The sequence below is a fragment of the Gymnoscopelus braueri genome (genome assembly GCF_963280865.1).
Source record: "Gymnoscopelus braueri genome assembly, chromosome: 12".
Lineage (NCBI taxonomy): Eukaryota > Metazoa > Chordata > Actinopteri > Myctophiformes > Myctophidae > Gymnoscopelus > Gymnoscopelus braueri.
In genome coordinates, this window is record NC_137614.1 from 37,043,285 (window position 1) to 37,115,373 (window position 72,089).

The 72,089-nt window shown below is 40.7% G+C and overlaps 2 protein-coding genes across 6 annotated transcripts in view; both read right to left on the reverse strand.

Annotated features, from left to right (window-relative positions):
- Positions 1–12,848: 12,848 nt before the first annotated feature.
- LOC308097071 (potassium voltage-gated channel subfamily KQT member 2-like) lies at positions 12,849–48,641 on the reverse strand (the record flags this gene model as incomplete). 5 transcript variants are annotated; one of them, XM_080444658.1, is made up of 19 exons in its annotated part: positions 12,849–13,724; positions 14,652–14,745; positions 16,822–16,887; positions 17,607–17,738; positions 21,312–21,414; positions 22,548–22,565; positions 24,423–24,470; positions 25,075–25,244; positions 26,151–26,204; positions 27,147–27,176; positions 27,493–27,552; positions 28,902–28,996; positions 29,326–29,421; positions 30,181–30,291; positions 32,422–32,547; positions 37,526–37,701; positions 38,896–39,022; positions 39,556–39,646; positions 48,352–48,641. In XM_080444658.1, 19 exons carry the CDS (start codon positions 48,639–48,641, stop codon positions 12,849–12,851), a joined length of 2,763 nt encoding a protein of 920 aa, XP_080300784.1. The 5 variants fall into 5 exon arrangements, with proteins under 5 accessions (XP_080300784.1, XP_080300785.1, XP_080300787.1 ...); XM_080444659.1 differs by lacking the exon at positions 16,822–16,887; XM_080444661.1 differs by lacking the exons at positions 16,822–16,887; positions 24,423–24,470.
- Positions 48,642–50,596: 1,955 nt separating this feature from the next.
- The window catches only part of prex1 (phosphatidylinositol-3,4,5-trisphosphate-dependent Rac exchange factor 1), a 106,834-nt gene continuing 85,341 nt past the window's right edge, over positions 50,597–72,089 (reverse strand). The window contains exons 27-40 of the mRNA XM_080445834.1: positions 71,322–71,410; positions 68,695–68,777; positions 67,279–67,369; positions 64,339–64,467; positions 64,086–64,127; positions 61,927–62,144; positions 60,671–60,773; positions 58,798–58,941; positions 57,119–57,233; positions 55,866–55,932; positions 54,420–54,595; positions 53,243–53,345; positions 53,066–53,133; positions 50,597–52,934 (exon numbers count right to left, since the gene is read on the reverse strand). Of these exons, the coding sequence (XP_080301960.1) occupies positions 52,892–52,934; positions 53,066–53,133; positions 53,243–53,345; positions 54,420–54,595; positions 55,866–55,932; positions 57,119–57,233; positions 58,798–58,941; positions 60,671–60,773; positions 61,927–62,144; positions 64,086–64,127; positions 64,339–64,467; positions 67,279–67,369; positions 68,695–68,777; positions 71,322–71,410 (1,471 nt within the window). The 3' untranslated portion in view covers positions 50,597–52,891. The remainder of the gene's footprint in view (positions 52,935–53,065; positions 53,134–53,242; positions 53,346–54,419; positions 54,596–55,865; positions 55,933–57,118; positions 57,234–58,797; positions 58,942–60,670; positions 60,774–61,926; positions 62,145–64,085; positions 64,128–64,338; positions 64,468–67,278; positions 67,370–68,694; positions 68,778–71,321; positions 71,411–72,089) is intronic.

Below are 72,089 nucleotides of genomic sequence, written 5' to 3' on the forward strand. Positions count from 1 at the left end.
TTTTATCCACACCGGTGGTCTAGAAGAGTAATGTCAACTCCAATAGACACATAAAAAATAAAAAAAATAAAAATTGTTGCACTATGTAACTTTCCTCTTCTACCCCGGATTTGAACCCCGGTCTCTGCGCAAATGCAGACATTTTTACCTTTGAGCTTGCTCAGGGGACACATTTAATCTTCACAGATTGGACAGAATTAAAATGTATTAATTAAAAAAAATGACTATAAGTCTATGCATGGGATAGTTTGAACTAGTGATTCTCAAAGTTGGGTCTAGGGACCCTCAGGGTTCCTTGAGAGACAAATTGACCCGTCCTGGTCTGTAACTCTAAGAGAGTACAATTGGAAAAGAATGGACTCTTACGGGTCCATTTGGTTCCATTTGTACACTCTCAGAGTTATGGGGTCCTTGAAATGAAAACGTTTGAGAACCACTGGTCTGAACCATATATATGCCCTTCAATGGCTCCATTAGGAGCTACCCTGCTGATTGACCCTACAAGGACAGTGTCTCACTGCAGTGTCTCACCAGGGGTTGTACGTTGTAGTGCTCCGCTCTGAGTTCAACCAATTTGAGGTCGCTGCCAGCTCAGCGAGTTAATGCACTCACCCCATGCTCCTTGAGTCATGAGAACCCAAGTTTGAATCTAATTCCCGTCATGTCTTGCATGTCTCCACTCTCTCTACCTCGGTTTCTTTTCTCTCTGTACTCTTTAGTAAAAATGTTGACCAACCTGAACTTCTGTTTTCCCTGACCTTTCAAAGCACAACCAATTATTAGTAAAATAAAATAATAATAAGGGTAATAATAATAATAATAATAATAATAATAATAATAATAATAATAATAATAATAATAATAATAATAATAAAAGTAAAATAATGTATCCGTCTCTGAGATCTCAGAACTCTACAACACAACATTAAAATCATACCACAATCTACTGTAAATCTACTGCACTCTAGTAAAACATTTAAAGTGATGCATGGCGCAATGTAGTCTTGTTATTTGAAATGTATTTTTAGTGTCTCTTTTTTTGTCTTATTATGTAAGTCTTCTTTGTTGCTCACTTGCCTGTAATGCATATTCCTGTAGGGGGGATAAAGGAATCAATCAATACTAGATATACAGCACACTGCATAAATTCTACATGGAAAAACACCAAGTTGAGTAATTCTATGTGAAAACTTGGCTATACTGCACAATGACTGTACTGCACATGAAATAGTTGAGGCCATAAAGTTGGGTTCTCATCTTACTTAGGAGTCACAGAAAGTATTTTATGATACCAGATCTCTGCCTGAGTTTGCAGTCTGATTGTCACAATGAAATCTAAGCTCGCCCATCTGGTCCAGCCATGAAGGTCATCCTTCTCAGTCCAGTTCTAAAAGAGTGTCCTGAAATCAGCCCAGAGAAATCATGGATGATGAATGATGACTCTCCGTACTGAGATTCATCAAACTTGTTAACAGTCACTTTTATAATATAAGTAAATTTGTTTTCCATCAGTAACACATGGATGACATGTTAGGATATACTCTAGCTTACTGAGGCAGACCAGAGTCAGGTTGGTTCTGTGTGTAACCAGTGAAGAGCTGCATTGCTTCAACTCCTCTCTCTCCATTTAGGAAGTAAAAAGGGCAGAGTATACTATTGTCATGCTGACAGACTGCTTATTTATTTGTATGGCCTTGTGTTGATTCTTTTTTATATAATAATAACTTTATTTCACTTTCAAAAACAAGTTACAAAGTGTTTTACAATGATATAGAATAAAAATCTGAAATGAATTGCATAAATAGTGCAACAGTTCATAATCTAAGAAAAAGCTGTGCGATAGAGGTGAGTTTTTAGAAGAGATTTGAAGGAGGACACTGAGCCTGAGGTCCCCAGGCAGTGAGTTCCACAGCCGAGGGCCCGAACGGCAAAAGCCCGGTCGCCCTTTGTGACGAGGCGAGACTTTGGTACCGTCAATAGGGCCCTGCTGGATGATCTCACTCAGGCAGCGGCCTGGCTTATAAGGAGTTAAAAGATCACAAATATACACAGGACAGGAGCCTGACCCATTTAGGGCTTCAAAAACAATCAGTAAAATCTTAAAATCTATTCTAAAACTCACAGGTAACCAGTGAAGGGCCACAAGGACTGGTGTAATGGGCTCACTTCCCTTTGTGTGGGTCATTAGCCTGGCGGCTGCGTTTTGTATCAGTCGCAGTCTTTGAATATTTCGCTTACTGATCCCTGAATAAAGTGCATTGCAAATTTGCAATAGTCAAGTCTGGAGGAGATAAAAGCGTGGATGACCTTTTCTAGGTCTGCAGCTGTAAGGAAGGGCCTGACCTTTGCTAGTTGTCTCAGCTGGACAAAGCAGGACTGAACTAGAAGGACTGGTCACCTGGATGTCAAAAGACAGCTCTGGGTCAAACATGACACCCAGGTTACGGGCCTTCTTTTTACCATTTTTGGAGAGGGTACCTAGACTTGAAGTGAGATTGTCAACTATTTGTGTGTTGGGGCAGGAGGGGGTGAATATATATATAGGTGCTGGATAGATGTGTGTGTATGCATGTGTTTGCTTTATTTTTCTTTTGAGTTACAGTGTATAGAATGCCAGTGAATTACTCTGTGGGAAAGGGGAGTCGTTAACTGATATCCTGCACTTGTTCAACAATTCCTCAATTGGGAATTGGGGAATTGTTGAACAAGTGCAGGATGTCAGTTAACGGCTCTCCTTGCAGTCTCCTATTGGTGCTGGGCTTGATTTCACTCTGTATTTAATGGCCAAGGAAGAAAAAAAAAGAAAACGTTTTTTAAGGTCGCAGAGAACAGCAAGTGAGGGAAGTACCGAAGGGAAAGTGACAAAGCATATATGGGCTCAGACGCACCCAACTGGACCCCCATTGGAAAGGGAAGTAACCCTCACGCGCAAGATGCAAGTGAACTTTATTCTGATCTTAAGTGTTTTTTTTATGTCGGAGTCTGTGTCACTAATGACTCTGATCTTACATTTATTTTAATGGACGTTAACCCTGGACTTCTCTGAAAGGCAACCCTCCTCTTCCCCCAAAAAAGGATAGAACCAAATGCCTACACTCCTCTTCAATGTGTCACATTATGACACATTGTGAGCTTGCAAATCTTCTATTTTTGCTACTTTTACGTGACACTGTAATATGACAAATGGGGCACTAATTTAAAAAAAAGATAAAGGTTCAAATGGAGATACAAGGTTTCTGCCCGACAGCAACGATATATATTTGCAATTATTATAACAAATGCTGCTACAATGTCTGAGGAACCTGCAGAACAAAATAAATGGTATTCTTATGTACCTGTAACACAAGACGTAACGATGAAGAACACTGTGAACCTTGAGAGAAGCAGAGAGACGCACTGGTTGGTGTCCATGTTAAAGTAACACTGTGTGTGATTGCCCTTGCTTGACATTAATGTCTGCTGACGTTATAGATAAACAAAGTGTTTACATTGAACCCAGCAGGCCAATGCATACATATTAGCCACATCCAAGGACAGAGGATCACCCCTGATCAACAATATGTTGTCGCTGAAACCTTCTGTCTCTGTATCGCCAATCACCATACTTCATCGTTTTATATATTTTCATAAATGTATGCCCTATTTTATATTTTGTTGTATGACACTCAGAAGTTGTGACATTAGCCGACACAAGCTCACAAGTTCTTGTACGGTAGAATTCTTGAATTCTACCGTACAGGGGGGGGGGGGGGCAGTGGCTCAGTACCTAGAGCGGCCACTTGGGAAACGGAACGTTCACTGTTCGATTCCCAGTTGAGCTGGCTCCCCCTGAGTTAGTGTAGCTGAGCAAGGCACTGAACCCCTAATAACTGCTCCCGATGAGCAGATTGGTGCCTTGCATGGTTTCTCTGCCATCGGTGTGTGAATGGGTGAATGCAAAGCGCTTTGGATAAAGACGCTATATAAATGCACCATTTACAATTGTTATAATGTCATGCTCCAAAAAGTGAAAGTGGAGCAGTCTGTGTGTTTTCATTATAAATATTTATTAAGTCGAAGGAGATGCACACACATCGACAAACTATTTCAACAGGTGCTGGATAAAAGATAATAACTTGCAATGGAAGACCTCTCGAGGTCAAAACGTTGTTAATAAAATTCCCTGTTCTGAAAGCATTTAAAACAGTGTTCATATTTTCTTTCTTTTCACATTTTAGAAATATTCAACAAGTATCTACAAGAGCTTGGGTTAGGGTTTTCCATTTCCTGAAAAGCAATGGTATAGGGGCCTACAAGGTTTCTGCCTGACAGCGACAATACAGTAAGTTGAATCTGCACCTTATGCTCAAATTCTGAACATTAGTGGGCCTTGCCATATAGCCCACTGGTTAGTGCTGCTGCCTGTGATATGAGAGACCAGGGTTTCGAATCCCCATCTGCACGCTTGACTTTGTTGTTTGATGCTAGGTTAAGAGTTGAAACACCCCTCTGAAATCATTTTAAAGCATCTGATATAAAATGTTATGTTCCCTGCAATGGTCCACTGTGTCCAGGTTTGTCTTTATTTAACTAATGGCATATTAATTCACAATTAGTTTAAAATAATAGAATTTTGACATTGGACATAATAAAGATGGTAAAGTTGTTATTGCTTTTCATCACTGTGCCCAAAGTGTCTTTGGGCATGTCATTTACTGTTTGGCACATACTGTACAAGCTTAAGCAAAATAATAAATACAAAAAACAGATAAAAGACTAGAACTTAACCACTTAACCACAATGTGAGCTTGCAGTTTTGCTATTTTCATCGTGTGACACCACTGTTATGACAGGGTATAAAATTGGGTATAGAATTATTGTTAAAAGAACGGAAAGTAGTGAAATTGTAACAGCTTTCCTCTCAGTGTTGTCAGTAGTGAAACATCAGCACAAGTCATTACCAAAACGCACCCCGTCCATCACTGTTTGACAGAGTTTTTTGTAAGAGTCAGAACACTAATGGTTTCATTGATTTCTGAGCTTTGGCATTTATCATGCCCCACCTCCACCTAATCACTTTATATCTATTACCTGTCTACTGCACTTCTCCTACCCAAACCTACCTGTGGTTGCATTTGGTCCACATCCTATTTTTATGTATTTTTTCCCCATAGTATGTACACTGCAGTTCAGTGATTGGGATTTTGTGACAGCCACACATTATTATTGCAATCATTTCCCAATACATAGGCAATTTCTATACCCCAAACATTTTGATTAAAACCTTTTATGTGGTATGCTTTGGATACAAAATGTTTGAAAACCACTATAGTTATAACCTATAGAAAACTTGTTTCGCTTCCTTCACACCACCTGGCTAAACACAAAAAGGAGAGACTACTCTACTCTCTGGTAGGTTCATGCCTACCTGGCACCCCTAAAAGCAGCTCATTGTGGAAACCGTTACAATAGGAAGCACCATAGAAGACAGGGAAGCACCTTAGGAAGCACCAATGCACCATAGATGACAGGGAAGCACCATAGATGACAGGGAAGCACCATAGATGACAGGGAAGCACCATAGGAAGCACCATAGATGACAGGGAAGCACCATAGGAAGCACCATATGACAGGGAAGCACCATAGATGACAGAGAAGCACCATATGCGCACCATAGATGACAGGGAAGCACCATGATTTGAAATATTTGGGGTGGAGGTTCCTCCTTGGCCATTGGCCATGATTTGAGACAGTTTCACGCCGATCGGTGCAACAGTACCATAGATTAGGACTGACGGAGGCACGAATGGACTGACGGAGGCGGTGGGCGAAAACATACTGTAGTCTCCAGCCATGGCCTTCGACCTGGCGGAGACAACAAAACCCCTTTTAAAGCTGTTCATAGTGGGTGCTGGTGTTTTTTGGGGAGTGAAAGAGAGGTGAGTAACTCCTACATCATGATGCGCCTCATTTCCCCTGGGTTCATAACATGCTTCTGGTTGGCAATTTTTCTCTTTTGAGAGTTTGTTAGTTTAATGTACAAGTTCCATTGAATATAAAGGAGTTGAGACAGCTCTTGGTTGAGAGGGTTTGTTCAAGTAGGGGAGATATAGTGAAAGCTGAGGTGGAACTTATGCCAGTGCTGCCCATCATGTCCGCTCACACAGATCCTCCCATTACGCAGATAGGGATAGCTGCTCAGTGGCGCGGCCAAGACAATGGAGGTGAAGAATCGGCGAGGTAGAGGCTATGCACTTTTAATGTAAAGGCTTTAGAACTGGAACGCCACCCTAGCGTTGCTCCCCAGTCACTGCAGGCCACAGAAAAAAGAAAGAGGGAGAGAGATAGATAAAACAGAACTCTCCCCCTCACAGCTTTGCTGTGCACATTGTACTCAGTTGAATACAGCTTGAACCATGATGATACCGTTAAGTGCATACTGTATGAGCTTGTGCCTGTTGCATTTAGATTATTACAAATTATGAAAAGTGTCCTCAAGAAATAATGGGGATTTTGCAGAATTCTGTGTACTTATTTTGGCCTTTGTTTGTTGGTCGGATTTTTGTTTCAGACTTAGCTTTTCGGGGAGATTGTCCATTTCTATGCTCCCCTCTCTCTCTGTTCCCGCCCCCCCCCATCTCTCTCTTCACCATTTACATACAGAAGCACAATGAAATATCTTCAGTAATACATTAGAAAGGTCCTGTTCAGGATACTGAAGTATTGACTCCCGGTTTGGTCAAAATAAGTCAATTCCATTAAGAACATAATTAAGTCTTTGTAAAGGATATGAACTGTATTGACCCATGACTAGAATTGAAAGTTGTGTACCATAAATACTGTTGTTTCTGAAGAGAAGTGGTTGAATCATTTAGGGTCTAGCCCGACGATTATTATTTGAGAGGTTCAGTCTAACATTTTTGTATCATTGGACATAACAAAAGACAAAAGCAAATATATATAATGTACATATTTAAAATGTACATTTAGGACATCTAGACATGAATAGTCAGGGTGTTACATTATGTACATTGGTTGATTTTTCCATACTGAATCATGTAATGAATTGGGGGAAAATAGCTGTTCTTTGTCTGTGCATTGGTTTGACAGATGTCTACAGCCACCCGAGGCACTGCTGAGAGAAAATAAACCTTGAGGTGTTCCATTGGAATTAATTTGACTTTTATTAATGGGCCGATCAATCTCTATTTATATTGCCCTTTCAACTAAGCGTACCCTCAGAGCACTTAACAAATTACCTGACCTGGGGTCGGGCAAATGATGGGGGAAAAAAACCTCTCTAAATGTATCATAGATTCTTCTGCCCCTCCACATTAAAAAGATATGTCAACCTTTTGTTTTACCAGTGCTTTCTTCCAAAATTAGCTTGGAGAGAATGAATGGAATTGGGAAAACATCTCTGTCTGTCTGTCTGTCTGTCTGTCTGTGTCTCTCTCTCTCTCTGTGTGTGTGTGTGTGTGTGTGTGTGTGTGTGTGTGTGTGTGTGTGTGTGTGTGTGTGTGTGTGTGTGTGTGTGTGTGTGTGTGTGTGTGTGTGTGTGTGTGTGTGTGTGTGTGTGTGTGTGTGTGTGTGTGCGCGTGTGTGTGTGTGTGTGCGTGCGTGTGGAGAGACAGAGAGAGAGGGGGGATGGGTATTTGTATATAGAACACACAATCCTGGGACAGAAAATGACCTCTACAGGGAATTTCAATATGACTAACCTGAACGACCCGAGGGGAAATGGCTGGGTGTAATTAGAAGACACAGTTGACATTCAAACTTGTATTCGGCTAAACCGTACAGTTATACAACCAATTACCCTGTATGGTAGTGAGGTGAAGGGTCCCCTGGCCAAGCAAGACTGTTCTAATTGGGACAAACTTTACAAACCCTTTACACTGAATTTTATAAATACATCCTAAGAAATCTCCAACTAATAATACATACAGGAACTTGGCCAATTCCCTCTTCTAATTGACATTCAAAAAAGAGCACTCAAATTTCACATGCACTTGAACCCTAACGTCCCTGTTCTGGGCATGACATAGTAGGGGAACATTCAGTGAAAACTATAGTTCACTAAAAATAGCACATCTCTTACATGTCACATCCAAATACATCCAGATTTTGATTCTGCAATACCTGAGCTTGTAGATCAGGTATTGTCGGCAAAGAGATTTGGTGTGTAGACTATAGAGGGAAAGGTTAGGGGGATTGGGATAGTTCGAGGCCCTGGGGACACTGGTCAACAGCCTGGAATCCAGACAGATTCACTCCGTTCAGCTGACTTTTATTTTTTATTTTTTATTTTTTACTTGGTCTCTCATATCACAGGCAGCAGCACTAACCAGTTGGCCAAATGGCGAGGCCCACTAATATTGTCAATCAAGGTGTCAATCAACTGTAGTCAACCTACCAGGTTCTGAGAGAGGGTGGGACTAACAATAGATGAAGAGAGACAGTCTGAGAGTGAGAGAAACGGGTGAAAACAGTGTTGGTTATAAGTTCAATAATGTGGTAAATGTTGTCACCAAATTAAGAGCCAGGGAGAGGATATAACAGTGTGTAACCCTGTTAAGAACAATGTTAGTGTGTTTGGAGTTGGGTTTTCTACCATAACCAGCTGACATGATAATAACTACTCACAGACACATGCTAGCCTGGAGGAGAAGAGTGTGTGTGAGACATTTCAACGTTTTGAGTATGGATGCTGAGAACTGTATGACATGGACATTTATAGTTGAAGGTGCTTTGGACAGAGGTGACCGCCCAGGACTTGTCACTGCATACCAGAGGATCAAGGTGCACACAGACATACAGATGAGATACTGGGTTCTCCAGCACACAGACAGACAGGTGGTACAGGGTTCTCCAGCACACAGACAGACAGGTGGTACAGGGTCCAGCACACAAACAGGTGGTACAGGGTTCTCCAGCACACAGACAGACAGGTAGGATACTTGGTTCTCCAGCAGCACACAGACAGACAGGTGGGGTGCTGAGTTATGGGTTCTCTCATCTTGTTGGGAAACTGGTTGCAGCAGCTTCCCAATGCACAATGTAAATTATAATCCTTGTAGAGTCTAGACAAAGATAATCCAATAGTCTACATATAAAATAATGTTGTTGTAATGTTATTTTAAAGGATCTGTGAGTACAGACAATACTTTCCTTTCCTTTACAAATATATCAAAACAATCACTGAACATTGATTCAAAATCTTACATATCTCCTGTACGCCACCTAGTGATGCTTGGTCACTATTACAACATGCCATGCCTTGGTCAACAGTCGACACAAAACAAACGGCTACCGTGAAGATGTCGAATTAAATAAGAGCCTAGGAAGAATTTCAGTGATGTACAAAGTTTATTTTTCTGCAGCATGAAGAAAAGATGCAGTCACATGATGGTGAACTAAAGAGTCTAACGTGAATGCTCAGAGTTCATTTCCTTTGGTTGTAGAACACATGCCAGCAAGCAGATGAAACAAATACAAATAAAATAAATATTGTGGCTACCTTTTACATGTCTTACAGTATAATTTACATATTATACTCCATTTTGTATTGGCCTGAGTGCAAAACCTCTAATGTGTGTGTAAACCAAGGGAATGTGGATCATATTTCTAATTTTGGACAAAAGCCTTCTTCATAACATGGAGAAGGTGTTGTTGATGTATCCTTAATCATTCAACATGCTGCAGTTAACTCAATCCATCCCACAATATTTAGCTGATGTTTGTGGGTAATTACCAGGGAACCAAATTATAGCAAGTGTCAGCTGGTTTTGAATTATTCTCAATCCAAACAATAAATCTACATATATCAACTATTCATTAATTACAAACTCTTAACTACTTAAAAATGATAGTTCAAGTATACATTATGAAATGGATTTGAGTATGAAAAGTAAGGCCTTGTCAGTACATAAAGCATGGTTCTTGATTGCCATGTTTGATTTTTATTGCATTTCTTCATCTAGAACTGGATCAACATAGCAGTGGATTCTTTTTAAGTCATTGTGATCCGGTCTATTCATACACTAGTAGGGTGAAAATAAGATCATGTGCCCCTCAAACTCTTTTCTCAGTCTAGTATAAAATGAATCTAACGTTAAGTTGTGGATTTACAATAAATGTAGTTTACATTTGAATGTTACTATGGTGCCTTAAACAACCACCTTTGTGTCCGAGATACAGCACTATAAGCATATTTGCCCACAAAAGGAGACACTAAGCCCAGATTGGGTTTAGATGATTGAAATTCAAGCAAGCCACATAATAAAATTAACATGCAAGTGTTTTTAGTTTTTTTTTTGTATTTTGCCCATACTCTGCATGTTTGTGACTAAGTAAAATGCTTGTAGAATAGTTTTTCTTGTTTGATTTTTTTGTTTGGTTTGTTCCCTGTGTGTTGATACTTAATTCAACCACTTTACATGCCATGCAGGAAGATCCTTTGGTTTATTAATATGGGCCATATTTTTAAGGGAATTATTTGGTAGTATTCCATAAATACAGTACCAGGCTGAAGTAATGATGCTGAAAATGAAGCATATGTTTAAATGTCTGCAACAATCTAATTGATTATCTTAACGTTTTTTTTTGCATCTTAACACCTTAAGTCGTTATAGACATTATCAAGACATTAAGCAAACCACAGGGTACAATTTTAACAGTCACCTAAAATATGACTGACTCTCATTGGGTTTTGAGAACTGAGGCCATGAGTGTGAAACTTAAGTGAAGAGTGCACCTGCATCATTACCTAAAAAACAAAAACATGGAATTCTCATCTCTGTGAATCACTTTCAACTATATACTTGATGCAAACAGGTCACTTACACTTAATAATACATTAGGAACCATATACCTTCACTAATAAATCCACAAAAAAAGTCTCCGAACTAATACAAGTTAAGGCCTTGTCAATAGACGAAACCACAAAGCACTGCGGGGTCAGACTCCTGCTGCGATGAGCATTCTGACACCGCAGTTATGATTGCGCCAGGGGAGCACTCTGTGGATTCGTCTATGGAGCATTGTAGAGCATGATTCTTGATTGCCATGTTTGCTTAAAGATTTCTCAAAATCATAATGCTAACCATTAAAAAAATGAAAACTATGTATATAATGCTGAACAGTAGTTCAGCATTTTAATGAAAGGTACTGAGTAGCATTATGGCGCTTGTTGCTTATAAACTCGCAACCAGAGAGATTTTAGTTTTTTGAAAAAAAGAAAAAAAAAGATTTTTGCTTTTGGAAACCCATCTCCTTTTACTTTTAGTACACAGTAAAATCCTCTGTATTAATTTATCCATTTGTAACGCTGAGAGTGTAAAAATGTAGGAATAGAGTCCAAAGCGAAGCACGCACATCCCAATAAAAATGTACAGGTGCTGAACAACAATACATACACTGGAGAGGAAAGGGAAGTCTGCACACTGTGTCTCAGCTCCCAGTAGAAGATGTTATCAAATCGACAACCTTTCAACCCATGTGACCATGCAAAAACATGGCTTTTTTAAAGAGCACTCTGGTTTGACTGTTCTCCATTTTGAAATTGCAAACTTGCGTCTCTCTGCATTTCTACCCCAAAAAAAGGAGAAAAAAAGAAGAATGTTTGAATAGGTCATTTGTGTAGTCAGTGCATTCAGTAGTTTGTTTTAGAGTGTTGGGAGGTTCTGTACATTCATTGTAGAAATAGCTATTAAAGCAATGTGCTGACTTTAAAAATAATATGTACTTTTGGATACTTAAAGGATCATGCTGGTGATCTGGCATGTTTAGCCTATTGACTATGATTCACGATACACATGACATTACTGCTGAACATTTTCAAAAGCATCTCACCATTTGTTCAGTTTTGGGATAATTACCAAATTTAGATTCTTATTTTCTTTTAATTCAAAGTGTGATAAACCCACATTCCAATTATCTGCTTCTCCAGCTGATAATTATGTTGCTATTAAGAAGTCATGGCCATTCATTTGAAAATCAGACTATTCACTGTGTTGGATTCTACTGTCTACTCAAACAAATTTCAAATATCTGCAAGATGATTTTCATACCGTACTGAAATGAATAACTTCCATTCATACCACCAATATTAGACAGCAGGCTAAACATGCAAGACCACCGGTATGGTTTAAAAGCAAGAACTCTGATACTTTGACTCTAGTAGAAATTGGAATGAACAACTTACATATGTTGGAAAATATTTGACCTGGGGCATCTATACTTTGACGCCCATACCGTAGAGCGGTTGTGTACTTTGTCCACCACTACGTCCTTGTTTTCAGTAATTTGTAAGTACATCATTTCACAAATTTGCCAGTAACTTTTGAATATGTCATATGGACAGAATTTGATTGACAGAGCTAATTTACAAGCCGTTTTGCCTGTTTGTTAGATAACTTACGACAATTACATTTATGTTTAACATCGTTAGAAGGTCACTTGAAAGCTGTCGTTTCAAAGAATCACGCCCTCATGAGTTGAAAGCAGCACTAATTTGAAGGGGCAGAAACGTCCCTTACATTCAGAACTAAGAAATCCAGACATCTCTGCAGACATTTGCTCTGACTACCAATGGGCCTTACAAATTCATGAGGATACTTTTAGCATGTGTTTTTGCTATGTTAAAGGGGAAGATCCTACTCAGTATACCTTAAGATGCCATTCTAAAATGTAAAGGGGTGACCTTTGTGTTCTGTTGATTCACAACTGATCATTATCATCATCATCAGGTATTATAACATAATCATAAATAAGATTGGCTACTGGGTCTTAACTTGAAGTATTACAAATTAAAACACTAACTTGTATCACAATAGCCTTCCTGCCAGGCAGGCCATTAAACATTGGACCTATTTGTGAACTGGCCAAGGCCTCTCTCCACCAGGACCTTCTCCATGAAAGGACAGAGGTGAGGGAGCGTAGAGATCAGAGTCGGTGTCTGACTCGCCCTCTGCTATGAAGGGTCGAACCCTGGCACAGAGTGCAGGTCCAGCTACAGCCCCGGTCTCAGTCACAGCTACAGGTCCCTCTCCTGTGCCTGCGATGAAGAAAGGAGGCCCAAAGAAATCCTCCTTGGCCTGGGAGATGCTAAAGCCACTGAAGGAGCGCTCAAGCTCCTCGTGGTCGACAGACGGGATAGAGATGGACGTGTCACTCTCGATAACGGTCACGGTCGCCTCCTGCTCACACCTCCGCCTCCTGTGACGCCTCCTGCTCTGTGCGCTGCTACCTTGCCTGCCGCCACTCTGGCCGGAGGAGGATCGCTCGTGAACTGGAGCTGGTGGAGGTGGAATGCGGAACAGAGTGTCCTGGCCAGACTGCTCAGCGCTGCCTCCAACAGGTGAGGGAGTGTTTGCCATGCTGCTGTTCCAGGCCGGTTGGCTGAGTGGGTGCTGCAGTTGGTGCTGCCAGGAAGTGGAGGGACGGCCAACGCTGCCAGAGGGAGTACCCACTGACCCAGCCACTGACTGACCTAGTAAAGGATCTTTCTTTTCTACAGCGCTTCCTGAACACGCTACCTCTGCAGCTGTACATGACTGCACCTCCTTTTCTTCCCTCACTTCCTCTAAACATTCCTTTTCCTTGCTCTCTTCTGGGCTGAGGTAAGGCGGGGCCGGATAGGGCTCTTTGGAGTTGATAAAGGCCTCCGTCTCAGAGCGAGGGATTCCCATCCGCTGCACGTAAACATTGACCAAGAAGTCAAGTTTCTTGTCCATACCGCCCACCTATAAGAAAGAAGGCACGTTCTAACAACAGTATGCAATTTAGATATCTCTACCAAAGACAACATTACAGCTATCGATGATTTGCTATAGATGGTAATGTACAAAACACATCTTACAATAAATGCAAGGAATCTCTGTACGTACGTACGTATGTATGTACATTATGTATGTCTGTAATCCACGTATCTCGAGAACTGTTCCATCGACCGACTTCAAATTCACCACGCACATTGCAGATGACTCGAGAAAGTACCTTGCCCGGCGCCGAGTCGTCGGATAGGCGGTTGTCCAGAACCGCCAGAAAAGGCTCTGACCAGGCTCTGGCCATGGCCCAAACAAGCCAATTCACCATAATTATATAATTCATAATTTATAACCATATAAGAAGTATGTTGTCTAACCTCAATGTGTCGTCATCAGCAAACAAATAAGTCAGCTCCATATATGGGCATAAAAGGGACATGGACTGACAGATACAGAGATCTCTATGGGCATATCAGCATGCCCATAAATGGACATATACTGATGACATCAGGGATCTCCATATATGGGCATAATATATGTCAAAATGTGTTAGAAATATTTTATTTGCATATTTGCATGATTCAAATTAATGTTCAATATGCCACACTGACTATCAAGAAAATAAAAACATGCCACTTCATTTTCATAAAGGTTGACGACCCCTGCCATATACTCATGTCATCAGACAACTCCATATATGGGCATAAAAGGAACACAGACAGATACAGAACTCTCTAAATATGTGCATAAATAAAACATTACATAACTGGGTGGGGCATGCATTTCCAACTTGCATCGTTTCCGAGTATTGTTTATAATGAGCTCAACTTCATTAAAATGGGATTTGGGTGCAAAATGGGTGAAGTGCCCCCTTAACACCTTATCACTGTATAATTTTCTTACCTGTTTTTCCACTTTCACTAGACGTCCCATCATGCTTGGGTCCTCCACAGTATCTGCATCAGCTTTGGTACCTTTGCCAATTATCTGGTCAACTCTATTATTTGAGAAGGCAATAATATCTGGAATTAAAACAAAGAATTTGTCCCGGCACATGGAACATGGGCAGAGTGGGTCATCTTTTTTTAACTTTTTTTTAATGAATCTTAGGTCCAAAACTGATGGTATTAAATACATAACTTTCCCATGGAGTTTAGACTATGAAAGCATGTACACGGTTATATGAGAATAAAACCACATACAAAAACAAAAGTTCCGAAAGAAAGAAACAATGACGGGGCTGATGAATGACTGAATTGTTGGATGAAGGATGTAGATGCATGCATTACCACTTCAAGCCCCATTGAGTATTTTCCATACAGTCTTTACACACCGGGAAAGCAACGAATAAACAATCTGAAAATGTGCCAGCGAATATTTCGGGTCGAACTACTCATATAAATTTGATTTGCTATTCATATAGATAGGTTTTATTTGCAGTGAAAAATCTACATAGTGTGTTGTGTGGATGTACTCATAACACAAACACTTTGGAAAAATAATAAAATATATTCAATCTTGCGAAAAACCTTCCGTTGTGTAAGGACCCTTAGAAGAACAAAATGAACAATGACAATAAAGGAGACATTTTTGTCAAATGCATCACGTGACATGCTTTCATAATGCTTCATGCTTCATTTCTATTGCATCCCTCTCTCTCTCTCTTATTTGAGAGCAGGCATTATGTGTCGAACCCCTGTTGAGTGTGGCTATATCACTGGTTCTCAACATGGGGTCCAGGGACCCCCAGGGGTTATTGAGAAGGTTCCAGGAGGTCCCCAGCTAAATGATTGATAGGTCATTGATATGGACCCTTACGGGCTGTAACTCTTTAGAGTGTACAAATGGAACCAATGGACTCGTGAATACAAATTTAAACACAGATTTTACAGTGCAGATTGGGGTCCCAGAGGTAACAATTGTAATCAAAAGGGGGTCCGTGGCCTAATGCACATCAAACTAGGGGTCCTTGAAATTAAAAAGGTTGAGAATCACTGGGCTACTGTACATAACCCAGCTCTTTACCTCCGCCAAGCAGGTAACGTCTCCACTGCGTCTGTTTGTCTGTCTGTGACCAACATACAGAATCCATCCGGATATGTCGGTCACAGATGCGGTGTGATTGCCATGAAATTTGCTGTGTACACACAGTAAAGTCCTCAGTGTTCATTTAACACCAAAGAGTGTACATAATAAGACCAAATGGACCTGCAAGGGTCCATTTGGCTCCATTTGTACACTCTTCTGAGTTAAATCAACACTAAGGATTTTACTGTGCATCCATGCTCCCAAGAGGAAGAAACCTATTTGATTTTGGTGACCCCATGACCTTTCCTCTTGTACCTAGTTCAAAACAGTGGGTTGCGCACATCCAGTTTGTTGCTGGTGCTGGACACAGAGTGACAGTTCAAAAGAATAAAAGTCTGCACAACAGCATTGCTGCTCCTAAGTGTTTAGTTTACTTTAAAACACAGAAACAATTACATGGTACGTTTCAACCATAGTTGATCAGGTGAATGATGAGGCCAACTTTGGCCGAAACGTTGTACCATGTAATTTTTTCTGTGTTTTAAAGTAAACTAAACACTTAGGAGCAATGCTGTTGTGCAGACTTTTATTATTTTTAACCTTTCCTCTTGTACCGCCATCAGGCCAGAAATGTGTGAGCTTTGGCATGTTTTAGACACTTTTAAATGGTTCAAATATTTTTTGTTAAATTCACTGGTACAGTAGTCCACTAAAATAACAATTCAGTAATTCACTAATTCATTGTTTTATTTTTATTTCAGAATGTCACCTGCCCACTTGTAGATCGAGTCCAGAGCCAAATTTAAACATCAATTTGGATTTCAATTATTTCTACCACATCTTTAATATTTAACTGAAAGCTACAGATATGACATTCTCAGCCATGGCACAACAAGAAAAGTCATGTGGCTAGAGTTCAAAAGGGGTTTTGTCAACTAAAATAAAAAGAAATGCATCGTGTTACTGCTTTGATGGGAAAACTGGAGCATATTGTAGACTAGTAGCATAATGCCGGAAAAGATACTATTGAGTCTATTGACCTAACCTAGGACCTTCAGTTGACTTCTTGCGAGGTGTTGATGGGGGAGGGGGCCCCACAATCATATCTATCCTGGCAAAGCACACAGAGACGATATGAGCGCAATGCAAAATGAAGCACAACATGGGAGTTACTGTACATCAGCTATATGGCACAATATATTATTACACACAATATATTCCACACACAAAAAACAAACAGTGAATTTGATTTGCTTTATGAATGGGCATGTACACACATAGTGAGATTTAAGTGTTGGGATATATGTATATTATGCGCTAGACCACAAGTAATCACAACATGTGTATAGCTTATTTGTGGAGAACAGATTAAAACGGCAATGACGACACAGAAACTTATATTCAAAAATGAAACTTCATCATCATTTGGAATTTTTGAGATATGCCAAGCACACATAGGAGCACATGTATGTGCAGTATCAACCGTTGGAAATGTGAACATCCACATAATGTGGTTGTATACAAGTTGCAAGACTCAAGTGATGCTGTCCTGATTAATTCTGCCATCTGATATATTAATATCAGTTTTAATAAAAGCAACTGGCCTCTTCTTTTAGGAGAAGCATTCACATGTTTTTCAATACAACCCATATACAGTATAATGTCATTAAGAAAATAAATCCATACATTCCCAGTCACAGTAAGCATATGACCTCTCTACATCAGGCTACTGGTGGAAAAAAGGGATTATTAGTGTTATTCATTTAATATGAAGGAAACATGCATAGTGCTTGTCACAGTGCATGGTATATATAAAGAATGCGTGTGTACCTGGCCTGCAGGCTCTTGATGCGAGAGAGCATGTCCAAGTGACCAGCAGAGTACTGCTCAATCACATCCATGACATCGTAAGGCCGCAAACTCTCCTTGAACCTCCTCTTTGTAACCAGAAACTTCATGATGCTTAAAGAAAATTCATGTTTCAATGACACGCAATGTGAAGAATGTATGTATAACATTATTTGTTGTATAAATAATGTTAAACACACATTCTTCTAGAGGTAGTCCAATATATCGGATTGACTGATATGTCGGGCCGATATTTGCATTTTGTACCATATCGGGTTCGGCACCAAGGATGCCGATATAACAGAATTTATTTTATTTCCCACAAATCTTTTTCAAATGTGTGAAGTTAATGTTTGTCTCAAAATAGATCATTATGCACATTGTCGATAACAATGTTAATTATGCGGTGTCATTCACATTTATTTTGAATACATGAAAAAAATATGTTTTCAAGCACTACGTAATTAAAGTGTTTGACATTTAAAATATAGGGTAAACATGTATGTCTAGAATGAGAGGCATGTGCACAGACAGTGGAATATGCATGTTAGGACAGAGTTCACTGCATTAATTATGGACTAATCAGAAATTTTGAGATATACAAAATCGGTTGGAATTCTTTTAGCTACAGTGACGTCACGCCCTAGCGTAGTACTAGCAAATGGGGGAAGGAAATCCAAGTCACATGAGTCTGTTGGAGGTGCAAACAAAGGTGCTTCTTTGGATTTGGCTCCTTTTCATGTAATATTTGGATGTCCCGTTTGGATGTTTATCGTTACAGGTCCCTGCACTACAATACATAACCATAGTTTTGCACTAGGACGGGACAAGATATCACTATGTACGAAACGAAGTGTCAGGAAGTGCTCAGACTGAAGAAGAGCCAGCAGAAAGAGTGGTTATCACCAGAAACACCATGCAAAGTCCCTAAAGAGGAGACAGAAGAAGTCTGAGATGAACAACTGCCTGACAACCAAGGAAAAGCCCAGAAAGAATACACAGAGATCAACAAACAGGTGAAAAAAATGCCACTAAAGACAAGAGACAGCCTAGCTAAAGGAGCTGAAGAGGCAGCTGCAAAAGGAAACGTGGCCGATCTGTACAACACCACCAAGAAACTGTCAGGCAAGACAAGTCAACAAGAGTGACCAGTGAAAACAAGACCAGGAGACCTGGTTCTGCCAGACCCAGAATGTGTCCATATATGGTCAAAAAAGGGACAAGATGGACATACTTTTATGCCCATGTATGGACGAAATGGGTCAAAGCCTCATGTAGGCCGACCCCTTGGGTCTGGCAAACAAGGAAGGGAATATAATCAAAGGGCCACAACAATAACAACAGGAAAGATGGGCAGAGTACTTTGAGGAGATCCTGAATAGACCAACACCAACTAAACCTCCAGAAATTCAACCAGCCGAGACAAACCTTCTCATTTTGGAAAGCCAATCAAGCTGGAAGTTAAAAAGGCCATCACTCAACTGAGGAACGGAAACGGCAAAAAGACAAAATCCCAGCAGAGGCACTGAAGGCAGACATATACACTTCTGTAGGGATGCGGCACTCACTGTTCGATGAGACCTGGGAGTAAGAGGAAATTCCAACAGACTGGAAGGATACCTGGTCAAACTCCCCAAGAAAGGAGACCTCAGAAAATGCCATAACTACAGAGGCCAGCCATGGAGGTCAGCTTCCACAAATCTTCCATGTGAATACTGGAGTCAGGCAGGGCTGCATGTCTACAGTCCCCTTTCCTCTTCCTCTTAGCCACTCACTGGATAATGAAGACCAAAACAGCACATATGAGACACTCGATTCAGTGGACACTGACAACACAGCTGGATGACCTAGACTTTGCAGACGACATCACTTGGCTCTCTCACAGTCAAAATCAGATGCAAGAGAAGATAAGAGTGCTTGCAGACACCTCCTCACAAGTAGGCCTCACCATCCATGAAGGGAAAACAAAAGTTCCTACGGTCAACATACACTAACTGTAACGCAGAGATCCAGTGACTCTGGAGGGAACAGCACTTGAGGAAGTAAAAGCCTTCACATACTTAGACAGTCAGGGTGGCACCAATGCAGACGTCATAGCCAGAATCGGCAAAGCAAGAGCCGCATTCGTCCAACTGAAGAACATCCAAATAAATGAGCCAGCCGACAAAGCTCAGACTATTCAGCTCCAACCACAAGCCGGTACTATACTGTACGGATCGGAAAATGTGGAGGACAACCAAGACCACAAAAGGTACAAACATTAATCAACAGCCGTCTGAGAAGGATCCTGAGCATTCACTGGCCAGACACCATTAGCTATAAGGATCTCTGGCAGAGAGTGGGTCTACCACCAGTGGAAAAGGAGAAGAAGGTGGAGATGGATCAGCCACATCACACCAGAAGCCCCAATACCAGCATCATCCGACAAGTCCTTAGATGAAACCCCCAAGGCACAAGAAAAAGAGGCAGGCCCAAGAACACCTGGTTTACATCAAGCAGTGTGGGCTGACATGGAAACAGCTGGAAAAGAAAGCCCCGGATAGAGGACTCATACAGACTGTTGCCAACGGCCTATGCCGATAAGCATGAGTAAGAACTGTAAGTAGTATGCAATCCGTCTCAACAAACGCAATGCTGATACGTGTTGTTTGCACCTCCAAGACAATGGCAGATTTGACCACGCCCCCAAATATCTGCAGGTGTTGTCTCAAAGAATCAGCTTTCCTGTTCTCCAAAATACTGGAATCCGTATCGGCCTTAAAAATATCCATATCGGACAACCTCTACATTCTTCACTTGGTGTTTCAGAGTTAGGGTTAAAGGGATAGTTCACCCCCAAAAAAATATTTTTTTCTATCGATTAGTCACCCCATGGAGACTTGAATTCATGGATAGTTTTTTGTTTTTGTCGCATTCCTAAGTCAATAATTTGATGACCAGCGGACCGGTAGGCAGCGGTTCCGGTAGGAGATACAAAGGAGACTCTTTGTGTCTCCTACCGGAACCGCTGCCGGCTATCAAATTATTGGCTTAGGAATGCAACAAAAACTAAAAAATATCCATGAATTAAATTCTCCATGGGGTGACTAATCGATAAAAATAAAGTCTTTTTTGGGGTGAACTATCCCTTTAAGGTTAGGAGAATACCCGATTCTGGCAGAAGAGTGTGCATTATTTTCAAATAACCGTAGGGCTGCGATTTGATCTCTAGTCTATATGAATATGCATAACAAATTTTCCTTTTAAAGCTATCATCAGCTGCAGTCCATCCTTAAAAACAACAATTTCAATAGACCTATAACTTTCAATCTTGTTATTACTAGTAATTCTGCCACTTGCTGAAGTAGTAAAGTTTATTCCAAGGTTGATAAATCTAATGCTAAAACAAATTTGAAGAGTGTATGACTTTAAATAAACTATTTTTCTTTTGGCAAGTGGCCATGGCATGAGCTGAGTAATCCACTTTGAGCAATAAAAATACAAAAACAATGCACTTTGTGAAGACAAAAACCCCTCAGCATCGTGCATTATTTTTCAATAACCGCATGGCTCGTCATGGATTATCTCTTCCAAACTGTATGACGATTACACTAAAAGACAATGACATCTAATCTAAGCATGAAAACTATACAGACTGTACAAAGTAAATAGCTGTAGAAGAAAAAAACAGGATAAGTAAACTCTTACCAGATTGCCCTGATTGTGACTTTCACACCCGGTGATAATTCTGGGAGAAATTCGCAGTGACAACTCTTATCGTCACCAAGGTCCTCTACAGGGAGGCTTGATTCTACAGACCAAACACAAGGGTATTCTTAAAGTATAATTCATTGCCTCCAACCCTACACACCTCCCTGACAGAAGGAAAGCAGAAATTGTTTTATGAAGCCTATTTAGCTTCAAGGCAGCAGAAGACAATTATTAAGTTGGTTTCAAGCCAGTTAGTGACAGTAGCATTGATTTGGACTGAGGTGCCCTTGTGGAATAACAAGGAAGCCTGGGTGCAGAATTGAAGGATCGATGGTGGAAACCTTTACTGTTAAAGGGGGCCTATTATGTTCATTTCTAGCTATTCTGTATTTATTTTGGGACCCCACAAGAGCAGCTTTGCATGATTCACTGTTTAATCTAATGGCCTTTCAAATCAGCCTCTGCCTGAAAAACTCCTCTCTTTAAAGCCACTTTTCCTTCCTTTTTTGGATGATAACTGTGTAGAGGCAATGTGGTGAGAGCAGACAGCTTAAGAAATCCATCACAGGTTGACGTCAACACGTTTCTAAAGTAGAACAACCCCTTGCAAACCCGGCATTCAGTGCAGACTGAAACATGAGCTTTGTTGTGCTCACAGGGATTATTTTATCATGAATTTACCTAATTATTTTAAACTCTGGCTATGTTTAATATGAATCATAATAGGTCCCGTTTAACCCCCCCCCCCCCCCACAGTCTACATTAGAAACTTACCTGGCAGGTACAAATCTGCCAGTGGGCTGGTCTGTGGGTCATAAATTGTGAAGCATGTCACATACACAAGCAAGTGTCTGTGCGTCGGCACTGTAGGGAAAATGAATCCTCTTCATGCAGTTATGCAAGGCTTTCTGAACGTTTCCTTTTCTTCGCACCACTTGACTTGAACCCACTATTATTGTCTTGGCCTACCTTTGCCGTACAATAGCCTTATTACTTTGAGGGGGGGGGGAGTATGTTTAAGGAATTCTCAGTATGCAAGCTATAACATTCATAAAATGCTGTTAGTCCTCTCTTGAATGCAGCTTCAATCCTAAATTCTAAAGTCCCAAAAGAGAAAAGAGGGTTCAAGTCAAGTAAGCAAAATTCAGTAGATTTAAGCATGCGTGTTTCCCACACCGGCCAATACTTTTTTCCCCCAAAGAAGTCAACCAACAATACATCCCAAAGGCTTACTTATTAAACCTTCAATTGCTGCAAAGAGAAAGAGAGGGGAGACATGGAAAGATATTTGTTATGGAGCATGATGACCATGGCAGAAAAATCTATCCCAATAATGGGTGTATGCATGGTGTGCAGTGGACATAGGGCCCTATTTTGCGCCCAAGTCGCTACACCCACTATTTGGGGATTTAGCATGGCGCAAGGGGCGTTCCCTTGGCTAAGTTGCTATCTTCCGACACCAGCCTTATCCCTAAAACACCTGTGCTGCCCGTTACATTATGCATAGGTGTGGTTTGGGCGTTACATTAATAAAACCAATCAGCATGCCCAGATGCCATTGCCTTTAAGGCCCTGTTTAGACTGCAGTCAAATCCAGTCAAATACGATGTATTTCTCAAATCCGACTGTTCAGACTGCATTTGAAGGTGACCAGATCGGATCTGTCACAGATCTGTTTGTTCAGACTGATTTAAACAACGTCAACCCGCCGTCCTGCGTCGACATTTCTGCTTTGATTGTCGTGGTAACGGCGTCGGCGTCATGACGTCATGACTGCGTCGACATTTCTGCTTTGATTGTCGTGGTAACGGCGTCGGCGTCATGACGTCATGACTTTTAGCACCTTGTGAACCCATTTTCTGCAATGCCACGAGATATGTCTTCATATCATATCTTCATTCAGATTTGAATCAGATTTTAAACCACCTCTGAATGTGGCTCAAGTTGGAATCGTAAAAATCGGATTCCATGTGACCTCTCTCTGTTCAGACTTCATAAAACAAATCGGATTCCAATCTGGATATGGCACAGATCTGATTCAGGCTAGATTCAGGCTGGATTTGGCTGCCAGTGTAAACGGGTCCTAAATAAGAGAAGGCTGCACAAGCCGTTATGCCCAGTGCAATCTTACGCTCTCTCCCTCTCTGCCAATGGAAGAGCGACGTTGCCTTGGAATAAATGTATATTTGATACACAGAATTATCACTCACAAATTGCTGGTTAAATTAATTAAATTAAATGACAGCAATCACTTGTGTTCTGGATTAAATAAACGGAATGGTCTGGGTTATAGCAATAGGGTTGATAAGCTTAACTGGCAACTGCTGATAAAAAAACAATTTATTGACACAAGGAATTAAAATTGTAATGACAATCACATTCACAATCACTTAATTCAGAAGTGTTGCGCTGAAAACTCGACGTTTCATCATACGCTCTAGCCTTTGATTGCCTTTCAATAAATCCATATTTGATAGACATAATTATTACCCACACTGATATTACCTACTGATTATGGAGAATGTTATATTATTATAATCTATTCTTTATTTCCTGAACAATGGATTAATAAAACTGAAGTGAGCGAATGGCATCGCGCAGCACAAATCATTGCCTTTGAAAAATTGAATCACAGAGATTCGTTGAGAATTAGGAGTGAGGGAGACCTCTGAATGTTGTGCACCCGGCCCTACTCCCGACATTCCCATTGCAGGCACGCTCTACCAAACGGATTTGGCATAGCGGGTGGTCTGAGAATCCGCTATGCGCTTTCCCATACGTGTGTGGGCAAGATAGTCATTTTAGGGATAGCGCAACAACATGGCCACCGCCACACCTCCAGGCGCAAATAACGGAGTCGGCATAATGAATAGCGGGTAGCGCGGCCATAAGATACCGTTTGGGGACAGCGCCAGCTGCCTTGTGCGTAACTAACGGGTAGCGGGTAGTGCCAAGGGATAGCGCAGGACGGAAGATAGGGCCCTCAGTGTGTACCAATCACATATTGTACACTGTGTTGAATAGGTCATAGAAAGTAGGCTACATCTGGACAATAAAATGTACTAATTCTACTTTAGATGACATGATTATCATGGTGACTTATCTAACCTGGAGAACGCTTCACTCCAATGTCTTCATCCCGCATTTCAATCAGCACTTTAACATGCCGTGTAGCAGAAGAAGAAGACAAAAAAGCTAATGTGAATCGTTTTAAAATATTTTTTTAAATTTCAAAAGAAAAAAGAAGAGAAGAAAGTGTGAAGGAGACAAATATCTTCGTTGGTAGTGATACAGTGGCCTGGATGATGTATGAATGCAACAATAAATGATGGCTGGACATAATTGTCATCAAGATCAATTCCTCTGACTCCCCAGTGGAATGGTAAAATGTCTGCTTTAGTCTGCAAATGTGACCTTGTCTTATCTTCCTCATACATTTGCAAGATTTGCAGAGTATGATAGAAATGACATGAATTCAGAGAAAACCCTGAGGAAGACAATATTGTCAAAACGTTGGTTTCCTGTACCTTTTAATAGTTTTTTGCATCGTGGCTAAGAGTTGTGCGGCCTTACCCTTCTCAACATTAATTAATTAGTGCCATGACCTGTGTACCCCTAAAAGGTTGGCTTATTGTTGCACATTAACTGACTATATGGAGCTGAGAGTCTGACAACAGAGTGAATTGTTAATGAAAATATTCTTTGCTCTGTCTAGACCCAATCCTGTGGGAGTGTTATTTCAAGCCTGGAGTTTCCATACCCTCTGAATTCTGTCTGCGGACACGGAAGGCGGCCTTGGCGCTCCAGCTCATGCTGACTTTGGTGGGGCTGCCCTCAGCCTCTTCTTCCCCAAGCGATTGGTTTCTGCCCTTGGGCCCAGGAGTTTTGGAAGGACTGGGGAACACCTTGTCTTTCAAGCTAGGCTTCCGACTGCAGGAAATCAGGATGGACAGGACAGATTAGAAAGTATTAAGCACGCATTTATCTTCAAATTATTCTTTTTCTCCAGTTGGGCTCTTAGGGTAATGTTCGGCAGTTGAAATGTCAGGCACTGATGCAAAAGGAAATCTTACCTTCAAAACAACGCAAAGGAAATATCCTACAGCTGAAGGAGCCGTGTCCATGTGTGAACACAGGTGAGCATTAGTGGTTCAGGCAAGCAGCAGGAAGCAACAAGCAAGCATGCATGGAAAGCACAGTGACACGGGCAGGCCTCAAAAGGGGTTGTGGTCTCATTCTATATAAAAGTAAAACACATCATGCAGAGAAGTTTCACCATCATTTGTTCCACCTAATTCATCGGAACTGTTCAAAAGAAAATGCACGGTTATATTCAGCAATATGCATATTGTCTGCTCAACAGAAGTTAATGAGGGCTGACTCTGCAAAACAAACGGCTGCAAGCAAATTAACTCCATAAAGACATTACTTAACGGAAACCATAAATCAACCATAGCAAGGTGATAACAACCCACACCTGAAGCGGTGTTGGTGGATTCACTGACTGACATCTTAGAGTTTAAAGCTTCAGGCTACTCCTATACTCCAAGTGTGTCGCTTGCCAAAAAGAACTGGACAACTAGAAATGTGTTGCGTTGTGCCGTGTTGTTAGCTTGTCAGTTCTTTTTGGCAAGCGACACTATCGTACTACAGAGTATTCATTTGACTTCACAAAATGCAGTATTCTCAGAATCAAAGAATGAGGAGTGTGCTCCCTCTACTGGGCTACACTTCTGTTAGGAGAGGGGAGTAAACGCTAAACGGCGGTAGGTATGACGGGACACACAGACTCAAATACTTGCAGTGCAGTTGTTAGTATCTGTGCATCAACTATACCTAATCGGTCTTGGGCAGCACCCACAAAGTCTGTCTTTTTGTACATTTTCAATACTGGAGTGGCTGGCAGTAGAGGAGACCCAAGAGATAAAATAGCATTGGATAAAGTAAGTGCTTTTGATAAATGAAAAGTGCAGTGTATGACAAGCTCTGATGTCATTAACACTTTACAATGGCTACTTTTTATAATTCATTTGCAAATTGACAACTTGATCGATAAGAAATCAGCACAATTTGTAAATTGTTAGTTGCTATAGGACACAGATTTAGCCAATTAGCTTAAAATCGTCCAAACTGTTAATTAAGTTTAAATTAGCTACCAATAAACAAATAACTGTGCTATTTTTTCTTTTCATGTATTTCAAAAATGTTCAAAAGTGTTATTGACAATAAAGAAAAAAACTTCACCTTTTCTTTAAGAAGTAATACACATTTTTATAAATATCAAGGAAGGCACTTCATGTAGTCTTACATAATTAAAAGATCACTTAAAGTGTGAAGTGCCAGAGAATGGCTGATGAAGACAAACCCTGGTTGTAAACGCAAATACAGCTAGCACTTGATCTTTGAGCATCATGTGGCGAATGCAGCATGACTGTTCTTGAAGGAGGCACTTAAGACACAGGATAGCCATCATTTCAGCACAGCTTTCTGGTCTTACAGTGATGCGTTCTCTCTCTCTCTCTCTCTCTCACACACACACACACAGGCTCTCTCGCGCACACACACACACACACACACACACACACACACACACACACACACACACACACACACACACACACACACACACACACACACACACACACACACACACACACACACACACACACACACACACACACACACACTCTCCCCCAAGAAGAGTGCCTATCAGCAGCAACTACAAGCAGAATTGAAGTGGAGCCACAGGTGGCATGGTGATGGTAGTGATGGTTGTGGTGGATTGGGTGGGGGGGGGGGGGGAGATGATAAAGATTCAATCAGATCACAGACCTGGGAGAGGTTTCTATCTGAGACTCCTTCCTGCGTGTCCATCACCAGAGAAAGCACACACACACACACACACACACACACACACACACACACACACACACACACACACACACACACACACACACACACACACACACACACACACACACACACACACACACACACACACACACACACACACACACACACACACACACACACACACACACACACAAATGTGATTGTTAAATTGTGGTATTATCACATATCATTTGTCAGAAGGAAATGCATAAAGAAGCAGGGACAGAACATATCCCCAATGGTGATAAAAATGAATGACCAGAGGGAGGACATCAAATATTCATACCCGAATGTCTTGCCCTTCAAATTCTTCAGCAGATCAATTTGATTCAAGGGGGGGATGAGTCTAGAGATAGAGAAAAGACATTACACTGTTCACTTAGCCTGATATCAGACTGTATGGTCAACTTGTTTCATCAGTGAAGTGGTCAGAGAGTAGAGGGTCTAGGGTCTGGACCCAGGCAACTGTTCCCTGTCAGAGGATCAGAGGATGCCTTTGGGCTAAAAACAACATCCAGCCTATGGCCTCAGCGAACGCAAGTCAACCTTTAAGGAAATTGGTATTGCACAGGACGGATCAACAGCAGTGATTACGTAACAGAAAAACAAATAATTTTGCATCGTCCTTGAGGCATTTAGTTCTTCACAATGTCTGAATGTATTTCTGTGGTATGAGTTGTAATGATGTTACATATTGTCTATGTATCTTAAGTTATGCCCTTGAAGGGTTCAATGTTATGCCTATGTAATAACTATGTTTTTGCTTCGTTTTTTGGCTCTTCTTCGGTGGAGTTCATGTTCTCACATCCGGTGTTATGCGCAGATAAATCTGTAGTATCACAGGAGCAGAGTCACAACGTCACATTTAATGCAATATCATTGCAATAAATGGTTTATCTTGACGAAAGTGTCTGACTGAAATGTCACACTGCTACCATCAGGCAGACAACACAGCAGCACTGAATGCTGAACAAACAGACTAGGGGACAGTTTGCACAGCCAGGCCATCATCAGGCTACTGAACGTCTCTGAGCCTTGTGGCCAAGTCAGTCTTACATGCTCCCATAGGTAATATCACATATCACATGATACTATATATACACGTCCCATACACATTTGATGCATACTTGATATCTGCTGCTATTTGATAAGTCTTCTCTTAGAACAAGAGACTGAGGAACTCAGTATTTTATACACTATGTATATTTGATATTATATTTAGTGTGTGTGTGTGTGTGTGTGTGTGTGTGTGTGTGTGTGTGTGTGTGTGTGTGTGTGTGTGTGTGTGTGTGTGGGGGGGCGGGCGTGTGCGTGTGCGTGTGTGTGTGTGTGTGTGTGTGTGAGATCTGCTTTAGCTCAAGCAAAGCAACGTATATCCTATGAGGCAAAGAGCACCCCAAAATATTAATCTGACACTACTTGCCTTTAAAATACCATCTAACTCACCAAACACTGAACTTATTAAAGCTCAAACTGAACACCAACTGAGAACCAGATAGAGGTCATTCACTAATGACAAAAGCCTATAACTTCTGAAATGGAATACCATAAGATGAGCCCACGAACCAGGGATCATTTTTCAACTGGATTTACAGTCTAAGCAACATGGCAGAATATGATATAGCACAAAAAGTATCTTTCTATTGGAAAAGAGAACAATTGGCAACATTTCTTAATGGCTATTTGGTCAGTTACCTGTATATTGGAGCAGACACCGTCTGCTCATAGAACTCCCAGGTGGATAATAGATCCGTGCGAGTGAGGTTGGTAGAATGAAACCTCCATGCTCCCTGGTTGGGGATATATTAAATCTAGTTAATAATAATAATAATAATAATAGCTTGAATTTATATAGCGCCTTTCATAAACCCAAGGACGCTTTACATCAGAACAATGAACAACTAACAGACAACTGAACAAACAAACAACAAACAACTATATGCCATAAGCCTGAGAGAATAGGTGTCTTTTCAAGGCAGCTTTAAAAGAGTCCAGTGTTGGAGCATGGCGAATCCCTATTGGGATGGAGTTCCACAGGGTGGGGGCTGCCACACTTTGAGTTAGTCTTTTAGCAGAATCTTCCTTTGTTGCTATACAACAATACCAGATGAAAAATTACCTGGATAAGGCCTGCTGCCGGCTGCCGTCTCTTCTCAAAATGTTTCTGTCTGTGTTGCTCCTGGACCTTCAAAGCAAAGCCAGAACCTAGGATACCCTGTGTGAAGGTAACAGGGACACAGATGTGATTATTACTGTACATGGGTTTCTGATCACAAGCTGGAGGCGTTAAACAGTGGTGCATGAATAGTGAATGGGAAATCGTCAAGTCAAATGTATTTGACTTGTACAGCTTTTAAAAACAGACATAATCAAGATATACTGTACAGCTAAAAGTCACAAATAATACCCTCCCATCCCTTTAAAGGCCATTTTGCAAGTGACGTAGCAATAGATGGCGTACGATCAGAAGACATATCCTCAGACATATCAGATATCATCATCTGATATCTAGGATAGGATACTATCCTAGATATCAAAACAATGAGAACGCATGAGAATGAGAGGTCCATAAACTACCGGACTGGACATTTAGTGTCCATTCCGGTGTGCTTAAAATAACTTTACTGACATGGTGAACCAGTAAGTGTTGTAAGTTTTTCAATGGAAGAGTAGGGAAACTACCTCCAACCAATGTACAAGTTATATTGGTAATAACATCCTCTTCCATACAGATTGGTGAAAATCTACAAGTACCGGATTGTAGCTTTAATACCCTCTGAGGCTGTTCAGTAGAATCTGTAGCGTTCATAATCTTGGGCTGGTTAAAGTGTGAATCTGAATGGGTTACAGGGAATTGCTGAGAAAAAGCATATTGACTCAGAAAGTCCACTCTGGACAGAAAATGTTTTAAAAAAAGAAAATAATGCGCTGTAACATTATTGGCCAATGAAAAAATAAAAGTTCCAAAACTCACAGCAGGAAGTGCAAAGAAGGCCACTCCGATCAAGCTGAACGCGGAAGCCAGAAGGCGTCCATTCCAGGTCTGTGGAACCTTATCACCATACCCAATGGTGGTTAAAGTGATCTAGTGGACAAATCAAAATGTAGACTGTAAAAGGTATTATGACCCAACACTGTATTAGTAAATAATGGGGGAACATTTATTAATTATTCAATATCACCAGGGATAAGAATCAAGAAACAGATACCATTTCGATCCAGTAATATACTATTATTGTCTCCGCCAGGCCGAAAGGCATGGCGAGAGTATGTTTTACCCCCTGTCCGTCCTTCCGTCCGTGTGTGTGTCCGTGTGTGTGTGTGTGTGTGTGTCCTGTCCGTGTGTTACCAGCTAATCTCCGGCACCGTTGGCCCGGTTGCTGCGAAACTGTGCACACACACTCCCTGGATGCCAATTCAGAACCTCTGCCTCAAATTTTTCACATGGGCCTGTTATAGCGCCACCTGGAGGCCGATTTGTGCAAAACCCATTTTTTAATATTACTCCTACAGATTTTATCCAAACGTCATGCAAATCGGTACACAGTATCTCTATAGTCATGTGATCAACACGGATCTGTCCGATTTCCCATATTCCATCCTCATTGGCTAAGGTTGCCTTCCAAAATTTGCAGGATTGGTCCGTTTTGAACAAAATGCCTCAAATCATGAACGCAGCTTGTGATTTCCGTGAAATTTCACAAACACATTCCCACTAGGCAGAGGAAGAAATGCCACCTGACATTTTTCACATCAGCCTCATGGTGGCGCTATAAAAGGCTGATTTGTGTTTTTAACTATAACTGCACCGATCTGCGTGAAACTTTGCACGCACACTCCCTAGAGGCCAAGGAAAAACATCCGCCCTGCATTTTTCACATTTGCCTTTTATAGCGCCACCAAGAGGCCGACTTATGTAAAACACATTTTTGGATATTAAGCCTTCACATTTTATCCAAATTTCACACAAATCGGTACACATGATCTCTATAGTCATGTGATCAAGATGGAACTGTTTGATTTTTCATATTTCATCCTGATTGGCTAACAATGACATCTAAAGTTTGCAGAAGTGGCCCGTTTTGAACAAAATGCCACAAATCATGAACGCAGCGTCCGATTGAGGTGACACTTTGCAAGCACATTCGCACTAAGTTGAAGAACAAATGCCACCCTTTAACATTGCCCTATTATAGCGCCACCAGGAGGCCGATTTTTTCAAAACTTTTCTTTGTTGTATTACTCCTACAAATGTTGTCCAATCATCATGCAAATCGGTACCCATTATCTCTATAGTCAAGTGATCAAGATGGTTCTGTCCGATTTTTCATATTCCATCCTGATTGGCAAATTCCGAACATTGTTGGCCCACAATAACCTACCTGACCTGGCGGAGACCTGTGCTCCGAGGAGCACTTTTTCTAGTTGATTATGCGTTGCTAACAATTATGTAATACCTAAGGGATGCACACTCTCCGAGTTTGTATTCATGTGGGACTTAAGCCACGGCAGAAAGGGGGTGAAATATAACTGTTGGTGCATTTTACCAAACTGGATTACAGGGAACAGGGAAATATGCAATAAACAAAGCATTTATTTCAAGCAATACCACAACTAAAAATGCTTAAACATTGTGTCAGCAATATTAATGAGCAAGTGCTGCATCCCCTCAAGCAAGTACCAGAGCATGATAATGTCAGGTAAAATCTTATGTTAAAATCCATTGTTAGCAATAACATTAGTGCCATGCTGGCACCTTGAACAGAAGAGCCCAAATGAAATGAACATTTTGGATGACTTCCAGACACATTATAAATATTATCCCATGTCGTCCATTTTAGGTCAGATTAAAGCCTGATTTATACTTCACTGTACGAGGGTGTCACGTGCCGAAAATAGCTGATATACAAGCTCACAGCGCATTGTGGATGCGATGTGTTCTGACCATTTAAATCTGCTATTTTTGGTGTGTGGCACCATAGTACAACAGAGCATAATGCTGCAGCTAGTCAGGCTACTATATGTTCTTTGCAGTAAAACAGTTTAGTTGTACTTCAACACACATTGAGACATACAGTAAAACTAAATTATCCCTATTTAAACTGTATGTACTCCTTATAAGAATTGATAATGGGATTACAATAACTTCAATACCCATCCAAGGATCAGAAAATAACAGATTTTGTTTATGTTTTCAGTTAAAAGGGTTTCTCACCAGCCCCCACCAAAGGGCATCCGCGTACGTCTCAAATTGATCGTTTAAGTCCTTCTCCACCGAGTAGACCAGGAAAGAAGCCAGGATGAGACACAGGAAGCCTATGTACCATGCAGTAATCAGCTCCTGCATGGAAATTACAACACAGTTAAACCACTTTAACCCTATATACTTTGTTGCCTGGAGACCTATAGGGATCTAATAATTGGTCCCCTCATCTTTTCCCCTCTACAACAAATCTACACTATGCCTGCACTGCATATTTGCTTGGATTTGTGGTGATGCACTACGCTCCTCATGTAATATGTAAATGTTTCTAAATGTCACAAAGACACAAAAGACAAAAACACATTTCGACTCTGGCAGCGGATGTGTGCGTGATAACAACACAGGACACAACCATTTCAATTTTAAGTCCTCCCTAAAGAGCTGGCTTAATAGCAGCTGGACCAAATTATAACCATAATTTAGACTGTTGCAGAAGTTGCAGAAGGTTCCATGATCTACCCCAGGGGTGGGCAACTTTGATGATGGAGAGGGTCACTATATTTCCACACTCACTCCAGGGGGCCATATTGCCTATTGGTTTGTTGCAGAAACCTTTTAACTCCATATTTTAACTTTTTTCGTGAATTCATGCCGTACTTTTGGTGTCCGGGTAGCTCAGTCGGTAGAGCTCTCGCCTTCAGACCACAAGGTCATGGGTTCGATCCCGGGCACCGCCAACTCAGCGTATGAGTAGCACGGCTTGGGTGCGGTAAGTCGTGCGGTAAGTACTGGGAGCTGAGGATAGGTGTGGCGCTCCACCTCAGCAATCCATCTCCCAGGGGTCTAGCGCATAGTAACGGGGACAGACTCCCGCGTGTTACTCGGCTGATACCGACAATAAGCCATCTCCCGACCTACCTACTTATGCCGTACTTCGTCATTCTAGTATGTCACACAAAAGTTGCAAAAATAGCTGATCTACAAGCTCAAAGCGCGTTATATCGCGGCGCGTTTTGAGCTTGTAGATCTGCTGTTTTTGTAATTTTGTAATTGGAATCCTGAATTCTTTGTTGCTATTTTTTAATTGGAAAATCTTTTTATTTATTTTTAATTTCAAATGCATTTAGTTATACTCAAGTTAACTTTATGAACTTAAATACAAATACATTGGACATAAAAATAAAATAAAAAGTCATTCAACTAATAATATAGACTGAAGTAATTAAAGCGGGTCATGTTTGCATGTTTGGAACGGTTGAAATCAATATCAGTATTCCGATATTAACCTGCGGGCCGCATTAAGTTAAGGTGAGGGCTGCATGTGGCATTTATTTATGTTGGGGGGGGGGGGGGGGGGTCCTAGTCGACCTCCGGAGGTCACACAATAGCACGTCCTTGCAATATGTGTGAGTTTTTGCACACCACCATACTTTTTGCACTATGTATAGATTTTTCACTTCAGCAATATTTGCTCAGAGACAGCTGCTCAATCTGTATGACGGTAACTGACTGTACAGTATGCCTCTTATCTTATGTGCTTCACTGCACCTCTGCTATCATCCAACCCGGCTCTATAGTTATAGTTTTTGGCATATTTGTCAATACAATCATGCACATTGTTCTCATACAGTATGTATACATAAATATGTATACACTTTTTATTCCTAGGCTGGACTGCCATCTTCACTATATAGTTCGTATATGGTGGACTGTTCCATTTTATTTTGGATTCAGATATGCCCATTCAGTGTATTATGTAATCGACATGCCCAATATCAGCACAAATCAGCAAATATGTCAATATATACAGGGGACTATATTGCCGGCTCACTTTTTGGGCGGTGTAGCCGCCCCTATAAGTGGGGTTGGGACACCTCATTAGTACACATTTGCTGTACTGTGATTGGCTCATTAGTACACCCCTAGCTGTACTGTGATTGGCTGACTCTATTGGCTGACTCTATTCAGCACTGTGATTGGCTAGCGAGACACATGATGACATTAATAACCTATAAATAGGACTATGCACTTAAAAAAAATCAATTTTTTTTAAGTGCATTTTTAACTTAAAAAAAATCTATTTTTTTTAAGTGAGCTTCCATGACTGTGATGACCACTGTGATGACCACACCGCCCACTTCACACTGGGTGTGATTTTTTGGATTTGTTTACCTGTATCAGACTGCCTTCCTTGTTTTCATGTAATAAATTCATTTTGAACCTGCTCTGACTCTGGTTGCATTGTGATCCTTTCTCTGTAAATCATAACAGTCAGTAGCAATAGAAGTGATTGATGAACCCAGCTGTGTGGTGGATATGATCAAGGCTCTGTAGATAGTAACTGGCTTGAGTAAAGTCGTCGTGCACAGACCGATATGAAACTGAGAGCAATTAACATTTACTCAATTCTCCTGTCAAATCTATACTTTTAATTTGATCTCGTTTGAATGATCGTTTGTTTAATGTCAAAAACATTGTGTTGACCCCTTTCATTCTTATTATAAAGTGCATTAGAAATAAATGTTACTTTTATGCTTTAACTTGAATAAAGAATTAGAAATAGTACTTCAACTAGATTAGAGTATATTGCAGAAGAGTACAATGTTCACATTTATGTGCGTAAAAAAAAAGAGCCAACTGCTAACCTCTGTTAACCAGAGTGGAGAATTGAGGCTATTCTCCAGCTTCATAATGACTGGAGCTCTCACAGTCAATATACTGTACTGTAGGCATTCTCCTGATTTATAGTTTTTGCTACAGTAGGTGAAAGGGAGCAGGTAACGATGTTCATCAGGGAGCAATTTTGTTTTGTTTTGTCCAGATTTATCATGGCATGGGTCTGCGTATTGCAGTGGCGGAGCTGTAGTACATTGCAGAGAATTGTACGGACAGCTCAGCACATCAGATGAGAGTTTCCCTCCCATCAGGACAGCTAAGCCTGTAGACTCATCAAAGATCCTAACTATCCTAACCGGACTGTTTCAGATGCTGCCACTTGGTAAGTGGTTCACCATCCATAAGGCCAAGGGCAACAGGCTCTGAGTGTAGCAGATACTTCCCCCAGGCGATCAGGTCTTTGAATAACAAGACGAGGTACAAGAGCAGCAGGCTCCGGAGAAGTGAATCCCCCCAAGCAATCAGGTTAGGAACGATTAACACGATTAATATTGTTGCCTGTCTGCCCGTGTGTAGCGGCAGCTACACAGTTTGGTATGCGGTCAGGTTTAGGCCTGGCTCAGGGAAGAGGACGCCCCTGCCATGCATAGTCCACCATGGGCACCGTTGGAGGTGCGACAGGCCCAAGGGCAAGGCCTAGCAGGAAGACCATCCTTCTGTATAATGCATAACTTTTTCATCATTTAGGATAATTGTACTGTTTGACTCCAGGAAGAATAGTCACTGCTGAGGCAGTCACTAATGGGGATCTAAAATAAACAATAAACAATACTCACACACAATCGCACAAGCAGTAACAACTGTATATTTATTTATTTAAAAATAAATCAAAAGTTAGAAGCCAAAGGAATAGAGACAAAAAACACAACTCGTCTGGGCCCAGCGAGTCCCAACAATATAAAAGTAATTGATGAAAATTGTAGTCCCCTGGCCAAGACATAAGCATTCTATGGATACTGCTAGCAGGTGGCTAGATGAAGCAAATTGTTGCCATTGAAAACTCTGCCAGCGCAAGAATCAAGGATTCTCAAACTGGCAAAGCAGGTCGGTGCTCCAATGGTATAATTACAGCAGGCACCTGAATATTCAGGTCATTGTCTTGGCAGATGGCAGGAGGGGAGCCAGTGGATTTATTTGAATCATGGCTGACCGAGTCCTCAAGATGACTGCCAAAACCAGGAGCATAAACCTGGAAAGAGTGCACAGCTTGCTGGCACCAAAACCAGACGTGAATTTACATTTGTTTTAATGTACAAGTACAACGGATCAAGGCTGTCATTCTACTGTGACTTCTCATCGACCGTGATGAAGAAATGCAAATTATAATACATGGTGAAACAAGTAACAAATGATGCGGGACAATGGGATACTGTAAGCCATCCCCTGTCAAATGGGTCAGGGTATGAGATCTAGCAACTTTCAACCTTCACCGTTGGAACAGACAGGCACATTGCTCTTCGATGTTGCTATTGAGCAATTGGCCTCTTTCTTGGCTGGGTAGGACATTTCTCATTAAGATGAACATCCTCCCCAGACTACTCTACTCACTACAAATAATACACATTTTGTTATCAAACAAGGTTATCAAAGTGCTTGAAGGCTGGCTGAGTTCCTTTATCTATTGAAAAAAGAAGCCAGACTGAAGATAGCAAAACCCAAAATGGCTTAGATGTGCCAAATGTGAGACTCTTATCAACTGGCACCAGCACATCTCTTGCGCTCAAGTGTTCAAAACGTTTAATCCCTATACAAATGGATCAGATTAGGAGTTTGGGTTGTTCAAAACCAAAAAACTGGATTGGGATCACTTTGCTATCCAATCAGATCAGGAAATCAAATCGAAGCTTTCATTTGGATTGCTAGAACGCCGCTGGTATTTGAAAATGGTTGAGAAAAAACAAACCATGATGTTCCATGAAAAAGTATTATATTAGATTTCAAAAGGCTTAAAAATCAGTTCTCTCTCTCTCACATGCAGACACACACGCACACACACACAGACACACACACTGCAATGTCCTGTATAAAAACTCAGCAAAGCAAGCAGAGTTGTCCACGTGTCCCCTGTCCCCAGCATTCCCCTCCAGCTATCCCTTAGAAGAAGGGGCAATGACTGACCAGCTTTTCTTAACGCCCTATTCATATGAAACAACTTTCAACAATTATCACCTAAATCACTGGTTCTAAACATAGGGTCCGGGAACCTCCAGGGGCCTTTGAGCAGTCACTGTATATGGCACTGTAACTTAAGAGTGTACAAATGTGTGCCCCATTTGTGCATTCTCTGAGTACACTTTCAGCGTGACAATAACATTGAGGATTTTATAACGTGGATCGGGGTCCCAGAGATCAAAATCGCATCAAATAGGGGTCTGTGGACTAATGCATATCAGGGGTCCTAGAAATTAAAATTGAGAAGAACTGATCCATCAAACTTCACCTTGCTGTGGGCATACACTACAGATCCCAGCAGCTTCCAGGTGCCTGCGCGGCGGTCCATACGGAGCATCCGGAGGATCTGGAGGAACCTCAGACTCCTGATGGCCGACGTGGCGAAGACGTTGCCCTGAGAGCCGGCCGCCAGCACCGACACTGAGGCTATCAGCACCATGATGTCTGTTGAGAAACAAAAACCCAGAGTTTTTTTTTATTAAAGAATCTCTTCTCACTTTTAGCACCAATTACTTCAAACCCAGACTTTCTCCCTTCGATTCATGACCCGGTATTCAAAACGTGTCAAGAAAAAGATTTGGATCAATTGGTGAAATTGTTTGATGGTGCTATATGCATTCTTTTGCGGGATTAAAAATAAGGTATGAAATCCTCAACTCCCATCTTTTTCGATACCTACAGGTGAGACATTTAATCCCAAATGAAATAAAGGCTCCCAATATGTCACTTCTAGAGGAAATCAAATCGTTATGTAGACTACTACCAACAATTATGGAAAACACCTTACACATTCTTACAAGTAATAGGTATAGGGAGACCCAATTTAAAATCCATCACAGAATGCACATCACACCATTGCTAAGGAGCAAGTTTGGCATAAACTCACCTCTTTGTCCAAAATGTGAAATAGAGATTGGTACCTACAGTATGTACATATGTTTTGGAGCTGCCCAGTAATTAAACACTTTTGGGAGGATGTGAAGGAGGAAGTCTGTAAAAGTATGGGTTATCATATAGAGTTTTCATCACTAGTACATTGTATGCTGATGTGGGTAATACGCAAAACAAATCCAATGTTAACCTAAAAAATTGCATTAAAAAAAATATATATATATATATATATTCATAATGAATAAAGAAGGAAACCTTTAAAGGACGACTTCACCCATTTTCAACTTCATATAATTGGTCCTCTTTAATGCTCTTGATAATATGGTACCATTTTTGTCTACTCAGTTCAGAAATTCACCTACCAGTGACATCATTGATGGGGAATCCAAGCTAATAGAAACGGCAGGCTTTCTCTATTCCTGTAAAGTTAGCATGCTATAATGGAAGCCATTGTTCTGGCGTAGAAAAAGAGACACAGGCCAAGTAGAAAAAAATTGTACCATATTATCATGAGCATTAGTGAGCAATATATAAAGATAGGTTGAAAATGGGTGAAGTCGTCCTTTAAGTAAAATGTTTTCTGTGAAACATTTAGAAAACTATTCTTCATGGTATGCCAATGAAAGCGGACAGTTCTGAGCCTAACAGTGCAAAGTATGCGTTCTGTCCTGGCTTCTCTTAAAAAGTGAGACAAGATAAAGGAAAGGTGACAGAAATGTGAGGTAAAGCCCAGCCTGTTTTCCTCACCTATTACACTGAAGGGTTTCCTGGCAAACTTCAGCCTGCCTTTCCATCCTTTGTACCTGCAGCAGCAGCCAGCAGCCCATATCCTCACAATGTACTCCACTCCAAACACCACAATGGTTACGAGTTCCTGAGGGGGAAAAGCAGAGTGACCAGGTTATGGGTAATTCATACTCCTCCAAGACCTCATCCTCAAGCTGTTGATCTGATCTTTTCGGCAAGCAACGCGTCTTACTACAGTGTATAAATTAGGCTTTACCCTGAACATTAGATTAGGGCTATTTTCTTAGCGATTATTCAATCGATTAATTTTTCAATTAATGCAATAATCTTGGAAGCACTTTTTTATTTTGTTATTTATATTATATCAATGAATCAATGTGAAGAAATTGTGAAGAGTTTCGACTAAATCGATTAACCACTCTAGCCTTATTTTATACTTTTGTGTACAACGGTGTCATGCAAAACAATTGAAAATAGCTGATCTACAAGCTTGTAGATCTGCTATTTTTTGCTACTATATAAAAAAAGAAGAATTATTCTGTTAAAATTGATTATTTAGTTTTACAATCAATTGAATCGATAAGTTCAATTAACTGTTGCACCCCTACATTAGATTGTGTGGCAACATCTCAGCATATGCTGCTTTTTCTAGAAACATACCAGTATGTACAAGGCACTCTCCGAGCTGTTTTTGAACTCTTTGATGGTGGCGAACACTGAGAGTATAAGACAGGAGAAAACTAACAGGAAGCTGTAAGACAAGACATACATCAATGTTTAGATTAAATTATGACAAAGTGAAACTAATCAGTACGTCATTAACTATGCAAGCAACTCATACACAATCCAACAGATGTTTAGATATCATGCCCTGACTCTGGGCATGACAATGTATCACTAGTACACAGTATACTGTAAATAATAATGTTAATATGTTTAACTTAGTAGCGATAGCAATCTAAAGATGTGAATAGTTAAGCAGCAAAATACCAAACTTCAACGTCAGTTTATGTCCCTGTAGGTCCTAGGGAACTCGTGAAGAGAAATGGCTTGAGACAAACTTTCAAATGCAAGCATTCTCATCCTTCTACCATGAATGGTTCAGACCCCCATGGAAAGAAACAAAATCTATCTATGTCCCAGAGGGAGTAAAAATAATAACTTAGTAACCTCATTTATCCTTATCAGGAACCTCACTCACTTTTGGCACAGAGTTTTTTTTATTGACTCAATCGGACAATGCGTTCATGATTTGTGGTGTTGTAAAATAGGCCCCTCCCTCAAACTCTGGAAGCCATTTATAGCCAATCGATATGAATATCAAAAATCTGTATGGTAAATTTTCATCACATGATTCCAGACATAATGTGTAGCGATTTGTGAGAGTTTTGGACAAAATCTGTACTGTAAGCATTCAAAAGGCATTCAGCCAAGCACAGATTATTCTCTTAGAATGGTCATGAAAAGGCACTTGTGTTATTATCTGTGGCACTAGTTAAAATTGCTATTCAACTTGATGCTGGCTTAAATGTATACACCAAAACAATACGCTACGTTTGGCTTAGTAATTCAATATCATCTATTCACAATTATTAGTTTTTATATTTTCATTCATTATACTTTTTTGTAATTTAATATTATCATTATCAATTTTATGTCATTCATATTTTCAGTAAAGTAACCGTGACCTGTCAAAATGAATAATATCAGACAAAGGTGTAGATTTCACAAGTAAGACTCATATGATCCACACAGAGACAGTGGACAGATGATAGGAGCGAGTAAAAAGTACTCAGGTTCCGCGTATTGATCCGTCACACATGCGCTACAAATGAGAACATGGAATAAAACACCGACCAAACAATTCCTGATACATATTGTGCTATTTTGTGTACTCAACTGAAGGCAGTAACCAATGTTTTCACTTTGAGTTCAATATAAATCAGCTGCTTGTAAGTAAAAAGCAAGACACACTATATACTACATTAAATGTAGTAGTATGGTAGTAAGGTAGTGTCTATGAATTATGTATCGAGGTACAGCTGACTGTATACGGTCGTCTACAGACTCATACCACAGCATTTGGACGTAATGTACAGTACATACAGTATGCAGTACTTACAGTGCATATACAGTGCTGATACCTACAGTATTAGCCTATCAGAGTGAATTTGCCGTGGATCTTGTGTGTGTGTGTGTGTGTGTGTGTGTGTGTGTGTGTGTGTGTGTGTGTGTGTGTGCGTGCACGTCTGCAGCTAATCTCGCATTCTACTAGGCCGATCAGCATCATATTTCATATGCACACTGACAGCAAGGCAAGGACCTAAACTGTTAAATATTTACCAACTTGGTCAGTGACAACTAAATGTCCCTTTTTTCAATCGCAGAGAATTTGTCCCTCCAGGCTATGAGATAAGCCTCGCCCCACGCTAGCCAAGTACAATGTTCCTGTCCCTCTGGCTTAACTCATTCAGTGCCACTGGACGTCTAAGACGTCCGTTAATATAAGCCCTGAGTGCCACACAAAAAAAAATAAAACATTTTTTTTTTTTTTTTAATGTTCAGAACCCAAGATATCATGATTTGAAAATATTCTGCTCCATTCACTCTTTGTTTAACTTCTAACTGAAAAAGGCTGTATCTCGGCTCCTAAGCACTTTTTTTTACAATGAATTTTGGCTGTGGCACTCAGCGCCAAACTGCCATAAATAAGCCGGGCACTGAATGAGTTAAGTATGTGTAGCAGGGGGAGGCTTTAGGAGAGGAGATACTATAGTAAAACAGCAATGTAATTGAATGAAACTGCCTACTTGAGTACTGTGTACTCCTCCTTGAATAAAGAAACTAATATATATATATATATATACTGTATATATATATTCTTTTTTTCCCTTCTGTACACAGACTTGAGTATAACCCTTAAAACAGACACTAAGCCAACAAACACATCTAAAACGTACATTCAATACCATCATTTGTGCTGGCGTAAATGAGGACACTAGCATGGAATAAGGGCATACGTTTACCATACTTACTCAATTACCCGAAACTTTTATGCAATTATGCAGAAACTTAGAAAAAGCCATGCTTTGAGCTATTTGTTCTCCTAAGGTACTGTACGCCAACCTTGTCCTTACAGCAAGGGGATCCTCTATGAATGCAGCTCAGCCCTTTTATACCCTGTGCCAATAAACACCACCCTTAATTAGAAACAAGGAGCATCTGGCTGCCCTAGTAACAGGTCCACCTGGTTACATATGGAATGTATCGGAACGACTGTAGCTACAGTAATCGCAGATATTCAAGTTCACCGGTACAAGTGAACTTTCACTTAAAGGAGTAGTTCACCTAAAGAAATACTCATTTTCTATCAATTACACACCCCATGAAGCCTTGAATTCATGGAGATTTTTTAGTTTTTGTCGCATTCCTAAACCAATAATTTGATGACCAGGTAGAGTACATTATGTATACAGTAGGTGAATTACTGAAATGTGGCACGCTGTCTAATGTGGGACATCTAACCTCCAGTGGGTGTAGGTTAAAGTCAGTGAAACTATACGTCAACACAACCTGTGATGTCATGATCACATGAGCTATCAAATGTCCAATCATAGATTACGGTGGGGCAATCTTCAAACAGGAAGCACCCCGTGTGATGAACGCTCTAATATCAGTGACTTAGACGAACTTAATGTTAAGGGTATACATTTATTATAAATAAATGTCTTATTGGGATTATGTTTAGTTTTTTTTTTTTCATCCAGAGAAAAATATTTTATATCTGTATAGTGCAAATAATACTCAATATTTGTTATTTCAAACAAATGTTCCTTTGTCCTGCTTTAGGAAATAGTTTGAAAAGTGGGACAGCATGATTTGCCCTAATGTGGGACAGTTCTAAAGTGTATCTGCCTGTAACTAGCTCGCAGGCATAATCACAATGGCAAAGGAGGGAAATAAGACAGGATGAAGAGTACAGACACATGGTCCCTCACCTGTTGGCCAGGCCTGGAATGTTACTACTTACTTAAAGCTACAATCCATACGTTTTATGACCGCCGTTGAGAGGTAATTGCAACGATGTCTGAACTTCAGTAACTATAAACTAAAGGTATAGTTTAGAAAATCGTTCTAAATCAAATGAATGGCAGATTCCATACCACAACTACTGTACGCATAACGATGACAGTGGTGAACGATATAGATACAGTTAAAGTTATTGATATAGATATAGTTATAGTGCTTGTTGTGGATGGCACTCAAAGGCTTTGAGAGGGCACATCTAGTGTCCATATGGTGCACCGTCTGCTTCAAATAACTTCATTGACATAAACCATGGGTGTCTTTCCCAATACCAGTGTCTCAGAGGAAGTGTAGGGAAACCATCTGCAGATGTACAGTACTATTCATACTGTATTAACATACTCTGCCATACAGATTGGTTACAATAATGTTTAAATAATTAAAATAAGTCTTGGATTGAAACTTAAATGTCTTTCTAATAATGCATCAAACTATTCTAGTCTATTGTTTGTTTGATGTTGTTTACATTTGCACATAATACAAGGTAGGCCTACAGACAAATCAAATATACAAAATCCAATATACATAGCATAACTAGCAATACAAAAATTAAAAAATAAATAGCAATGGATAGCCGGCACTACAGAAAGCAGAAATGCTTCTCATGCAGGTGGGAACAAATATCCAGCATATAAAAGAACAACAACAACAACAACAAAACACAGAGTAACAGGTGTCAAATCAGTTTCATGTGCATGGTTAAAGGAGCATTTTGCCCGCTGCTGAAGTCACTCAAAGTTAACACTAGCAGTGGGTATTGAGTATTAATATTTTAAATTGGCACTCTATGACTGGAAGACATTGTGAAGTATGTGTTCCTGTGGATTGCTTTCCACTGTATATTACTCCAACTTCTAATATGCCTTGTGTACCTCCCTTCCAAAGTCCAATTCTAGCCAGGGTCAAAGATGCTTAATTTAGGAAGATATGCCATCCCACACTTTGCCACTAGGTGCAAAATGGTACACAAAATGGTCTCCAAAGTTGGTTCTGTCTATGTTTGGTATTTCTTTAGTTCATCATGCATTTGTTTTAAACTGTATTAGGTAAATGGTCATTTATGTTGTGTCTCCAAATATTAGTGCTGTTAGATGGTGTTTACATATCTTCTAAAGTTATTGTGTATAGTGTCACAGTGCCCTTCACTGTGGAGGTGCTGGTAGAAGCTGAACTAAATCTTGTGTAGTCGTAGGCATACTGGACACCTGGACTGGAAAGAACTGAGAGTAGATTAGAGTCTCTGGTGTCACACATTTGATTTGACAGAGTTCAAAAGATAGAAAGAAAAAACACAAAAAGGAATTACCCCTTTAAGTTGTGATACAACATGATGACAGTGGGAACACTTTGGCTGGGGTGATGAATGTCCTTGACTCACTCAGCCATGGCTACACATAGTTTGTCATGTATTCCCTGGAGGGAGGGAAAGTCACCTCCTGCAATGTGCTGTGCTGACGGCACCACCCTATGTAGTGCTTGGTGGTCGGAACCACCGCCCGTACCAGGCGGTGGTGCCGCTCATCATGATGCTCTCGATGGTGCTGTTGTAGAACGCCCTGATTATGCAGGGAATTTCTTCAGGCGTTGATGGCAGTGGAAGCGTGGCTTAGCCTTTTGGACCACATGTGTGAGATGTGTATTAGGAACGTGAAATAACTGACCCACTCCACTGCAGCGCTGTCGATATGTATGGGGGCATGCTCTCTCCTCTGCCTCCAAAAGTCCATGAATTGCTCCTTGGTCTTGTTGACCTTGAGAGAGGATGCTTTCCTGGCACCATAGTGTTAGTGATCTGACCTCATCATTGTCGATCAGGCACATCAACGTCGTGTCATCAGCATACTTGTTAATGACACTGGAGCTGTGTGTGACCACACAGTCGTGTGTGTAAAGTGAGTAGAGGAGAATCAACACGCCCTGAGGAACTCCTGGGCTGAGGGTCAGCGTCTGACCTGATGTTGCCCATTCTCACAACCATGACAGGAAGTCCAGTGTCCAGCTGCACATGGCTCTAGTCTCCACACATGTAGGTCTAGATCTCTGAGCTTTGTCTCAAGTCTGGTAGGACCTATGGTGTTGAATGCCAAACTGTAGTCCACAAACAGTATTCACACACATTTGTTCTTCCCCTCATGAAGTTGAGTGAGGGCGGTGTGAAGAGGCAAGAGCCAAGGCAATTGCATTGTCGGTGGATGTATTTTGACGATATGCATATGCAAATTGCCATGGGTCCAGTGTGGCAGGAAAAACAAACGCAGTACCTCACCAACCTCTGAAAGCATTTACTGACAACTGCGGTGAGGGCAACCGTTCACTAGTCATTCAGCCATGCTACCTTGGAGTGCTTAGTCCACAATGGTGGACATCTACAATTGTGGGGACCATAGCTTGGGACAGGAAGAAGTTGAAAATATCTGCATACATACCTGCTATCAGGGTCTGCAGCTTGACTAACAGGGCTCTGGTAACACTGTGTAATAATAATAATAGTGATTATTATTATTATTAAAGTTTACATAACTTTACAGGGTCTGCAGCTTTACAGATGTTCACCAATTTGAAGGCTCTACACACTTAAGCCTCCGAGATGGTCAATGGAATGGCCTCCACAGGTGGTGCAGACTCAGGCTGGAGGGTGCCGTTACTGAAGGGGTTCTCTATGTATCCGTTTCTCGCTCTGAAGTCCATTATTGTCTGTAGTCCTTGCCACATGCTCCTCGTTTCACCACTCTCTAATAGGTCTTTCAGTTTGACTGTGTAGACCTTCTGGGCCCTTCTGATTTTACTCTCGAGCACCGCATGGGTGGTCCCCAGATTCCCAGATCTGAAGGCAGTGTTATGTGCATCAAGAGCAGCACAAGCCTCACAGTTGATCCATGGTTTCTGGTTGGGGTAAATCCCAAATGTCTTTTTTGGAGCAACGTCATCAATGCACTTACTGATGAAAACAGTGACTATGTCTGAGAACTCGTTGACATTGTTCTCCCAGTCCAGGTGATCAAAACAGGCCTGAAGTGTAGAATCTGGGTGTTCAGACCAGATTCAAACCTCCCTCCCTCATTGACCAACTCTCGTTTCAACCTTAGCCTGTAGGCGGGGAGAAGCTGTATGGAGCTGTGATCTGATTTGCCAATGGTGGTCGGAGAAGGGGCTTATAGGCTTCCGATTTGATTTTATCAACACATCACGATCATGATGTGTTGATAGAATTTGTGGAGAACTTTAAGGTTAGCCTTAATGTATTCCAAATCTGGACAGCAGAGGCCGGGAGTCTATGGTGTGTACATTCCTACACCAGGAGTTGTTAATCATAACCTCTTCCCCTTGTCCCTTTTCACTGAACATTTCACGCCTATTATGATATTCCCAGAATAGGGAACTCAACCTAAAAACCTAAATCAGCATAACTTATTTTATGATTTTATGATGATTTTGAATTTTGGGTGAATCCTTGAGATTCCAGAATGGTCCTGGGTGTGGTATTAATTTGTTTTCAGGTGTATATCACGATTTATTAGAGATATTTGAAATGCAAATGGCAAAACACGTCTCACGTTAGGCTAAGTCACCATACCTGTACATGTTCTTAGATTGCTGTCTGTCTGTCTGTCTGTCTGTGTGTGTGTTAATAAGCTTATTAAGGCTAAGTCACCATACCTGTAGTGTACATGTTCTTAGATTGGTGTGTGTGTGCGTGTGTGTTAATAAGCTTCCAATGGACATTTTCTTAGTAATTGTACTGCCGATGTAATACTATTTGTCGAAACAACTATTTGACAAAAGTCCTGGGAAGAGGGATATCAACCCCAAATGGACTCTTAGGGTCCATTTAGTTCCATTTGTACACTCTCACAGTTACAGACCTGTAAGGGTCCATTTGGAAGCCCCTCAAGGAACCCAAAGGGTCCCTGCACCCCACTTCGAGAACCACTGGATTAGATTCACTGTCCAGGTCACACCAGGTGACATGACTGCATTGTCTAGTGTCTAGTAACTGTGGTTCACAATATGGGGTCCGGGGACCCTCAGTGGTCCTCCTTAGTGAGGGTAAGGGGGTCCCCAAATGATTCATAGTTAATCCTCGCTATTATTACATGTAGTAAATACAAAAATGGCAATCCGAGTTTCACTGTTATCTCTATACTTACAGTAGACAGTAAATGAATTTTGGATCAAATAACAGATATTGGACCAAATCGTGTCTATCAATAAAACATTTCTTAGATTGGGGACCCAGAGATAGAAATCTTGTCGAAATGGAGGTCCGTGGCCAACTGCAAATCAAATTGGAGGTCTTTGAAATTTAAAAAGGTTGAGAATCAAAGGAATAGTGAGTGTTACTGTAGACTAGAGTAGCCTATTCAGTGACGGAGCTGACCACACACAGTGGTGCTGAAATCAGATCGCATACAATTGCCGCAACATGATGGCAAGCCCGATCAAAACTACCGTCAATGGAAATCACACGCTCATCATGGGCCTTCTTTATAAGACCGTCCTGGCTTGTGTAGAACTTATTGATGATCCAAAAAAAATAGACTGACGCATCCTCAGCTATGAAAAGCACATTACATTAGGCTACTGCATATTATCATGTCAGCTACTGTATGCATGCCATTTTACAGATTACATTTGATGTTAGTGTTACACAGGCTTGTATGAGAAATAAATCGTCTTGTTCGTTATGCCATGTCTTGAAAAAGAAAATACCATAAAAACACTTATACCCCCAAAGCTCTGCAACCAAAACCAGCCATGATACCACATGAAGTCAGGATGACATGGCTCTGGTCACTAGCATTAGAAGGAGTTCTCCTTAACGCTGTTAGCGCAGGCTGCGCAGCCAACTCTAACCCTTTTGCTCACCAAAACAAATACGGCTTTAAGATGTTGAAAGCCGACTTTCCTTAGTGGGAACACTCAGAGCCCCCCACTTCACGTCTAAAACACACTTTGACCATAAAGAAAATATTTCACAGGATGGAAAAAAAACTTCACTGCGCCCCCTACAGATCTGGTCAATGGAATTATTCTATTGACTAGATCTGTAGGGGGCGCAGTGGAGTAACAAAATGATTTTCCCATCCGGTGAAATATTTTCTTTTCTGGTCAAAAACTGTATTTTAGACGTGAGGTGGGGTTCTCCGAGTGTTCCCACTAAGGAAAGTAGGCTTTCAACATCTTAAACCCGTCTTTGTTTTGGTGAGTAGCGAAAGTGTATGTTTTACTACTACAGACGAGAGGCTGCGCAGCCTGCGCTACCGCGGGTGTGCGGGAAACGACTCGAAAGTAACATAGCGTTAAGGAGAGCTCCGTCTAACGCTAGGGACCAGAGCTAGGATGACAGAATGAACATGCAGGGTTTCTTACACATAAGCGTGGTAGATGAACGCCCATCCCCGCGGTCTCTCCAGCGCATTGTACAGGAAATTCTGGAGTTTGCGATAACTGGCGTTTTGGTTGGACGGTCTCCGTCTCCCTTGGACGGTCCTGAGGCTGCTCTTCCGCTTGGGGCTGTCCTCCGAACCGGCGGCGATCAGCAGCGTCCCGTCCTTGGTGGATTCGGGGGCCGAAGGGTCCAAACCGACGAAGCCGACTTTGTGCTTCTTGTCCCCGGCTTGAGTTGGGTAAACCCCGCCGTTGTGGGGCTTCTGCACCATTCTAGAGGAGCCGAGAAGACCACCCTGATGCCGGGGAGCTGGTCCTGTCCTTGCCGCGGGGATGCATCACCACCGTCCGGTATAAGGAAGGGTGTGTGTGTGTGTGTGTGTGTGTGTGTGTGTGTGTGTGTGTGTGTGTGTGTGTGTGTGTGTGTGTGTGTGTGTGTGTGTGTGCGTGCGTGTGCATGTGCATGTGCGTGTGCGCGCTGGTGAATGCAGTCGGAACCGGTCCCTCTCGAGAACCAACTGCAAGATCCAAGCTGAAACTGCAATGTAGAAGGTTTGACTTTTAGCCCCCTGTAGCCTATGAGGAGGGTGCCAGTGAAAATCCGTTAGTGTTCATTTTACGCTAGGAGTGTACACAAATGCAACCGAACATTTAGAGTTAAATTGACACTGGGGGTTTTACTGTGTAGTCCTATACAATGACTGGGATGATCAGTTAAACTTAAACAGGGGCCAATGGACTCAGTCTACACTCACTCCAGCAAATAACTTGCTGGATTGTTCAGTGCTATTGATATCTAAAGATTAGGAGACCGTTATTCAGGCAAATCCAATCTGTCTTGCTTTCAAAAGTCAGGCCCTATATAAGCTGCCACATAACTCTCCACCTGAGAGAGAACAATACAAATGGCCAGCAGTGGTGGAAAAAGTACTCACATTTTTTACTTAAGTAAAAAGTATCAATACTGCAATGTAGAAATACTCTGTTACAAGTAAAAGTCCGGAATTTAAAATGTACTTGAGTAAAAGTACGAAAGTATTGATATCAAAATGTACTTATAGTAGGCCTACCAAAAGTAAAAGTACTCACAAGTTTATGTTTTCAAAAAAATATTTTCGAAATAGCAGATCTACAAGCTCACAATGCACATTGTGAGCTTGGCTATTTTCAAATGGCCAAAATGTATATATGGCTGAAGTGGTTAATGCATATTTTGTAATAATAATCAAAATCTACAAAGTAACTAAAGTTTTCAAATAATAGTGGAGTAGAAGTACAATATTTGCCTCCGAGATGTAGTGGAGTAGAAGTAAAGCACAGTAAATTGGAAATGCTCCAAGTAAAAATACCTCAAAACTGTATTTAAGTACAGTACTTGAGTAAATATACTTAGTTACTTTACACCACTGATGGCCAGTATTAATTTATTCATTTGTAACTCAAGAGTGTGCATGATTTCATTTGTACACACTTACACACTTAGTTAAATCAACACTGAGAATTTTACTGCGAAAGAAGGCTTACATCATCTGATGCAAGTCATACAATATTCATCAGCCTCCCTCTCCTCAGTCAGGATAATGGCTGTTTTTATGTTGTAGCCATGTCTTTACCACAGCCCTGCTTCAGCAATGCCAGGACAGCCTATACCTACCACATACTTCACACAGCCCGTCTCTGAATGTTGTTCAGCATGTAGGCTATAATAGGAAGAGACTGAAATGGAAGAGCTAAAATGTATTCTCTGCACACTCTCAGTGGATCAAATGAAGATCAATTGCAATCTAATTGCAAAATAGTAACACAATACCCAGTGTGTGTGTGTGTGTTTGTGAAAGAGTAAGTGTGCACGTGCATGTGGTGCATGTTATGTTGGAGCTGTAAATGTTGTAAAAGCTGTAAAATGCAACGTCTCTCGATAAATATTCAATTATAACACTGTAATCAGGCCTCCTACACAGAAATCCGTATCAGTGTTATATTAACTCTGAAAGTATACAGATGTCACAAATGGATAAATTAACATTGAGGAAGGATGAATACGGATCGAGTGCAATCAACCAAACCTAGTACATAATGTGCCGTTTGATCACACTGTGAAATCCTGCGTGTACAAATGTTACCAAATGGACGATACACTGTGTACAACAGGGTCTGGTGTGTACAGAGTACAGACGGTCTGAGTACTGTAGGTCAGGTTACAGTACTTGATGTCATCAGACAAAAATCCTTGTTACTGTGAATATTTTATTTACTACCTGTTAAGGTTCAATTTAAAATGATGATTTTAGAAAGATATTTAAAAAAAGAAAATTCTTTGTACAGTTATTTTCACGCAACATAAAATTACAACTAAAGTATGTACAATAACGAAACATTACAATAATGTCAATAAATGAATAATCAGTCACATACAGTATTTGCTTTCCAGGTACACCAACATTCTGAAACAATGACTTGACTTAAAACATAAAATAGTAAGAATCAATTAAGACCAAGTTAAGCGTAATAATGCATTCTGGTTTACGGGACTGTGCACAGCTAATATTAAGACCATTTTCTATTAATATAAAAGTGCACAAGCTAATTAGCTGATTTATGATAAGATGTCAATGTGAAATATGAAAATAATGGAGTTATATTCACCAGTGTACATTATAGCAGCCGTGGTCAGAGCGCTATAGGCTAATGTGGAGGGAATTTGTTTATCTGGGACCTGTCAAAATCTTTTAAATAAATAAAAAGGTCTGAATGATGTTTAGAGAAAGCAATATTTCAGCACAGATTCAATCTATATGCAAAGGCATTTTAACAGGCAAAAACATAAAACAATATTGTCAGTGAGGTTAGGCTTGTCCAAGAGAAACAGCTTCTCTTTGAATGTACAATCATCAATGCAAAACAACTTGAAATGTTTTACTATATTATGTCCATAAAAATAATCCAATTTAAATGACAGCATTGCTCTGTTCCAACAAGGCATACACACCATATCCTATTTTTCCCTAGTAGACATCGTTACTGTTCTGTAAATGAGAAAATAAACGTGTCAGTCAAAATAATAATATTCAAATGATCCCTTTCATTAAAATCATCCACAGTCCTTTTTGCTTAGGCTTTACAGTCCTTTTTGTTACCCCTGAAACTTGATTGGATGAGTCATTGTGCTTATTTTGCCTAAAATACTACCATGCCAGGACAGCTCAAGATTTAAAATCAACTGTGAGAACAGCAAAGCATCAAGTCACCACCACGTCCGAGTCAACAGAAGGCATTCCTTCAACTAGCGCAATTAACAAATATATTAATAATTTAACAATGATTCATGACTTGCATATTAACAAACAAACACTCTATAGTTAGCTATAGCTTGATTTCCCCTGATTATGATATGCTAGCTTCCTCGTCTCTCCCTAGCACTCCCTGATGCTTAACACTTAAGGGTGATTCATGCTTAGTTGTGCGCCGGTGCACTGAAAATAGCCGATCTATAAGACTACAACGCGTGACCAGTGCGGCGCGTTGTGAGCTTGTAGATCTGGTATTTTCGGTCGGCAACACGATGCGCAACCAAGTACAAATCAGTCATTACTGATAGAATGAATCTTCATAGACATAAATAAAACAAACACGTAAGCAGGTAAGTCTCAAACATGGCATACATTGGCCCATTAAATACTGTTCTGTACGTAAGCTGGAATGGTCTTTTTTAAATTCTTTAATACTTGATAGAAGTGAGGAATAAAAATGCTCCTGCATAAATAACTATCCTTCTTATAGTGCAGCAATACAGTACTCAAACTAAACCTACAGTAATTGCACATTTACCGCATGCAATGGGCCGCGAGCGCCCATACCATCAATCTGTCCCATCCATCCCTGAATCCCCTACTTTCATTTACCTTCCTGCTATTGATGATATGATTCAATCAGGATTTTTCATCTACCTTGGTTAACCTGGTATTCAGTCCTGGACCATCCATTTGAACCCCCAGTTCTCTGGACTTGCAGTTCGGGGCATAAATGCATATTTGCTTTTAGACCAAGTAGTCAGCTACAGGTAGTTAAGTTAATCTAGTTAATAAAAGCTTCTTTATTAAGCCCTGTCCTCAAAACTGGCACCTGCTCTCCACGCACGTTTTCAAGATGTGGATGTTTAATGGATGTCCGCGATAAGTGGCCAGTCATTGATTGGTTATCGAGTCGTTAATATCAGCTTTAGTTTGTCCAGACACATTTTCTTATCGGACATCGGTTGGTTTTATATGCTATATGTAGATATTGCATAGAAAACTCTGGTGCTTCCATGTTGAAATGTTCCGCGTATCAAGGGGGGGTGGGGGGGGGGGGCTTTGCCAATGTGAACCTTGCCACTGTCGTCTCTTTGAGGGTAAGCGGCGAGTCTTCCTCCCCTCATGCCATCTTCCTCTCCACCCTCACCCGTGACATTCAAGTAAATGAGGCGTGTGTTGATCGATGATTTAAAAATGCACCGTCGAGTAAGACTGGAGCGATCCCTCCTTTAGAGATCTCCATCAGAAGGTGGTAAGCACAGCTTGAACAGCCTGCAGGAAGAGAAAAGACAATCATTCCTCCATCATTCAAGTCGAATGACGCATTTTCAGTTGAAAAGTGAGATGGCACTACTGTGCTCCCGCAGTACTCTTTAGTACCAGAAGGTGGTTGTGTATGCTACCTTGGAGCTGAGGCAGGCATCTGTTCCATCACCTTGAGATTTTTCGCAGAGAGCTCCACTCTTGTCCCCTAGGAGATCATTTGTTAAAAATGTTTATTTAAAATCTCCAAATCAAATGCTTATTATTATTATTATTATTATTATTATTATTATTATTATTAAGCACACAGGTGTAACCTGTTTGCGCATGATATCCATGGTCTGCATGATGCAGCGGGGTATAAGTCCATGGTTCCTGGCCAGAATCATAGCCTGTTCCAGTGTTACACTTAAGGTACATCTGTAAAAGAACAAAGGACAAAAGTCAATGTGTACAGCTACAGTATGTAGAAGAGAGATGATCAATTAGGACGCATATTAGTTCAGCGATGCATTACAAGCAACAGGCCTTTACCATGGCAGTCAAATGGAAATTAAGTATTAGGCTAAATAAACACAGGTGTAACCAATTATACTATGGTGATTAAGGTTCCATTCCATTTAGTGTAGCAGAGCCTATAGCAGCACCCTGACTCTGTTTGACCTGAACAGAATGCTACCTTAAAGGAGCTACACCATGAATTTAAAAAAAATATTTGATATTTAATATCATATGGTGTATGTCCCTCAAACCTTTTTCAAAAGGTTTGAGCCTAAATCATCACTCAGATATACTCATCCCAAGTCAATTGTCTCTGGCTTATACAGCACTTTCAGCTGCAATACCAAAACGTCCTCTTGGGCAGGGGGGGGCTACTGAGCAATTCTGTTAATACAAAATTCTGTTAATAAAAAAATATATTTAAAAAAAAAAAAAAAAAAGGAAAAATTCTGCATAAAAAGAAGCATCTAAGAAAAATACAAAATCGAAAAAAAAACACTTTGAACATTTTTGAACAATTCCACCAAGTGTTTGAGGTGCCTGTTTCACCCACTTCCGGGGGGCGGAGCCAAAATCCGAGCCCGAAGTATTTGTTCGTAGACCCCCACTTAGGGGGGGTAGAAAAAGTTTCGGAGCGATTCGGGCACTTTTCATTTAACATTGGGTTTGCCATCAAAAATGTTTATGACCTCATAAACATTGCCATTCTGAGATCGCCTGTTCAGACACGCCCATTCTGGAAATCCATGAAATGAGAAGGAATGACTGAATTAAAAAAAAAAACATTTTTTGGGGTACAAGAGACACTGGGGACCCCAAAAAATACAAAAAACCAAGAAAAAAGTGATTTTCATGGTGTAGACTCTTTAATTAATATCATTGGTAATACCTGCGTTGAGCCTACTATTTCACGTCAAAAAGGTCAACATGTAAACCTTTATTTGAGCTCATGGTACCAGAGTTACAATATAAAAGCAGGTTCAGAAGGCTGACCTGTGCATGCCAGTGCCACACATGGTGATGTGGCAGGCTCCCAAGCGGTTGCACAGCTCCGAGGACACACACAGCACGCTGACCCCCGACGGGTGGCCCTGGGCACTGGGACGCACGTTCACGTAGGACTGCATCAGTCGACACAGGTCGTCCAGGGTGTTGAGGGGACGCAGTAGCTACAAAGCAGACAGCAGAGTGGAAGGTCTGAGCAATGTAGTCATACAGTAGGCTTTGTTCAGGCTGCAGTCAAATCCCATTTGAGTCTCAAAGCAAGCCGTATGATGGCTTGCTTTGAGTACCGCTAATGGCCGATCTACAAGCTCATAATGCGTTGCACTGTTAACATGTTGTGAGCTTATAGATTGGCTACTCTCTACGCCGTGGTATATGAATTATAAATCAGACAAATCTCATTTAAAAAAATCTGTTTTGATTAGTCTTTTTTGCTTTTCAGACTTGATAAATCCAATCGGATTCCAATCTGGATCCGGATTTGGGCTGCCAGTCTGACCATAGCCATAGGGAGGTAGGCAAAGAAAGAACACGGCCAAGAAAAATGGGGGATTAAGTTCTCTGATCTATGATTTTTCAGAGGAAGGTGAGGTAAACTTTAGATTAAGACGCTAGATCTCAAGGCTACATTTCAAACTGTTTGGGAAATTCTATTTACACTACAGTTGCTTGAATCTATTTCCACTAGAGTCAGTTTGAGGCACTAAAATTAATTCTACATTTGTCAAGTTTAGATGGAATCCATTATTTTCATGTTTGTTGAAATTATTATGGAAGTGTCAGGGTTAGTTGTGGTTAATGAGGGAATGTGGACAAGCTAGCGGGGGTATTCCAGTGGAATACCAAGACACCAGTTCATCTTACTTTGGCAATGCTTGGTTGAAGGTCTCTAACTTCAAGGCCCAGTATCTGCGCTTGCATTTATATTCAGTCAAACAATCATGCATTATGTGGGCTTACATTACATATGTACAGTATAATGTCACATTACACACACATATTGAAACCTTGTATCTCCATATTTCAACTTCTTGTGTTTTTTCTTTTGTCAATGAATACTATTATAATTGTCCTACAAGAGCGTTGTGAGCTTGTAGTAGCTATTTTCATTATTTTAGGAACGTGTGAAAGTGGTTAAGTGTGTCTGTGGGTTTCATAAATATTTAACCAACGAAAAATGTTTCACAAAAGCTTGTGACTAAATAATAATTAATAATTTCCATTTCCTGAACAGTTTTGGACATACAAGGTTTCCGCCCGAAAGCGACGAGAAAAAACAACAACAAAAAAAAACATCCAATAATGTAACCAAGTGATAGTGGCAGAATCCATTAAAACAATATGTAATAATGAGGAAAAAATGGCACGAACTGTAAAACTTAAAAAATATATAATTACAAAACAGAGTATAACATATTGTGTATGTGTATTTACCTGGTCAATCTTCATAGCTGTTGTGTTGGAGTCTGTGGGGAGATTGGACTTCTCCAAGTAGAAGGCCCTTTGGGACAGAAAAGACAGTTCTATTTACAGTCTTTTTTACAACCGTTTGGCTTGGCTGAGACAATTTGTCTGCTCTGAGTCACTGTGTGTGAGAGCTGAGTCATGTAGTGTGTACTGGAGAGCACGTTTCTGCTACACCAAGGCCCTTTTAGCTAATTAACTCGCTAATCCATCATTAGCATAGGAGCTGACTGTGACTTTCTCTTAGCTTCAAGTATTGCTTTTTAAGGTTTTTCAAGGCGAGAGTCACTTTTCACCTAATTAAAAGCGGTTGCTTGAAATAACAAAAAAATAATAATCATCGTCTACTAGTATTTTGAACAAAACAGGGTCTAATAACGCTGCGGCTTCCATCTGGATCTCGTCCATGACATCAGTCATCTAAGATGTCAGTACTATGACATCAATCATCTATGATGTCAGTACTATGACATCAATCATCTATGATGTCAGTCATCCACTCAGCTTTGATGTGGCCGTAGCTGAGTTGTGTAGAGGTTTGCCTCCGAGCAAAATAGTTTAACCCCTAAAAGCCCCCCCCCCCCCCCACCCCTGTTCTCATCATGACCAGCTGAGCATCCATAAGCTGGGTGAAGCTGAACCCGCCCCCAATACATGACTTCAGTATTATGCTTATAAGATAAATGTTTTTTGTTTTATTAAAAAAAATATATATCAGTCACAAAATCTGTAATCGGTGGTCTAGGACAGGGGTTCTCAAACTTTTTCATGTCAAGGACCCCCAAATTGACACTTATTAGCCCGCGGACCCCCATTTGAAAAGATATGCCAGGGACCCCATAAGAGAAGATTTTTACGGCTCTAGCAGTGATTCTCAACCATTTTAATTTAAAGGACCCCCAGTTTGACATGCATAGGCTACTTGTACGGAACCCCATTTAATCTATCTCTGGGACCACAATTTATATTGTAAAATCAATGTTAATTTAACTCTGAGAGTGTACAAATGGAACCAAAATGGTTAGGGTTCATTTGGTTCCATTTGTACACTCTCAGAGTCACAGACCCATAAGGGTCCATTTGGTTCCTAACTATGCATCATTTAGCTGGGGACCCCCTGGAACTCCCTCAAGGACCCCTGGGGGTCCACGGACCCCACTTTGAGAACCAATACTATAGGCTACAGTACGGTACATGATGCTGTGTAGTGATGTGTGGTTTACCTGAGTCTACGGTAATAGGCCTTGACTCTCTCTAGTGACACAGCATTGGTACGTTGCTGGAACTCCTCCATGTCAATGTAGTTCTGCTGGGATACGCCTTCCGCACGCTCCAGACCTGTGACATATGTACAGTATACAGTATGTTTAGTTTTAGAGAACCTGGCACATGCTAATGCCTCACTTAATAGACGTAATGCTGTCACTAGCCGAAAAGAACAGACAACACGCACGATGCATTGTTCAGAAGATCAGTTCTTTCCAGCAAGCAGCACTGTTGCGTAACTGATTATAAATTAAGCTTAAGGGTTCATTTATACTTCAGACAAAAAAAACGATTTTCAACTGGAAACCATTAGGTACTGCTCCCAAACTGCAGTCCATGCAGAGTGCCAGTAGGTGGCAGTATATATCAATTTATCCTATATTTTCTAAAACTCCTTAGCAATTTGTGTTGCACCACTCACTAAAGCACCTACAGTGTCTGTATGGACAAAACTAATGTTCCCATAGCAGCTGGTCCAATATGAAAGATTCATGGTTTGCTATCAGATAGGAATGATGATATCATCCAGTCATACAAGCTGAACACAGGTCAAAGGAAAACAACCAGGAGATGTAAGTCAAATGTCACTTAAAAGGCTTCAATAGACGTCAATTAACCTCTTTCAACGGCCCATAGTGGCCTAATTAAGAATTACGTAATTTAGAAATACTTGGTTTTCCGATAACAAACTGTCATTACACCTTGGTAAAACAGAATCCATTCTTTTTGGGTCCATGAAAATGATTTCAAGGTCAGAGTTGATTAGTAGAGTAGAGTAATCTCGAGCAAAGAAGAGGTTACCTATTTGGGCTGTATTAACAAAAAAAGGACTACATCTTTTATTAACAAACTGACGGGTGAAAAAATTGCATCAAAAATGATCAAGGAAGTCAATCAAAGAAGACGATTTTTGGGCAGGATTTCCTCTTTCGTCAACAAAAGTGCTCTCAAGACTCTAGCTGGAGCCCTCATGCAATGCCATGTTTGCACCTCTTGGTAGTCCAACATCTCAATGCCACTAAAAACTAAGCTTCAGACCTCCCAAAACCCCAAAAGACGAAAAAGAACTTCTCAGCCTTAAGCCCATGACCCATCTAATTCAAACACACTTTGCTGGTTTGGGACGGCTCAGGCTAGAAGACAGGGTTAAGCAAGTATCACTGGGATTGGTATTAAGATGTAAAGAGACAGTCATAGAGACAGTGTCCTCAATACCCTCATGCCTGTCGAACTACACACCCACAGCCACAACACTAGAGGGAGCGACCATGATCTGGTACCACCCAAATTTAGAACAAACATGGGAAAGTTCTCATTCTACTACTCTGCCACCAACATGTGGAATGCCCTGACACCATCCATTAAAAGGATGTGCAACGATGGTTCCTTTCAAAATTGGCCTGAAACATCATCCATCTGGAGAGGTAAATGTTTTTTCTTTTGTACATACTGTATAGTGTTAGTATTTGTTGATGACGCATATTATTGTGTTGATTTTGTATGCTATGTGATGAAGTCCCCGGGACTTTTTTGTGTTATCCTTTTAGCTTTAATGTCTTACTGTACCACGTGCGGTTTACATTTCTGACTAATAAAGTATTCAATCAATCAGAATCGATCAGCGAGGCTCACTCACCCCTGGTGAAGAGCACAGTGTGCAGCTTGAGGCTGCCTCCATTCTGCAGCCGACTGGGCAGCTCGCTGAAGTGACAGCTGTCCATGAACATGGTGACCTGCAGGGCCTGTCTGCTGCCCTCCACCTGGTAGCACACCGGTGTGTCTGACACACACACACACACACACACACACACACACGACTTTGTTATTGTGTATAATTTAATAGGTCACTATTAGGTCATTATCTTTTTTTACACTTTTTTAACATTATAACTTTTTATTCCTTACATTCGATTACGTACTATTGCATTTTGTAGTATACCGTCGTATTATGTTGGACATTACTTGACACCAGTCTGGTGGCAGTTTAAAGGAAATTAAACTCCCAGATTAATTTCCTTCCCGCCCGCCCCACTAGTTTAGAGATGAGTTGACAAAGGGACCGTCCCCACCCAGATAACTGTCTAATGAGGGCGTCAACGATGATGACATTTCCTCAGGCAAAAGTCAGAGGAAACCAAAAACAAAAGTCTGAGTAGAATGATACTGAAGATTTCTACTAGCAGGGTCACCATTGAGTCAGATCTAGAGTATGAAAGATTATTTGCTGCATACTGGCCATAACTGGTAAAAAAAAAAAGAAGAAAAAATACCAGGAATGCAGTGTTTCAGCATGGACAAGTTGTTTATATCAATTAACAACTATAACTCAAGTGAAAGTGAATTAATGTGTGCCGTTTATGCAAGTGGATGTGGATATTCTTCTTCTTGCTTGCCTGAGTGCACAGTATGTGTACAGTATGAGCATGTGTGTCTATACTACAGTTGCCTGCAAGTGTTTATGTGACTACATGCATGGCGTGTGCTCTGCTAGTGTCAATACCCACTTCTGTTGACTGACATTCACTAAGCTGGCAAATAGCAAACCCTTCTCCACAGCTTTGCCTTGCAACAGAAGTGCATCTTTTGTGCATTTGCTTTAAAGAACAATCGATGCTGCTGGCTATTTGGAAGCTGCTGGGGGAAAAAAAGATTGAGGATTCTGTGGTCCTTTATATCAGCTGGTTTGGTCCTGCTTTAGCCAGTGGTGTGTTCTACCAATATACGCTATATACGCAGTTTACTCAAACCGAAAAAAATAGTAGGCTACACCCTCTGTAACCACAATAATTCATTCTGTGACCACACGCGTATACGTGCGCATGCACGTGCCGTGCGCGAGGGAATAATTATGGTATACCGTCTGAAAAAACCTAGACTACAGCACTGGTTTTAGCCAAGGTCAAAGACGGAAATAGCCAGGTGATGAAGCCCTCGTACCCAGTGTCATGTAAACTAGGTAGGAAGCCAAGGGCAATGACTCGTACGAGATGATTTATGGAGCCTGTATGACGTTGCTTATTGTTTCCATTAGAAAACATGGAAAATCCAATTTATAAAATGACCGATAGAACTTCAACACCTACAGTAGCATGCGTCACGTAATGGAACTGTTATTTAATGTTGAGCTCCTACTGCATCGCCAGCATTGGCTTACAGCACAGGTTTTCAATGTGGGGGTTACATACTGTACTATATCATCCTCACTGTCGGGCGGCGGGAAACCGTGTACCTACAATATGTGCCATACCGTTAAGTTCCAGGAAATTATAAAAAAAGAACCTACGTTCCAATTTAGTCAGTCTTTTTAAATAGTTTTCATTGGTTAAATGTTTATAAAACCCACAGACAGAATTAACCACTCACCGCGTTGTGAGCTTGTAGATCTACTATTTTTGATACTTCTGTGTGGTATTCTTTTATGACAAAGTAGGGCATTCATTTACAAAAAACAAGTCAAACAGTTTGAATGGGACACAACAAAAAAAATATTTGTTACTTTAGTCTCTTACTTGCAACTATATATTCATTCACTAGTGGTCTGAAGAACACTGAGATTTTATCCAGATCCAACAGAGCTGCTTTGGTGTCCTCCAGCATGGTCCTTTCTTCCTTCTACAAGAGGAGAGAGACGAAAAGAGCTCTTATGAGTGTTAATTCAAGAGTGTACAATATACATTTGTACACTCCACGAGGTGGCATGACACTTAAATAAAATAATTCATTCATTCATTCATATTCTGGGAATCCCATAATAGGCGAACATTTGGCTGAAATAGGCGAACCACGTGTCGAAACGTGATACTTTGTGAGCTTGTAGATCTGATATTTTCACTATTAACGTACTGTACAATGAAGTGTAGCTTTTAAGTGGTTAAAGGTAGGGTAAGTGAGATATTTTGTTAATGTCTTTGTTAAAAAGGTTAAAGCACGATTTTCTGATAGTAATCATTGCTGTAGTGTGTTTGTTCAGTAATAGTCTCCACATCTCTCCAGCTCTTCAATAAATAGACAATACATTTTCAGTTTGGTTACACAATTTCAATCACAATCAGCCATTTCCAATTTTGTCTGCTCATTTCAGTGTGTCATCACTTCCAATTTCACGTTTAATCTGTATCCTGTCCGAGTTCTCTATCCTGATTGGATAGAATTGGTATACCGACCTGAAAATGCCTTTTCTGTTTAAAAAAGAGCCAATCTGGGAACCCATCGGCAAAACTAAGCTGAATCTGTCTTGAGAGATTAATAAAGGGCTGGAGAGACATGGAGACTCCTGTTATTGAACAAACACTCTATAGCAATGAGTACTATCAGAATATAGAGCTATTCAAAATATAGCTTTAATGCCTTGCTCAAAAGGACTGATGATAGTTGATGTATACTTCCTATGAAGCCCATGTCTATAATCCATTATAAACAATGCATTATGATCTGTTTCGAACACTATAATTATAGTTATAAGCACTTAGAAATACACATAATACTTTATAATAACACTAATCAAAACTTTAAATTATCACCAGTAAGCATATCTTCTTTTATCCACATGAACCATAGCGTCCCAATTCTGGGCATGATAACACAAGTGTTATAAGCAGGTTTGTTCATAATGCATTATACAGACATGGGCTTCATAGAAAGTGTCATGCCTAATTTATGCTCCATTGTACGATGGTGCCAAAATATTTTCGCTCTGCAACTCCGTCGTGGGACGAAATATGAATCAGGCTTTAGCCAGATGTGTGTCCAGATGTGTGTCCCTCACCACGTGCAGTGACAACGTGGTCTGGAAGTGCAGCAGGACCCCAATGACGGAGATCTGCTCCAGCCACTTGCGGCTGGTCTCCTTGCCGTCCTCCTGGTACTCGCCGGCGTTGTTGAAGCGCCCGCGCAGCGCCGTCAGCAGCTGCTCGGCCAGTGTGCACAGGGCGCCCGTCGCCGCCTGGCAGAAGATCACATCTCGCCGCAACTGGAGAGACGTGTCTGTGGGGGGGTGACACGGAGAGATGGACAGGGGAAGACAGAGGGAGGAGAAAACAGAAAGGAAGAGACGGTGAGGAAGGGTTTGAAAGAGGGATGGAGTGTGGCTTGTGTAGGGCTGCTACTATCAATTCTTTTCTTGGAGATTATTCTATCGATTATTTTTTCGATTAATTGAATCATCAAGAAGCGCGTTTTGGGGGATAATTAAAAAACAATATACACGAATCAACGTGAAAAAAAATCTCTTTGATTTTTATAAGCAAGTATAAATCAATTTGTCTGATTAATTAGCTGTTGCCCCCCTAGGCTCATGCTATTGTCATCATGCAACACTGTCAAATGACAGCTAAGAATCAGGCTCTCCATTTCTCATCTCACCTGCATCCGCTTTGCAGCCGGTTTGTCTAGACTTCATCACCGGAGTGTAATCTCATCATACACCCATCTACTGTACATGTCAACTCTAAGACCCTACAGTGCGTGACGAGGAGATCGCAACCTTTGCATTCTATGCAGACATGGCCCCAAGGTCCATTATGTTCCATTAGCCTGGAGCCCCCAAGAGGATAGCACCCATTAACTACCACCATATGAGCACCCATTAACTACCATTATATGAGTACCCATTAACTACCACCATATGAGCACCCATTAACTACCACTATGAGCACCCATCAGTGTTAATTTTGTTGACTAAGACAAAGACTAAAATACTAATATTGTGATATTTAGTCGACCAAGACTAAACAATTTCAGATTACTAAATAGTACTAAAACTAAAGGGTGTGTTATTCAAAAGACTAAATCAGAATTTGCAGTCAAAATTAACACTGGCACCCATTAGCTACCACCATATGAGCACCCATTAGCTACCACCATATGAGCACCCATTAACTACCACCATATGAGCACCCATTAACTACCACCATATGAGCACCCATTAACTACCATATGAGCACCCATTAACTACCACCATATGAGCACCCATTAACTACCATATGAGCACCCATTAACTACCACCATATCGTTGCTGTCGGTGGAAACTTTGTACTGTATGTCCATGTCCAAAACCGTTCCTTTTCTATTATTCAAAAATATAATAATTAAATAGTGAAAATAGCTGATCTACAAGCTTGCGACGCATTGTGAGCTTGTAGATCTGCTATTGTTATTGACACTCTTGTATGATGAAGTAGGAGGGCATTCATTTACGAAAAAAACATAAAAAGTTAGAATAAGGAGATACAAGGTTTATAGCCGATGGCAACGACATGCTACTCTGCACATGTTAAAGTGTTTCCTGCACGGTTCCTTGTTTTGTACGCAGTAAAACCCTAAGTGGTGATTAACTCTGACAGTATAAAAACTGACCCGTAAGGGATTTTACTGTGTGCAATGCACACTAAACCACATGTTAACTAGTGTCCCTATTCTGGGGGCGAACATTCGACGAAAATAGCTCAACACAAGCTTGCAAGCTTGTAGATCGGCTATTTTTTTTCAAAGAGATTTGGTGAAGAGGGAACAAAGGAGCTGACATAGAGTAGTATTAGCCCTGGAGGTCACCCGTCAAGTAATTATACAGGGTTTAAGTGGTTAATCAACCATGCCCCTATAGACAAAAGTCCAGGATGTAGTCCTTTTTTCTCCTCCTCTTTTCTAAATTTGATTTAGAGTAGGCAATTATTTTCACCCCTATTTTTTCTCCCAATTTAGTCTTTATGCCAATTAACCCTCCCCACACATTTCTGTGTTGCCACTGCTGTTCGCGGCTCGCCTGCCAGTGAGGATTCAGAGTGACATACAGACACATCATTCAAGACAGAGTGACACACAGGCAAACTATTCAAACAAAGTGACGTACAACCATCATTCAGAGTGACATACAGACACATCATTCGGACAGAGTGACATACAGACTCATCATTCAGAGCGACGTACCTGTGCACTTGAGCAGAGCCAGCAGAAGTTGGTTCTTTCCATCTGAAGAGGTAGAAACAAGACATTAGGCATTACATTGTCACTGTCGGTGGGAAAATTGTATGGCCAAAACAGTAACTTTTATTATTTAGTCACAAGCTCGTACTACTTTTCAAAAATACATACAAGTTTTCAGCCCGACAGTGACGATATCACAATAGGTGTGTGCATATGCGTGAGTGTGTGCGAGTGTGTTTTAAATTTTTTCACTAACCATCCACAAATCTCTGCAAGTTGTCCACCAGAGTCAAGATGGAAATGGGAAGGTTCCAAGGGTCCTCCTGGATGTTCTTGTGGATGATGGAGCGACAACCTGCCGTCCAATCCTCATTGTGCCGGAACTCTGTTCACACATATCCCACACTGCTTGAGCATGTGTCATGTGTTTGTGTGTATGGGTGGGTGTGTGTGTGTGTGTGTTCCCATACTTGTGAGGGCCATTATGTCCCCAAAAGTACAGTAGAATTTTAGTAACAGATATTGTGAGGAACATTTTCCTGGTCCTCACAAGAAAAATGGTTGTTTTATGGTGAAAAAAATAGTGTTAGGCTTACAATTAGGAAAAGATTCATGGTTGGGGTTAGGGTTGGGATTAGACATTTAGAGGTTAGGTTTAGGGGTTAGGGTTGGAGTTAAGCCCGATTTATTCCTAGTGTAACTGAAAATAGCCGATCTACAAAAAATAGTGACACGTGTGACACTCCCATGCAAGTCTAAATCAGGCTTCAGGGATAGGGTTAAAAGGGGCACCAAAAAACTGAAGGAGCGAGTGCATTCTCCGGCAGTGGCGTCAGACGCAGCGTCGCTGGTAACTGCCGACAACAGCCGCGGCAGTGTTTCCTCATCCGCGGCAGTAGGCCTGCGTCAGCCGCTGTTGCCGAAGTTATCCCCGCTTGTCCCCCCCGCGCCCCAGGTGTCACTCATAATAATGTATAAATAAATAATAATTTAATATTAAAACAGTTTAGTGGTTTTGTATTGCAATGTAGCCTGAATCACATCTGGAGTTCAATTCCAGCTGTCTTTATTATTATTACTAATATTATATTATCATTATTATTATTATTATTATTATTATTATACTGACAGAGAGTGAATGATTGGACTCAGCTATTATAGGAGCTAGGCCTATATATAGCTATTATACTATCGGACAGCCCAATGTTTGAGGCGTGACTGCTTAAATATCCTAGTTATGGCCCATGTTAATAAAACTCACTCAATTGCTGCATGTGAGTTTTTCGGATTGAGGAAGAACCAGTACAATATAATAAAAATGGGAATACATTATGTAACTACAATGTAATCTATCTACCTACCTACCTACCTATCTAACTACTGTATCTACCTATCTATCTGCTCACAGCTGAATAAGATTTCAACAGATGCAATCAAAAGTCCAGGGCTAGTTAGTATAAGATGGTTGGGCAAGCAAGCACATTTAGCTAGTTCCTCTATTATTATTATACTGACAAACAGTGAATGATTGAGGGACAGCCAGCGAGCCTTCTCGCATGATTGATCAGACAGCCCAATGTTTGAGTCAACAGTAGGCCTACTGGAACATCAATACAAAGCATGACTTTTGCCCCGTGGAAATAATATTAAAACCCAATAATGTAATGCTTGTATAACGTCCCATGTGTATTGTATTATAATCATTATCATCACATTATTTTAATTTTATCTTCCTTTAGTGAATTTATATTACAACGGGGGGAGGGAGGGGTATATTGTGAGTATTAATCCAGTGTGCGCACCCGCTGGATGTATTCTCACTTCAGACACACAAAGCCTAGTTACTATTGCAATGTAGTAGTAATAATAATAATCATAATAATTAAGTTAGTCTTTCATTGGTCAGCAAATATTGGCCTCACCTGGGACATTGGTAACACCCGTCCGTCCAGAGCATTTAAAAAAGCGCACAGCACAGGTAAAAAGGGATTTTCCAAGATTTTCCAAGTGCGCCTGGCGAGTCTGTCCTAATAAGGCAAAAAGTCACTATGCAACACTCCCCTGAAAAGAGATTTGCAGGAACACCATGGGCCGACGGTTCTAATCCCTGTTTGTTGCATGTCCAATACAAATTGCACACATCAAACAGAAATGAGCAGAGCCACCATGCCTAAATTCAATCTATGCTGACACTGACGAAGGCTGGATAGCCGGAACGTTTGTTTATTTGACAAAATAATAAAAGAGGAAACTCACTCTTGCCACTCTGAGTGCGACCCATTACCTTTATAAATGTTGTCAATCTATGCTGCTAACATTTATTTATTAAAATGTCCTCATAGAAAGCGATATAAACAATTAATGCAAAGTGTAAATTAATCTCCTGTATTTTTGTTTGAGAAGCAGGGCCTCTCTGTCTCTCTCTCTCTCTCTCTATATATATATATATATACATGTATATTGTAGAATATCTTTGTCAGACGAGTAAGCACTCCACCAAGGCGAGCTAAACACGAATCCATGAATATTAAGCAGCCGAAAAGCACACATCCCCACCACAATAACTTGCATTTTAATAGAGCTGTCCACAACCTCGGTGCTGCAACTAAATCAATGAAGAGGTATGGGGTAATTAAAGGAACATAACAAATAAAAAATAACTTAATGGTGGAAAGTCCAACAGTTGAACACTCCTCTGTTCATAAAAACTTAAGCTACAATAAAAAAAGTACAAGTAGTTAATGATCAAATTGACTCGACGATTCAAATCCGGTTGAAATTGGTGTGTTAATGTGCTTCAATCAATGTGACCATCAGTTCTCAGAGGCCTGTCACAACCATTAATTAACAACAGTCCTGCATTCTTTATTTTGGAGTGCCGCTACGCGCAGGGATAACTTCGGCAACATCGGCCGACGCAGGCCTACTGCCGGTCCGCTGCCGGTTTGTGCGGCGGTGCCGCGGATTAGGAAACACTGCCGCGGCTGTTGTCAGCAGTTACCGGCGACGCCGCTACCGGAGAATGCACTCGCTCTCCCTCCCAAAAAATAGGGTGAAGATGACATTTATAAAATTGCGGCGCTACAATGTTGATGTCCTCTCAAGTATAGTAATACAAACATACGTGTGTGTGTGTGTGTGTGAGTGTGTGGGTGAGTTTGCGTGTGTGCACGTGCATGAGTGTGTGCATGCGTACCTGGCTGACTGTGTTCGGGATCAAAGTGTTTGGTTTCCTCACAGGCCTTGGTCATGACAGGACCTTTGAGTAAACAGTTGATGGAATCCACCTGTGCGCGCACACGCAAACACACACACACACACACACACACACACACACACACACACACACACACACACACACACACACGTAAGTCTGATTTATACTTGATCATACGCCGGCATCACGTGGCAGAAATAGGCGATGTACAAGCTCAAAAAGCGTTGCATGCAACACTTTGTGAGCTTGTAGGTCTGCTATTTAAAAACATTGCAGATGACATACCCAAAAAGGAACACTAGGTGGAAAGTGGTTAAACACTTAAGCCCTATATACTTAATTGACCCGAGTCCTTTTCCCCTCTACACCAAATATCTTCACCAAAAATAGCTCATGTACTATTTTTGCCTCAGAATAGGGACATTATGGTTCATGTGGTTAAAACCACCGCCTTCCTTTGTTTCCTGTCAAACACACACAGACGTGCACCCGCATTCTGACTCCCTCACTACATCCCAAATGGCTTCTGGCTGCAGTCTGTCAGAACAAACAACATGTTAAAGAGGCAATTAGCACGCAGGGAAGCTACAGGAGTCAAACACAGAGGAAGTCTTTTGGGCCAAAGGGAATTGAATGTTGGCTAGAGGAGATGCATGTGGATGGGTGTCCTGAACTGAGAAAACTGACTGCATGTCAGTTATGCATATGCATGTCAGAAAGACAGAAAACCAGAGAGATGCACGGGTGATTTATGTATACTTAGTTGAGTGCCGGTGTCGTGCACCGAACATAGCTGATCTACAATGCATTGCAGCGTAACGCACTGTGAGTTTGTAGCTCTGCTTTTTCCGGTGCACCACACCGGCGCACATCCAAGCATCAGGCAAGATGAGTGATAGCCTTAAGTAGCCAGACAATCAGAGACCCACGCCTAAATTGGAAATGTGAAGAATTACTGCTTTGCAGTCCCATACTGGAACTGTATCAGGATTGGTTTTCAAAGCAGAACAGTAGGTGTACAGTAGGTTTGTCTGCGGCCATTCTTGCCGCTGTTCTAGCCCATATATACTTGTCACAAGACATACGTATCAGTAGGCAGAGATCTCTAATTGTCTGGCTATGTGAGAATAGAGTGAGGTCGAGGGAGAAAACCAGGATGCTAACCAGAAAATAGATGACAGCACCAGATAACTCATCATCATGGTAACGCCCTCATAGTTTGGGGGCCCGATTTAGTGTGTTTGTGTTTTTTACACGTGACAACACATCCCATGACAGCATTGCTACCAAGGAACCAAAACCAAAGAATCTCGCTATTGAGTCCTCATATACAGTATAAAATATTAATACAAATCTTGAATCTTGAACAATACCAGGTTGTTGGTGAGTTTTTACCTGATTGAAAAGGTGTTCCAGGCATCCATGCAGTTTATCCTGTTTATCTGAGGAGATCCTCATGTCACAAGGTAACTCGTCCCCTAGAAGCCGAGTGACAGAGTCAATGAATAAGTGATGAAACGTCTGAATAATACAGAAGCACTAAACAACGAAGTAAAAATAAAAAAACGAATATGAGCAAACAAATCCATGCAAGATGAGAAGTTATACAACCAAGATGTACTTGTCCTTGAAATTTGCTTTGAATCAAATAAAAGGCTAACATTTACATTTCAAGAATCAAGGTGGTTTATTTGTCATAACTCATACAGGTACAAGCAGTGAAATGCAAGATCTTGTTTGGATGGCACAGAATCCTTTAGCTAACGGAACACCCACCACAAGAGACTGCACTTATTGCATCACAATTGTGTTACTGGTTTGTGTGTCCGGTACAGTCTATGTGGTTCACTGAACAAAGAGTTATTAAGGGACGTTCAAAGTCCCTAGATGGGTCTTTAACGTGCGTCAGGGGGTGAGGGATGTCTTGCGTTCTTTATGGACACATGCAAGGTCGCTCACGTTAAATCCGTTGGAATTATGACGTTGAGGCGTCGTACACCTATTAATCCACTAGATGGCAGTTGTGAGCTATTACGTGTTGGGAAAAGTGTTGCCATGTCCGCTTATTATAAGCGACTTTGGGCTTATTTTTCTGTAAAGTTGCTTGTAAACAAACATTGGTGGTTGTGGTTTTATTTGGGCTTGTTTCTAAAGTGTAGTTGCTTATTTGGGCCAATTATTATTTAAACCAGTGATTCTCAAATATATATTGTAGATCTGCTATTTTCATGTGATGTGGCCTAGTCGATTCTTTTGGGCTTGTTTTCGATACTACTAAATGATATTAGAGGGATGCATTGTTTGTTTGCTGGTTACAGCTGGTTACAGTTGACTTGTTCATATTACACTGAAATGACAGTCATTGGATCCACCGGTTTTACTTTGCCATTCAGGACTTTAGTAGAATGTCAATATTAATTTACTCTATTGTTTACTTCATGTAATTACTTCATACTGCATTGCGATTGTACAGTATGCTTCTGCCAAACAGTTGCAGTTTACATCCTTGTCTGTCCAGACACATATACGGTAGTAGGCTACTATATACGTTAGGGATGGGCAATATTATCGATTTCGCGATATATCGCGATATTTTATTTTGCGATACTGTATCAATACTCCAGGCCGTCATATCGTGATTTCTTTTTAAATAAAAATAAAATAAATGTTTAAAAAATATATATATATATTATTTTGCAGATACAGGCTTTATGAAAAAACATTCAAAGAACCTATCACTGATCTGCAGCTACTCAATATGTAGTGTATACATATACAATATGTAGTAATATATATATATATATATATATATATATATATATATATATATATATATATATATATATATAATATATATCGTATCACAATATATTGCAATATGTATCGTATCGCAATATATCGCAATATATCGCGTAGTGCAATATATCGTGATATAATCGTATCGTGACCCAAGTATCGTGATACGTATCGTATCGTGAGGTTCTTGCCAATACCCATCCCTAATATACGTATAGATTATCATTTTTTACCTGAACTTTTAAGTTAACTGCATTTAAGTTGCAATACCCTCCATTGACAGCCCATTCATGAAACATAAAAGTACTATGATCTCCTATCTGATTGTATTAAACCACGCTTAACTCTCCACCGTCGACATGTTATGAACAACTTTCTGTCAATAAACCCCATGCAGCGATTATTTTTGTATGTGTTCCAGTTGGGAAGAGCTCGTTTGGAAATCACTCAACGTCCTGTGTTCCACTTGTTTCGAAATTGCACATAATGCAGGAGGCAGCTGGACAGTTGAGTCATTGAAAACGAGTGCTTCCAAACTCGAACACATTAGTGTGAGTTTATTGACATAGTACAAGTTGCTTATAACATGATAACGGTAGATCTTTATGAAACAAAGACTTGACAGAGACAAAGAGGATAATAACCCAAGCATGTCCGTACAGGTGCAATATTGGGTTGGTTTATCGTGGTTTAATACAATCACTTTTCCGTTTCATTAATGGGCTGTCAATGGAGGGTATTGCAACTTGGATGCAGATTGGATGCATTAATAGCATTTAAGTTGCTTGCGGCTATGCATTTACTATTGTGGAGAGACTTTATCACTCTGAATGTATTTATTTATTTTTTAAAAGGTCGGGAAGTGTTCATGTCCAAACGGAGCCGCTGATTGTACTGGCTCGCCTTCTCCATTCACTTTAAGTCCAAAATATGGACAAGTTGGGGTGTTATACTATACACTGCTATCATCTTTGCATCTCAAAACGAGACAGGAAAATTGACCACTACTTTGGTTTCTTCACGTTCCTCTGAGCCTGGCAGTGGCCAAGCTAAGCTGCGTTCTCTGCACTGTGGCTCACAGGCACAGCTGTTTCTGATAGCCTACGTCACAAGCACAACGTGACAGCTAGCGCTGCTCTAGAGAGACAGATCCCTATTCACCAGCTCACAGCCACTACTATAAATGTACTGTAAGGTAATGTAAATGTCACTAAATGATTCCTTACCTGAGCCCATCTCATCACTCCCCAGGTAAGAGCTGTTGCTTCGCACACTGGTGTAGGACAAGACTGAATCTCTGTTGCTGTTGCATTCACTGCAAGACAGATAGACAGACAGACAGACACACACAGACACACACACACACACACACACACAATGAAGGACCTTTACACAAGGCACACTGGTGTGCCATGAGACACGTCCAGGTGTGCCTTAGGATTTGGTTACAAGTAAACCTTATTATTGCAATATATACAACTGTACAGAAAGTTATGCATCAATGTTTACTCTGTCAGTACATTGTCTGCACTCTTTCCCAATAACAGAAGCTAATTCTATACCCTAAAATTATCTATTTGAAACGCTTTTGACCTAGGGTCCCTATTTTGGGAATGTCATTACAGGTGAAAAATGTTAATGTATATTATTTTGAATTTGTATGTTTTTTCACACATTTTCAAATATATCGGAAATAAACTATCTACAGTACAAGCTCAAAAAAAGTTGCAATGCAACAAGATGTGAGCTTGTAGCTACTTTTGCTATAAATACAGGTGTGCCTTGAGATGTTGACTTGCCACTGGTGTACTACTCAAAGAGTTTGAAACACAAGCAAGGGACTGTTCTGCACGGCGACGGGTTGTGAGTGTGTAGATCAGCAATTTTCACTACATTTGTGCGACACTGTCATTTGACAAATTATAAAATAGGGCAGTCATTTATGAAAGAAAAGGGGAAAAAGTAAGGAATATGGTGATAAAAGGTTTCTTCCT